Consider the following 72,089-nt stretch of genomic DNA (forward strand, 5'->3'; position numbering starts at 1 on the left):
TCATCCCCCAGGTGTGTGAAACTATTTAATTGGGCACAACTGGGAGTTCAAATGCACTTTCAATTTCATCAATGCTTTGAGCTCAACTGGACGACCTCTCTTCATGACCTGTATGTGTCTGGACTGCTTCCAGGCTGTGGTACATCCAATCACCTATCATTTGAGGAAGGGTCTGACTTACAGAGTTCTGATGTCTGTTGGTGTTTGGGCTATCACAGTAGCCAATGGGACTGCATTGTTACTTGATCCCAGTTTATTCTCCAGTCCCGTCATCATCGTGCCATACATAATATCCATCTTGACCCATCGGGGTCTGTGACGTCCTCATCCTCAGGGCTCTGAAGAGATCTGATCCTGAATGGGGAGACCTCAATCCCCAGAAGGAGGCTTTCCAGATCATTGTTAACAGCCAGGTCATGACTTTCTTTGCTTACATGCCCCAAATGTTAGTCCACTCTTTTTGATGGTTTATAACCATGAATGATCTAGTGTACTTATGCACCGTGGCTTTACCAGTTCTAATCAGTTCTAAGTCAGGGAGTGCAGTCATGCCTATTTTCTACCTGGGTAAACAAGGGAAAGTGGACTGGCTCTTCCTCTGATTTTGCAGACATTATGTGATTGAATCCAAAACCCATGACTCAAGTTCTCACTTGAGTCATGGGTTTTGGATTCAATCCCATAATGTTTGTTTTATTTTGTTAATGTTAATACTTGTTTTTGCCTAGACCCACCTTTCTATATGTTCTCCAAAGAGTCTATAACATTTAAAATTGAACTACAATCTTGAAAAATGGGTTCTTGAAAGGTTCTTTGAGGTGAGCAATGGTTCTACGTAGCATTATTTGTAGTCAAGAAACCCGTTCTTGTAAGAGGTTCTTCGCTAGGCTCTTTGCTGTCTGGATGAAAAGAACCTTCTTCCTATAGGGTTGTGATTTTATTCTAACTCTTTTGTGTTTATGTTTCTGGGTTATTCTATGGCAGTTGGTCTGGAACCATGAATCTAAAATGTCTCCATGTATTTGACTCCGGGCCTCCAGACCCCATCAACATTCTAACACTGAATCACTTTTCTTGGTTGCTTGTCTCACTTTGATAAAGTGTGGATGAGCCTCATTGCTGAATGTAAAGTGTAATCAGACGCATTAAAATGCAATACTAGTACAGTTTTTAGATATAACCCATTATTGGTTCTACCTGGAACCCAGTGTAGCGAGTGCTTCATGAGAGAGTTCTACGTGGCACCAGAAAGGGTTCCCTACAGGAACAAATCAAAGAACCCACTTATGGTTCCTACAGGGATAAATTAAGCATGCAACCTTTTTTTGTGCTATGTAGAACCCTCTTGTGAAGGTAGAACCATTTTTGGAGTACAGTTAATTAAAGTGATTTTGTAGTCATTACTCAAACCGATAGAGTCACTGTCACCCTATGGGGGTCCAGATTTGAGTCGTATCAGAAAAAAAAAGGTCTTTCCCCTACTAAGCCACACCTCCAATATAATGTCCCAGTGTGCCTAGTCTTTGAGTGAGTTGTAGAATAACCACCCATGACTGCACTTGTTAGTGACAGAAACATGCTTGTTGAATTTGTTTCTTTTCAGTCCTGTGGCCTTCACCAAGTGAGTTTCTAAGTGAATTATCATTGTAATTTAACTCTAGACCTAAACTGTTATAGACCTATATCCATCCTGCCCTGCCTCTCTAAAGTCTTCGAAAGCCAAGTTAATAAACAGGTCACTGACCATTTCGAATCCCACCGTACCTTCTCCGCTGTGCAATCCGGTTCCCGAGCTGGTAACGGGTGTACCTCAGCCACGCTCAAGGTCCTAAACAATATCATAACCGCCATCGATAAAAGACAGTACTGTGCAGCTGTCTTCATCAACCTGGCCAAGGCTTTCGACTCTGTCAATCACCATATTCTTATCGGCAGACTCAATAGCCTTGGTTTCTCAAATGACTGCCTCGCCTGGTTCACCAACTACTTCGCAGATAGAGTTCAGTGTGTCAAATCGGAGGGCCTGCTGTCCGGACCTCTGGCAGTCTCTATGGGGGTACCACAGGGTTCAATTTTCGGGCCGACTCTTTTCTCTGTATATATCAATGATGTTGCTCTTGCTGCGGGTGATTCTCTGATCCACCTACACAGATGACACAATTCTGTATACATCTGGCCCTTATTTGGACACTGTGTTAACTATCCTCCAAACGAGCTTCAATGCCATTACAACACTCCTTCCGTGGCCTCCAACTGCTCTTAAACGCTAGTAAAACCAAATGCATGCTTTTCAAGCGTTTGCTGCCCGCACCCGCCGGCCCAACTAGCATCACTACCCTGGACGGTTCTGACCTAGAATATGTGGACAACTACAAATACCTAGGTGTCTGGCTAGACTGTAAACTCCCCTTCCAGACTCATATTAAACATCTCAAATCCAAAATCAAATCTAGAATAGTCTTTCTATTTTGCAACAAAGCCTCCTTCACTTATGCCGCCAAACTTACCCTAGTAAAACTGACTATTCTACCGATCCTCGACTTTGGCGATGTCATCTACAAAATAGCTTCCAATACTCTACTCAGCAAACTGGATGCAGTCTATCACAGTGCCATCTGTTTTGTTACCAAAGCCCCTTATACCACCCACCACTGTAACCTGTATGCTCTAGTTGGCTCGCCCTCGCTACATATTCGTCGCCAGACCCACTGGCTCCAGGTCATCTATAAGTCTATGCTAGGTTAAGCTCCGCCTTATCTCAGCTCACCGGTCACGATAACAACACCCGCCCGTAGCACGCGCTCCAGCAGGTATATCTCACTGGTCATCCCCAAAGCCAACACCTCTTTTGGTCGCCTTTCCTTCCAGTTCTATGCTGCCAGTGACTGGAACAAATTGCATAAATTGCTGAAGCTGGAGATTTATATTTCCCTTGCTAACTTTAAACATCATATCTTAAACATCATATCTGAGCAGCTAAATGATCGCTGCAGCTGTACATAGTCCATCTGTAAATAGCCCACCGAATCTACTACCTCATCCCCATATTGTTTTTATTTACTTTTATGCTCTTTTACACTCCAGTGTCTCTACTTGCACATCATCATCTGCTCATTATCACTCCAGTGGTAATCTGCTAAATTGTAATTACTTCACTACTATGGCCTATTTATTGTCTACCTCCTCACGCCATTTGCACACACTGTATATAGACTTTCTTTTTTCTATTGTGTTATTGACTGTAAGCTTGTTTATTCCATGTGTAACTCTGTGTTATTTGTGTCGCACTGCTTTGCTTTATCTTGGCCAGGTCGCAGTTGTAAATGAGAACTTGTTCTCAACTAGCTTACCTGGTTAAATAAAGGTTAAATAAAAAATAAAAATATATTATGACAATACGTTACATATCTCAAGTCCTTCTTTTGAGGCCTAGCTTTTACCATCCACATCAAGCCTGCACGTAGGGTTGCAAAATGCTGGTAACTTTCCCCAAATTCCAAGATTAAAAAAAATATTTATAAACCACCCAGTTTATAAAAGTCATTATAAACTGGATGGTTCAAGCCCTGAATGCTGATTGGCTGACAGGCGTAGTATATCAGACCGTATACCACGGGTATGACAAAACATTGCTTTTACTACTCTAGTTGAATTTGTTACCAGTTTATAATAGCAATAAGGCACCTCAGGTGTTTTGTGGTATATTGCCAATATACCAACACTAAGGGCTGTATCCAGGCACTCCACATTGCATCATGTGTAAGAACAGCCATTTGCCATGGTATATTGGCCATAAATTGTACCAAAACTCCTCATGCTTTACTGCTTAAATATAACAACTTGTTAGGCTATATTGCAAGTAGCCTTGTGTATAATTGTTTCTCCGAATCCCTCCTTCCCTACTATTTCATAAACAATGTACAGCCAAAATATTAGGCCTAACTGGCAGCAGTAGGCTTCATCAGTGTCAGTGTGCATCTTTCTCTGTTTTCTTCCTATCTGGACTGCACCACTCTGCTGTAGCGGCAGCCACAGCTGGTCTGTCATTTCTCACAGACACAGCACTTGGACAAGCAGAACTTTTAGCAAATAAGTTGGTTAACTTCAGATATTTAGCAGCCACGGTCTCAAGAGACCTTTTTTTGGTCTATAACTTTTTCGGCACCAGCTTTCCGTTTCTGTTCTGACTGAGTGACTGACAGAGAGTCAGTGGATCTCACTTTTATGTGCAAATTTATTGAACATTAAATACGGAATTAGCTCATTTCCTTAAGTATTCACACCCCTGAGTCAATACTTTGTAGAAGGACGTTTGGCAACGATTACAGGCTGTAAGTCTTTCTGGGTAAATCTAAGAACACCTGTGCAACATTTGCCCATTTATTATTTTCAAAATTCTTCAAGCTTTGTCAAATTGTTTGTTGATCGTTGCTAGGCAACCATTTTTAGGACTTGCCATAGATTTTCAAGTAGTTTTAAGTCTAAACTGTAACTCAGACACTCAGGAACATTCAATGTCTTCTTGGTAAGCAACTCCAATGTAGATTTCGCCTTGGGTTTTAGGTTGTCTTGCTAAAGATGAATTCATTGGGGTGGCAGGGTAGCCTAGTGGTTAGAGCATTGGACTAGTAACCGGAAGGTTGCAGGTTTAAATCCCCGACCTGCCAAGGTACAAATCTGTCGTTCTGCCCCTGAACAGGCAGTTAACTCCTAGGCCATCATTGAAAATAAGAATTTGTTCTTAACTGACTTGCCTAGTTAAATAAAGGTTAAAAAATGTCGCTGTGTTTGGTGGAAAGCAGGCTTTCCTCTAGCATTTCTGTTTATTTTCTATCCTGAAAAACTCCCCTGACATAAACGATCACAACGATACCCATAACATGATGCAGCCACCACCGCTTGAAAATATGGAGATTGGTACTCAGTAATGGATTTGCCACAAATGTAACACTTTGTATTCAGGACAAAAAGTGAATTGCTTTGCCAACATTTTGCAGTATTACTTTAGTGCCTTGTTGCAAACAGGAAGCATGTTTTGGAATATGTTTTATTCTGTACAGGCTTCCTTCTTTTCACCCTGTCTTTTATTGGGGTGGGCTGGTTAGGTTAGTATTGTGGAGTAACTAGAATATTGATCCATCCTCAGTTCTATCACAGCCATTAAACTAACTGTTTTAAAGTCACCATTGGCCTCATGGTGAAATCCCTGAGCGGTTTCCTTCCTCTCCGGCAACTGAGTTAGGAAGGACGCCTGTATATTTGTAGTGACTGGATGTATTGATACACCATCCAAAGTGTAATTAATATCTTCACCATGCTCAAAGGGATATTCAATGCCTTCTTTTTCACCCATCTACCAATAGGTGCCCTTCTTTGCGATGCATTGGAAAACCTCCTTGGTATTTGTGGTTGAATCAGTGTTTGAAATTCACTACTTGACTGAGGGACCTTACAGATAATTCTATGTGTGGGGTACAGAGATGAGGAAGTCATTCAAAAATCATGTTGAACACGTATGTGACTTAAGCACATTTTACTCTTGAACTTATTTAGGCTTGGGATAACAAAGGGGTTGAATACTTATTGACTCAAGACATTTCAGCTTTTTTTAAATGAATTTGTAAACATTTCAAAAATCATAATTCCACTTTGGCGTGGGGTATTGTGTGGAAGTCAGTGACAAAAAAAATATTAATTTAATCCATTTTAAATTCAGGCTGTAACACAAAATGTGGAATAAGTCAAGGAGTGTGAATAATTTCTGAAAGCACTATATATATATATATATATATAAAGTCAATATCAACCAGCCCACCCCAATAAAAGATGGTCTGGCAATTCTGTCACTTGCCAGATGCCAAATTTGCCCATGCCGCAATGGATCGCATAGCTGTCCATTTGTGATCAGTTTTAATAGGCACAATCTTGTGTTTACTAAATTTAGTTACAACACCCCTGCGTTCTTTCTCTCACACACATAATTGCAGTGGGCCTACAAAGAAATGTGTCACAACAGTCTATTTTGTTTTGCAAACAGTCATGGAGTTAAATTAAATTAAGCTGCAGTGACTGTTACCCAATTTTAACCTTTGCTTAGGCTACCCATCACATTAGGAATTGTATTTGGTTAGCCTGAAAATGCTTTATTATAAAGGTGATTTTTTTCTTCCAACCCTGCAGTCAGCACCCCCTACTCTAAACATCTTCCCACGGTCATATATGGTAAATATCACCTTCCCACTTGGTTATGAACACAGCATTTCAATCAAGCTGGGGTTGTAATTGTTGGCTGGGAGTCATAGTTATAGGGGAATGTCAGTGAAGAAAAGGACTAGGATAGAGTGTAAGCTAGGTTCAGGACTGATTCTGCTACCATGGCCAGAGTGTTAATCAAGAGATGGAGCAGGAATCCAGGTTTAGGGGTATTTATTACACAGGAATGAACACAGGAAAGAACAGAGGCACATGGGGAGGGTTTGGAACCAAGGTAGAGTTTGGAAAAATGTGACTTACAGCTTAACATATACTGTAACTACAAACTAAGGAGAATGCCAGGACTAAACCTAAAGGGACATTAGTATAGCATGGATATAAAATATACATCAAAAGTTCAGGCAGCATAATATACATGGTTAACTTACATTTCTTCTATAATAAGGCACTTACTTAATCATATTATGCGCAATGGGAGGACGGATGGGGCCACCCTGTGACATCACCATGCAAACTATTCTAGTGTGTAAAGAGGAAACAGAAAGGGGTGAAAAAGGCAGAGGAGAGGTGATTTGGGAATGGAAACAGGTGTTAAGGAAAGGGGTGTAGCCTAGGATAATTGGAGACAATTAGAAGACTGTAGGAGTTGCATGACCCTTCACAACAGTGAATATTTTACAACCTAATGTTAGATGGTTCCTCAGCCTGAAAGTGGCTTACATGCAAGGATAACCTGTATTCCATTTTTCGGTTTTTAAAAGATTATTAAAAAAATTAACATCCACCACAGCTAGTTTTTGCCACAGCTAGCTCACAACCAATGGAAGTGTATAGGGCCCAGTCATCTTCAAGTAACATCAAACGATTTGACCATGTTGTTTTATTAATTGCACTGTTGCCCCATCACTGCTGTTGAGTTTTAGTTAAAGTTGGCTGAAGTTTGTAATGGCATTTTATAAGTAAACAAATGTTGATTACTGTTTCTCCTGACATAAAACAATGTGGAGAAAACAACACACAAAGATGTTGGCAGCAATGTGTGTCCCTGCCAATGCCATTATCTAAAATGATCGTAGTCATCCATCATCTGGCTGTCATTCTGTGATCTCTGTTCTTGCAGGGTGATGTTGCAGATGTAAATGACCAGCTGCAGGTGTGCCCGATAGATTATGTTAGTGTACATGGGGACATTTTTATTTTCTCATCAATTGGACTACTTCCAATCAAATTGTATTTGTCACATGCACCGAATACAACAGGTATTGTAGACCTTACTGTCAAGCCCTTAATTAAGAAAAGTATTTACTAAATAAACTAAAGTAAAAAATAAAAGAGCAACAATAAAATAACAATAACGAGGCTATATACCGGGGGTACCAGTACCGAGTCAATGTGCGATACTGGTACCACACAATCAACATGCAAATCAATGTTTATTTGTCATATGCACAGGACACAGTGTAGTGTAAACAGTGCAATGAAATGCCCCTTTCAGACATTGTGAGAGCTTTAAATAAGATTCAATAGAAAATATTTTAAAAGACACAATTACAACACTGTTGTAGAATGGGCTCCTATGAGATATTAGCTATCTTTCCTCTTCATTTTCTGATGTTGTAGGGTGGTAATTAGCCTAGTTGGGGCTTTAGATAGGCCTGTTTATAGTGACAGGAACAGGTGTCCTTCCTTCCCCTCAGTCTAAAATTAAAATGGCCTGATTTATGTCTGTTTGTGTAGTTAAACTTAGACCTATGTCTTAAATCTTACATATGTCTTGCAACTTTACATAGATCTAAGGTCGGCTACAGTGAGTGACTCACCAAATTTGTATATATTCTACATTATGTTATAGGTTATTTTATGGGTCATGAACAATGCATTGAACTACTTACTGTGTTTTGCATACCGATACTGTAATTTCACCAGTAGAGGTCATAGTACAAGAAAACTGACTAGCCCGCCTGTGCGCGGCTCTTCTAGTATTTACGGTCGTCGCTCCTTTTTGGTAATGTCAACAGCAAGGCAGATACTATAATCAGCAGCCGGGCGAAATGATTTGCCTCAATCCTCTTATTGCACTAAACGTAACTATAGCTTCGTCAGATTCAAGTGAGATGCCATATAGCTAGTCATATTACTCGCCGCGGCAGCTAAAAGTTTAATCTGAATTCTGGTGAGTATTTACTGCTAGATTACTAGCTAACCTATCAGCCTAACGTTAGCATGCTAGCCAACTGGTACACTATGCCTGAATGTACGCTTTGTTGCTAGCTAATGTATTCTGAGCATGGAAATTAAATGTGTTCTGCATATTTTTAGGAAGCTACACAGCACGCTTACTGGGCTTGGCGGTATATCAGTCAGTCGTGTAGTTAGTTAACTATCTAGTTAGCTAATGTCAGTTAACTAAAGTCCTCAGCTGTATCAGCTAACTACTGTAGCCACCGTCATCCCTGCCTGGCCTGCTAAAGACTAGGCTGTTGCCAGAGATGTCACCACCATTCTCTGTGTATTGTGTATTTGATATTAGTTAAAAGCCCACAAGTGATCTGTATTGCGTTCAATGGGTGCAATACTTAAGTGTGGAAATACCATCACATGGGGACAGTTTGTATTGCCAGGGACACTGTACACAGTAGTGATGTGCAGGCAGAGAATAAAAATACATGTTTAGAACTGATCATTGATCACATGGTGCAAGAATTAATGCAATGAATTGATTATTGATTGTTATGATGGACACAGCTTTGTAGAACTAAAACATACACATCATCTGTTCAACGAACTCGAATCGTTTGGGGGTGCTGCTGCTGCATGCGTTCTGTCAAATCGTTCACGATTTAGTCCGGTTGCGGGCACAACTAGACTCGTTTCAAATGTTCCAAGAAATTATCTTATTTCTATGCCTAGCAATCAACAAATGTACCGGTACATTGTTTAAAACACGGTTTTACAAGTCTGTCACAAATAACAGCTCCAATAATCCCCTTATTGTGAACGAGAGAATTGTAGAATCATCACTATTTATACTTTTCCGTTCTTCTGACCCAAATGAACGAACTGAGTCGAAAGATTAGTTATTTTAAATTAAGGAGTCGAAAAAATCTGAGTTAGTAAAAATAATCGTACTTCCTGTCACTAGAACACTGTCCTCTACCAAGTTAGCCGATTAAATTCAACTCCATGATTTATTATGGAGTTGAGCAGTTGGAAATCCCGCTCATGGAGTGTTGATTGAGCCCCATTCAGGCGCTCCAGTCTCTTACCAACTGCTCCGCTAAAAACCTCTAAATGCTCACAACTGTACTAAAACAACAACTACAGGTAGGCCTAAAGGTTTTTAGGCAAAATAACCCAATCAAAACAGAAAGCTCATTGAACATGGGAATATGCCAGGCCTATTGGGCCAAAATCATTTATGCCTGTATTGTATAGATAATAGAACAAAAAATGAACGAAACATTTAAGAGAGAAGTTTTTTTGTTTATAAATACTTTGCTACAATGATGGACTTAGTTATCTACCAACCTCATTCCTGTCTTTTAGCATTTACACGTAGTAAGTGCGCCAAGGCCTTTTGTAGGGGAAGAACTCATTCTGATTGGCTGGGCCTGGCTCCCCAGTGGGTGGGCCTATGCCCACCCATGGCTGAGCCTTTGCCCAGTCATGTGAAATCCATAGATTAGGTCCAAATGAATTAATTTCAATTGACTGATTTCCTTATATGAACTGTAACTCAGCAAAATCTTTGAAATTGTTGCATGTTGCTTTGATTTTTTTGTTCAGCATCGATGGGCTGCTGCATTGTTGGGCTGTCTTTTTATGAAGTTTTTAAAAATGTGTCCTTGTGACACACAGCCCCACCTGAAAGAATGTAATGGATGGTTGCTCTGTTCTATAAACAGAGGCAAGCAGTCTAGTTCAAGTTGCTCTTTACCCTATATGTAACTACTCTCGAATTCCACAATGGAATAATGGAGGGTGTGGCTCTCAAGATTAAGCAACTGTTTCTGTTCCTTTGTCTGTCGTCAATATCAGCTTGGTACACAGTTTCTGTACTTGAGGGATATAGGTAGATAAGTACATAAGTTGAAGTCTGACAATGTGTACTGTAGGCTAGGCCAAGTCCTTTCTTAGGAGCACATATGTTTCAGTGGAAAACTGTTTTTAGTGACCACAATTTAACAACCAGATGGGAGGAGAAGGTGAAGTTTGTCTTGAAGCAGTGGATAGTATGTGCCTCTTTTGTCAGTGATATTGCTGCTACTCACTGTTTATCTTGGGATAGTCACTTTATTACCTCGACTAACCTGTACCCCCACACATTGACTCGGTACCGGTACCCCCTGTATATAGCCTCGTTATTGTTATTTTATTGTGTCCGTTTAACTTTTTATTTAGTAAATATTTTCTTAATTATTTTTTAAACTGTATTGTTGGTTAAGGGCTTGTAAGTAAGCATTTCACCTGTTGTATTCACCGCATGTGACAACATTTGATTTGACTCATGTTGAAGTCTTGCTTGGCTTAATAGGGAACCAACAGTATTTCTGAAATGCTGATTCAGTGGAAATGGTGGATGACTAGTTCTCTATATAATGACACAGTGTTGCAGTGTTTTCTCTTACATAAAAGTACCGGGTACTGACTGCTACAATAGATTTGGGGACTTCCTTTTTTCTTCCTCATCTTTTCACGTGATATTAAATCTGTCATGGGATAAATACATAAGGGCACATGCAAGATTTGGTTCTTGGAGTCGAGGTTAATCTTTTGTTTGTTTTTTACAGTTTTCAGAGTGAACTGGAGATGTCTAGCAGCACCCAGTTGAACATCCGACAGTGGACCACCAAGCATGTAGCCAAGTGGCTGAAGGACGAGGGCTTCTGCCACTATGTGGACCTGCTGTGCAACAAGCACCGTCTGGATGGCATGTCCTTACTCACCCTCAGCGAGTACGACCTACGCTCTCCCCCGCTTGAGCTCAAGGTGCTGGGGGACATCAAGAGGCTGATGGTGTCCCTCCGCAAGCTGCAGAAACAAAACCTGGACATCCTGGAGGAGCTGGGGGTCCCGTTCGACGGACACTCCCCTCAGGGTGGCGGTGGGGACTGGCACTGCAATGGAGACTCCAGTAGAGAGTGTGATAACTCTAACACAGACACTGCACCGGTTGGGGAGCAGTATCTTCAGTATACAAATGGGAAGTACAAGCATGGAGGGAGCAGGAGGCTGGACCCTGAGTACTGGAAGACGGCGCTTAGTGCCATCTATGTTGTGTTCGTTTTTGGATTTACCTCCTTCGTCATGGTGATCGTGCACGAGAGGGTGCCGGACATGCGCACCTACCCACCCTTGCCAGACATTTTCTTAGACAGGTGGGTTGCTGTTCCCCACATCCTAAGTAATGTACATGTAGACCTGCTTGTAACTGTTCAGCAAATACCTCTGTTTCGAATGTCAACATAACTGATGCTGTGGTGATAACATTTTACTAGGAACCAAACTGAACTTACGCTACTTGAATTTTTTGAATTTGAACTCTTGCTTGTTTTTGCAACGGTGTCCAGTGTTTCACTTATACAGGCATAGGGTGCCATTTGGGACACAACCATAGCCTATTCTGAAACTAAATAGCATGCCCTGCCATTAACAGTTTTCTTGACTTCTCCTACTTTGAGTAGATTGCTTGCTTGACCTTTTGTTCATGATGACTTTCATTGCTCTTGACAATTTTAGTAATTTAGCAGACGCTCTTATCCAGAGCAACCGATAGTACTGAGTGCATACATTTTCATACTGGTCCCTCGTAGGAATCGAACCCACAACCCTAGCTTTGCAAGCATCATGCTCAACCAACTGAGCCACACAGGACTTGAATGTCCAGCTTGTTCTAACTGAGAGTGTAGTTGGACTTGCTCATGGTGTGATAATGTTTCAGATTATTGTTGGCAAGATGAGTGGGCTTGTTTTTTGGTAGGTTTCCACACTACATTCCTTCCAGCTATAGCATTTCTTAATATTATTCAGTTCCTTTGGCTTTGATGCCTCATGATTGAGTATTGCTCTGTTCAAGTAGACTGTGATTTTGCTGTGATCTGATAGGAGTGTCAGTGGGCTGGGAATATATGTAGCACACAGGAGGACATTTTTCTCTGTTAAGATCATTTATTTTTTTAATTTTGAGCCAAATGTAAAATATTCTCAGTGCTAGAGGCATCACCACATACCCTGGTTTGATTCCAGGCTGTATCACAACCGGCCGTGATTGGGAGTCCCATAGGGCGGCACACAATTGGCCCAGCGTTGTCCAGGTTAGGGTTTGGCCGGGGTAGGCTGTCATTGTAAATAAGAATGTATTCTTAACTGGCTTGCCTAGTTAATAAAGGTTACATAAAATAAACAATTAAATGAGAAAGCAGCAACTAGGCTAAATGTAGCCCTAGGCTCCCTGCGTTTATCATCTGACTGGCAGGTTGTCATACCTGACATAGAGGCTTATCTTAATGCAATTGAGAGGTGGCTTGCTGTTTGCCTTAACCTCATGCAGGTTTGTCAGGTGTGTTTTTCCAGTTACACTGGATTAGGCTTGCAGTTTGCATCTACTAGGCTGTTTCGTTTTATCCAAAGAAGTCATATTGAATGTTGATAGCATAATATTATTCATCTTATTATTATTATTATTATTATTGGCTATTATTTGTTAATGGTTGTGATACTTCATAAACATTAGCCAATCCTGGGAAAATAATCAAAATGCTCAATGCCAGGCAGCTTGCATTTAAGTAGATTAGCCAATAAACATTTCTTTCTCTTAACAGTGTACCTAGAATACCATGGGCCTTTGCCATGGCAGAGGCATGTGGAGTGATCCTGTGTAATATCTGGCTGCTAGTTCTGCTGCTGCACAAGCACAGGTAGAGTACTGGCTACTGACTGGTCCATAGGAAAATATGTCCGTCACACCTATAGCCTAGACATTATTTAAACTAGTATCTCGAATTTCACCATGAAATGAATAGAATTGTAAAATGTTTAACTCGTCCATGGTTAAGAAAAAATAAGTTTTTACTTCTCCTTAGGGACACCCACCTGTTCCATTTATTTGAACTATTCCAGAGCTAGCACACCACATTAAAATGATCAACTAATTATTATGCCTTTTGACTACTTGAATCAGTGAGTTAGTTCAGGGTTACAACAAAGTTGTGAAACTTGCGGGGGTCCCAGAGGAGAGGTTTGAAAACCACTGGTCTAGTTCATGTGTAACGTCTGCTCTGCTGAAGGTCAGTTCTGCTGCGGCGCCTGTGCAGCCTCATGGGCACAGTGTTCATGCTGCGTTGCATCACCATGTTCGTCACCTCTCTGTCAGTGCCAGGACAGCACCTGCAGTGCTCAGGAAAGGTACTACAGCTCCATGCACATGCGCGCACACACAGACATCAGCATTTCCTCCAGGTTGAGGATGATCTCATAACACACACACCTCAGCATTTCCTCCAGGTTGAGGATGATCTCATCATAACAGACACACGTGTAGCTTTTTATAGATACAATCTGGCCACACTGTACAAACACTATGGGTAGCAATTTTCTTTCTTCTCACGAGAGGGTAAAATCTCAATAGTGACACTTAACTTCTCTTTCCCCGAGATTTATGGTGACATGTGGGCAAAACTGCATCGAGCTCTGGCCATCTGGAGTGGATTTGGAATGTCTCTCACAGGTGTCCACACATGTGGTGACTACATGTTCAGCGGTCACACAGTGGTCATCACCATGCTCAACTTCTTTGTGACAGAATGTAAGTGTTCCATATCATTTTACTGTTACTTTCACTGTCACCTGTTGCAGACAATAATTGTAATTGACTGTAAGTGGGAAGAACTTATGTACATCATGTGTTGTCCCTTTGCTGCCATCATGTGTCCATTAGCTGTAACTGCATGAAGGGCATCAAGACCAGACCATTTATATAGTAATATATGCCAATTTACCTGATGCTTTTGTCCAAAGCGACTTAGTCATGCATGCATACATTTTCCGTATGGGTGACCCCAGTGGGAATCAGATCCACGATCCTGTCGTTGCAAGCACCATGCTCTACCAACTGAGCCACTGACAGATTTTAAACTGTTTTATAGCAGCATGTGTACTAACGAAGACCAGAAGGAGAGCACACATACCACCTATTTTAAAGTCCCTGAATTGGTTGCCTGCTAGTTTTAGAGTTAATTTTAAAATGTTTTAAAACATTTTCAAAGCATTACTTGGCCTTGCACCCGAAATACGTGTATGATATCCTTTTAAGATATGTGTCCAGTCGGTCTGGCCTTTTAGTTGTTCCAAAGTTCAGGCTGCCATTAGCCATTATGGTCCTGGCCTTTAGAACAGCCTACCGGAGGGGAGGGGCCTCAGAAACTGTAACTTTTTTACTTTATAATATTTTTAGCCGTGCTTTTACTTTGTGTGCTTTTAGCCATACTATTTGATCACATTCTATACATCTTATTTATTTCAATTTATTTTAATTCGTTCGTCTCATGTCCACTGTTAATTTATTATTGTTTTACTATTCTTTTGAATTTCTCATTTTAGAAAATGTATTAGGTTTTTAATGTTCTCACCTTTTTTTGTTTTATTTGTTAAGCACTTTGAAATGCATCCTCTGTGAGAAATGTTCTCTATAGGTGCTTCAACACCTGCATTGCTTGCTGTTTGGGGTTTTAGGTTGGGTTTCTGTACAGCACTTTGAGATATCAGCTGATGTATGAAGGGCTATATAAATAAATTTGATTTGATATAAATTAAGTTTGACTGATTTGAAAATCGCATACAGATAATGGGTCTACACTGAGACCAGAATCAATAAAGATGTCATTCAATGCACTCTTGAGGCAATAGGAATCTGGTCCAAAGTAGTGCACTATGTAAGGGAATAGGGTGTCATTTGGGGCACAACCTGAGTTTTAACATGACTGAAATTCAACTTTCTAACTAATCAAGTTGCTGTTTGTATGTGTACATCAACAGACACACCAAGGGGTTGGAACTTCATCCACACCTTATCGTGGGTCCTAAACTTGTTTGGGATCTTCTTTATCCTGGCGGCCCATGAACACTACTCCATCGACGTCTTCATAGCTTTCTACATCACAACCAGGCTTTTCCTGTACTACCACACGCTGGCTAACACCAGGGCCTACCAGCAGAGTCGCAGGGCCCGCATCTGGTTCCCCATGTTCTCCTTCTTCGAATGCAACGTCAACGGCCCTGTGCCCAACGAGTACGGCTGGCCCTTCTCTAAACCCGCCATGATCAGGAGGATGATTGGGTACTAGGTGGTAGAGGACACCCGTCTGCGACGCAGCCAGAAGGACATTGATCTCATCTAATAGACACTACTGGTGACTTTGAGCCCTGTTGTGCTATTTTTGCTACTGCCCTCTGAAAGAAGTTGCTAACTGTGGTTATGTGATATCAACTTTATATTCCAATATCTACAAGAGATTGCTAACTGAGATGGCTTGTGGGATCCTATTGGTGCCATGGTGTGACCGGGTACAGACAGAGATGTGACTCCTCATATTCTGTCCCATGTCAGCCTGTTAAAAAGGGATTAAAGTAAGGCTTGTGTCTAAATTGACAACCTATTCCTCATGTAATCCACTACTTTTGACCAGGGCACATAAGGCTCTGATCAAAAGTGGTGCACTACATAGGGAATAGGGTGCCATTTGGGACTCATACTTTCATCAATTTTCTCTCTTCATTTGAAAAGGGATAAGTTTTTTTATTTTTTATTGTCCCACAACTTTTGCCACAAGATCAATAATCTGGTTACAGATATGTATGTGCTTTAGTCAGTGCCTCTTCTGTTGTTATGGTATACATTCTGTTTATGGCATGACGACAAACTCGACAGAGGAGTTAGTCAATTCCTCTTCTGTTGTTATGGTATACAGTCTGATTATGGCATGACGACAAACTTGACAGAGGAGTTGACTAAAGCACAAACTGATCTGCTACTACCAGGCTACCATTTCAATGCTTAAGGGCTCAGACACACCAATAGGGTTTGCTGGTCGGGAGTAGTTAGCACCTCTGAACATAATTTGCAAACCAAGTGCACACTCATTTTACATGTAGAATTGCTTGAAAAATGTGAATGATCTGCAGACTAACGCTAGATGCACATGTGTTGCAATGTGTGTGAGCCTTAAAAGCTCTTGCAACCTGTTAGATAATGGGGGGAACAGCAAGCTATAGGTTTGGGGAAACATAAAAGCAGAATTCTCAGGCAGCCTATTGTAACCAAACACATTATTTTAAGTCAGTAAAGTTTGTTGAAATCTAAAATTCAACAGCGTTAGTGAAATAGGCTATTGTGTGTTCACTAGATATCCTGAGAAGTTAGGGCACTTTTCATAATATTATTGACATGTTTCTTTCAATGTTTTATCTGGACTCTAGTTCTAATACAAGTATGGACCACCTTAAAGGCAATATCAAAACATCACAGATGATACTGTTGCTGAATTTATGTATAGCAATATCATAGTTCAAGATGTTGTGACTGGTCTTGTTACTTGTTTGCCATTGTTTCTTTAGGTAGTGTGTAAAGCTTCTGCATTCCTTAAGACACTACTGTGGTTTTGACAGTATTACTAGAATGCTGATTGAGTCATTCATGGCTCATTTTGAAATGAACTGTTTTGGTTTCCTTTATAATATTTGTATTGTTCAGTTATTATCCTGCCTTGTCCTAACTAGACCTTACCGTAACCAGGGTCGTTACTTAGGAGATCGCAAAAAGCAGCCAAAACTATGGAATGGAAAATGGTGAACAATTGTTTTAAATACCATTCCATTTGCCAATAGCTTTAGTTGTTATAGTAACATTGTCTGTGTAGGTAATGCATATCTCAAATATTGAATTTTGTTGAGTTTTGTACTAGTTTGTAATTTAGTAATTGACCAAGATTCACGATAAGAATAACATACAAGGATATCTACAAAGTAATTGGAAAAAAATTGTATTTTTACTTCTTCCATAGATCCCTTGGACTTACTTTTGACTGCATCTTATTTATTTCATTTGGTATATGTAAATACCATTTTTTTTAATAGGTATTTGATGTACTAAAAGGTTATTGCAACATGCACTTAAGCAGGAATATGTTTACAGTTGTGCGGAACTATATTTGTTTGAAACACAATGTGCTTTTATGTATAGGATTTATTTCAGAATCACCCTTTCACCCAAATCATTGAAAACAAATGCAAACCATCACAAAGTCCCCCACAGTAACTCAAACCAGGTCTGAAACTTCCATTGATGGTATTGGTTACAACCCACTTAGTACATATTTTTAAAACAATGAAGTATTACTTCCCACTGGGCACAAATGTGAGTTCAACATCTAGTTATGATTTACATTTTATTGTGTCGTCGACTAACATGAAATTATACAATTCCTGAAATTCCTTCACGTTTGATAACATTTTGCAAATCCAATCAGTTTTCCACGGTGATTCAACGTCATCACATTTGAATGTTTTTATTGAAATGGCATAGAAACAATGTTGTATCAATCAGTTTGAGTCCAGTGGGTTTTGTCCTATATCCATCCCATCATGTTTTATTTTGAATTTCAGCTGTGGAATAGTTACTTGTACTACTAGGCCTAGATCGTAACCCGTTACTAGTTGAGTCTTTCCCTTCCCCCCCCACCTTTCTTATAATTCCAACTAGTTCCTAATGCATAAATCTTTTGGTTTGAGTAATGCCAGCTCATGTGCATGCTAGCTAGGTAGCTAGCTGCAAATTCATAGTTTTCTGCTAAGATGTTAGATACATAATTATGAATGATGGCTTTTCTCTCTTGAATTTGTTCTTAGTTGTCACTTTTAACCCCTCTAATAAAATGTTACTAATCCTTATCACCGGTGTGGTTATAGCGGTATGTTACTTATCTTCAAGATACAGTAATTGACTACCAATGTAATGAAAATGTAGCAATAACAGCCAGTGTGGTTGTATTGGGTTAATCAATAATGTCCTGCAAATGACAAGTGTCTTTACCATCATTAAACAGTAGAAATCAAGGGTCTGTCGTCTTGGATGTGATTCTTCAATTGAGATGGGTTTGTGAGTGAGAGTAGGGTGAAATTGCCCCTAGATACTGATCTTGGATCAGTTTCTCATTTCCCCCACTAATGATTAAGGTTAGTATTGGGAAGGGGAAGCTGATCCAAGAACTGTACTTAGTGAAAAGTCACCCCGGGGCCCTCTATGTGTGTGTGCAAGGCAGTAACTCAGTTAGCTACACGATTAGAAGACATGGTGACACATTATCTGCAGGAGATAGTCAGAGTGCAGTGGATTAAAGCGGATTCTGGGAATTTGCTCAGAGCTATTCTGAGCAGTTTACATTTTGGAAATCCCTCCCAGTTGATAGTCACGGTTCCTATTGTGACTGGGGTCCAGAGTCTAAGCATGGATTTAACATACTAACATGACTGAGTTTACATGTCAGGTCTCTGCTAGGAAAAAAGCATGTGTTCATCCTGATCTCATTAGCTTAGTTAATGTCACTTCAGGTCAAGTTATCTTACTTCTCTGACGTTATCTTACTTCTCTGACGGTCAAAGTGCTGATTCAGTGTAACACTGTGCAGTGTTTAGTTAGCTACAACACCTGTTTCTGTTTTGACCACTAGAAGAGTTTTCCAACAACACTCATCGCCCCAACCCTCTGCACACATCAACCACAGTCACTCACGAAGCATCTTACCCATCGTGCCACAAAAGCCGTGGCCCTTGCAGAGCAACTACTTCTAGGTCTCTGAGCGAGTGACGTCACCGACTGAAACACTATTAGCGCGCACCACCGCTAACTAGCTAGCCATTTCACATCGGCCGCACAGTTGTCATTCTCAAAAAAATGTTTAATTTGCGATCTCACATCTACTCTAATTCCTTGCCTTGCAGAATGCTGGTAGTTTAGCTAGATATCTAACGTTAGTTCAGGTTTCTTGAAGTGTTTCTTTTTTATTTCACCATTATTTAACCAGGTAGGCAAGTTGAGAACAAGTTCTCATTTACAATTGCGACCTGGCCAAGATAAAGCAAAGCAGTTCGACACATACAACGACACAGAGTTACACATGGAGTAAAACAAACATACAGTCAATAATACAGTAGAAACAAGTCTATATACGATGTGAGCAAATGAGGTGAGATAAGGGAAGTAAAGGCAAAAAAAAAGGCCATGGTGGCAAAGTAAAGAAGATTTACAGTGGAAGAATGTGTAAAGTAGAAATAAAAATAATGGGGTGCAAAGGAGCTAAATAAATAAAATAAATACAGTAGGGAAAGAGGTAGTCGTTTGGGCTAAATTATAGATGGGCTATGTACAGGTGCAGTAATCTGTGAGCTGTTCTGACAGCTGGTGCTTAAAGCTAGTGAGGAGATAAGTGTTTCCTGTTTCAGAGATTTTTGTAGTTCGTTCCAGTCACTGGCAGCAGAGAACTGGAAGGAGAGGCGGCCAAAGAAATAATTGGTTTTGGGGGTGACCAGAGAGATATACCTGCTGGAGCGCGTGCTACAGGTGGGTGATGCTATGGTGACCAGCGAGCTGAGATAATGGGGGACTTTACCTAGCAGGGTCTTGTAGATGACATGGAGCCAGTGGGTTTGGCGATGAGTACGAAGCGAGGACCAGCCAACGAGAGCGTACAGGTCGCAATGGGGGGTAATATATGGGGCTTTGGTGACAAAACGGATGGCACTGTGATAGACTGCATCCAATTTGTTGAGTAGGGTATTGGAGGCTATTTTGTAAATGACATCGCCGAAGTCGAGGATTGGTAGAATGGTCAGTTTTACAAGTGTATGTTTGGCACCACCGCTAAATAGCTAGCCATTTCACATTCGTTACACTGGCAATGGAAACATGGCTTAAATATATTGTAACGACCCTGGGTTTATAAGCGCGGAAATCGACTCTGCCGTACGACCATGCTTTTGCGGCACAGTCGATAGCGCCTGCTGTTTCATTACAATACGGTTCTGGCGCTACATATTAAGCCAAGCGCCATGGTTGCTATGGTGAGGATAAAGACTGCTTCCAGTTGCCAGATACATTATTCGCGAAGACAATTGCATTAAGTGAATAAATACATTAATTTGCAAGTGTTTTGGTCCTTTATTAACTTAATGCTCAAATATGGACTTAAAAATAATCAAATTAACGCATAACTCAGGTCATCCTACTTTGTTCTAGACAGGCAAAGAAACGAGCAGCTACATTTACAGGGTCCTGAGGGTTGTTTTGTTGTTGCGGTTTCTCCATAAAGATAGTTAGAGGACGCATCATTGTATCTGTCTCATTGTTGCGTCTGTGAGAGTATGAGCAGTGCCACAGAGTTTCTAAATCCAGAGGCGCAACATCGTGAGACTTGCGAAACAGACCAGGCTGGGGTTTGAAAGGTCAATGAGAGAAGTGAGAAATTCTTCCTTCGTTGTTAATTTTCTCGAAATCTAAAGGCAACCTAGATTTGAGCCAATTTCTTAAGTAGTTCAACATGTTATTACTCCAACCTTGTGAAAGTGACAAACTAACACATTTTAATTTAAGTCAAAGACAACTTTATATCGAAAGAGTGCCTTTGATTTGACGGCCTACTTATGTACAGTTCTGCGTCGTTAGACTCGATGCCGTGTTTCTACGTATGAGCTTAGCTAGCCAAGTGTGAGTGGGATTTCTATTGGTGAAGCAGTTTTAGCCTATCTTCATACTGTACTGTCTTTGGCAGTGCCATTGAGCCCATCTCCATTTTGAAGTAGTCCCATTTTCTTCTACTACTTCTGAGTTGGCAAACAAACTGAAAGGGTGCATACTGCCACCTGGAGTGTGTTTGAACAGGTATAAAAGTCAAGGTTGGCGATTTACTGCCACAAGTATAATTCATTGGCTGATCCCTCCTGTTGACATGGAAGTAATTATGTGAACCTTCCATAACCTATATGACGTTCCACCAAGTTGACTACTTCAAAATGGTGAAAGTCCTCAATAGTGCTGCCCATGCTAAAATGGGTTTTTGGGCACTAGAGTCAAAGATGGTGGATGAATTAAGACAGTTCACTCAGGCTGTTTAGCACGGGAAAAAATGGTCAGAACCTGTCTACTTAAGGAGGGGTTGGCTCTCCCAAAGACACCAATATGATAACAGCTGGGTCTGGTCTACTTAGTTCATTGACTTCCATTGAAACAGAAATTGAAGGAGTGGGATGTCTCCCTGCTTCTTCTAGAGACCTCTATCTAGCTCTATGGGTTTCTCCTTCATCGCCCTCCAGCTGGACAGGACTGTATCGCGACGCGGTGTCAGAAACAGCTTGAAAACAAGTCAAACCAACTATCTGCGCCAACGCAAAGCTCCAAGCAACTGAGGTGAATTTATAATATTCCTGCAAAATGTAGCTACAGTAGCTAAGTAGCGTTAGGCCTAAATGTCAGCCTTTTTTTCTAGTTACAGTAGCTAACGTACGGTGTCTTTTTGGGCTAACGTTAGCGAGCTAGCTAAAGAGCCATTAGCTAAAGTCAAGACGGGGACATGGCCAGCCAGGATCCAGCGAAGAGAAACGTGTAGCCAGCTAGCTAAAGTTTGGTCCCTTGTCAAGGATAAAGGCAAGTCATGGTCGTTGACGACATTGTAAATGTGCTTTTTCCCCCCATTTTTTTTCAACATTTTTATCCCTGTCTGTGATGTGATAATTTGTTAGTTAGCTAACGTTAGCTTGACTTTCATTTGAACAAGCCGCCACTGTCAGTCATTGGAATGATCTAGGCAAGACAATGCAGAGGCGTAGGAGTGCTAATGTCGATGTCAAGATGGCTGCTGCTTGCGGATAACCATGTTCTTCAAAGCTTCACCTGTGTAGATATTTTTTTTCACCTTTATTTAACCAGGTAGGCTAGTTGAGAACAAGTTCTCATTTGCAACTGCGACCTGGCCAAGATAAAGCAAAGCAGTTCGACACATACAACAACGCAGAGTTACACATGGAATAAACAAACATACAATCAAAATTACAGTAGATAAATCTATATACAGCATGTGCAAATGAGGTAGGATAAGAGAGGTACTGCAATAAAGGCCATAGTGGCGAAGTAATTTCAATATAGCAATTAAACACTGGAATGGTAGGATGTGCAAGTAGAGATACTGGGGTGCAAAGGAGCAAGATAAAGTTGTAGCTATTGTACAGTATGGGGATGAGGTAGATTGGATGAGCTGCTCTGACAGCTGGTCTTAAAGCTAGTGGGGGAGGTAAGAGTCTCCAGCTTCAGAGATTTTTGCAGTTCGTTCCAGTCATTGGCAGCAGAGAAATGGAAGGAGAGGCGGCCAAACGAGGAATTGGCTTTGGGGGTGACCAGTGAGATATACCTGCTGGAGCGCGTGCTGCTATGGTGACCAGTGAGCTGAGATAAGGCTGGGCTTTACCTAGCAGAGACTTGTAGATGACCTGGAGCCAGTGGGTTTGGCGACGAGTATGAAGCGAGGGCCAGCCAACGAGAGCGTACAGGTCGCAGTGGTGGGTAATATGTGCCTTTGGTGACAAAACGGATGGCACTGTGAAAAACTGCTCCAATTTGTTGAGGAGAGTGTTGGAGGCTATTTTATAGATTACATCGCCGAAGTCGAGGATTGGTAGGATGGGCAGTTTTACGAGGGTGTGTTTGGCTGCATGAGTGAAGGAGGCTTTGTTGTGAAATAGGAAGCCGATTCTAGATTTAATTTTGGATTGAGATGCTTAATGTGAGTCTGGAAGGAGAGTTTACAGTCTAACCAGACACCTAGGTAGTTGTCAAAATATTCTAGGTCAGAGCTGTCCAGAGTGATGATGCTGGACGGGCGGGCAGTGATCAGTTGAAGAGCATGCACTTAGTTTTACTTGCATTTAAGAGCAGTTGGAGGCCACGGAAGGAGAGTTGTATGGCATTGAGCTCGTCTGGAGGTTATTTGGTTGTAGGCCCGGCAATATCCCTTCAATTGTTTGCAAGGTCCAATGCTGAGATGATCATAAATTCCCTATCTAATCATTTACTGGGTGGTGGATTATACTGCCACTAGTCAATCAGTGATGACAAGCAAACTGCAACATGCATGTTGTGGCAATACGATCTTTGTCATATACTTGCTGCAATAGAGCTCGCCAGCTTGTTGTCCTAAAACCCATAAATTAGTTATCTGGTTGGTTCAGCAATCCCTATGGGGAAAGAATAGGGTTTTGGGATAAATGCTGAAATAATGCCTGCTGTTGCCTGGAAACCCAACATTGAATTATATATTGGGCAGAATTTACCTCTACAAGCCAGAATGTTGAATAAAATTACATTTTAATGTACTTTACCGGTTGTCTGTGTATTTTGGTGGTAGGAATGTGAGCCAATATATCCACAGGAAATAGGATTACATCAACTTTTCAAAGCGCTGGTAGTGTGTTCAGATTTCTATTACCTGAAGCATGCACATAACATACAAATACATGCATACTTGCCAAGCTCTTGCATGTGTTTTACATGGTTCTGCACATGCTTCAGGTGATACAAATTATCAAGCACTACCAGCGCTTTGAAAAGTTGATGTAATTATACTTTCCTGTGGATATATCGACCCACATTATTACCCCCAAAAGGACCAACTGCACAGACAACCGGTAAAGTACTTTAAAATATAATTTTATTCAGCATTGTAGTATGTAGAGGTCACGAGAGGAAACTTTCCTGATTCAAACGCTAATTTCTGCCAGACATAGAATTCATTGCAATTCAACGTCAAGGTTTCCAGACTAGGTCTGTACTTTATACAAAAAACCTACAAAAATGGCATTCATTTCCCCATAGGCTTTGTCCAAAGAACCATGGCGGAGTTGGTGCCTACAAAAAGGCGCCATTACTATTTCACTCTATAGGCTACATGCTGAACTCAGTCAGTAGTACTACAATAGCTAGATTTCTCATCTTCCATTTTTCTTGTCACAGGTGTAATGGCAGTGCCTCCATCATATGGTGACCTTGGCAAATCTGCAAAGGACATCTTCAACAAAGGATATGGTAAATGTCTTAACTGGTTGGTTTACCCCTGTAGAAATGACGAGAGTGACAAACATGTATGTAACAGGGACCTCTTGTGACGGCTTGAACATGAAGCATCACTTTGGCCTCTCTTATGCCCTAATAGGCTAGTGGCCGTTCCTTAAAAAGGGCTTTAGTTTTTGACATACCTAACCGAGGTATAACAAAGCATATCTCTAAAGTCTCCCATATATGAAATGGGTGGTTGTGTAAAAAATATTTTACTGCAAAAGTGGTTAAATGTATAGATATTGTGACACCCCCTTAACACAAACAGTGCAGGGGGGATACAAATAGTAAATTATCTGCCCTTTATACAGTACACCTACAAACAGCATTAGGATATGTTAAAGCATTTTGGAAATATAAACCCACAGATGCAATAAGCAGAAATATCAACTATGAATATTTATGATGAAGTAAACTTCGCTTTTCGTAGCTGTTCAATAGAGGACTTTCCAAAGTTGTTCTCATTCAGTGCTGTAAGGTACTGCGTGACAAACATGCATACAGTTACACATGTATTTTTATGTTGTAGTTGTAATCGGCTCTAAGGCAAGAGGGGTCAGACACAATATATACACTGCTCAAAAAAATAAAGGGAACACTTAAACAATACAATGTAACTCCAAGTCAATCACACTTCTGTGAAATCAAACTGTCCACTTAGGAAGCAACACTGATTGACAATAAATTTCACATGCTGTTGTGCAAATGGAATAGACCACAGGTGGAAATTATAGGCAATTAGCAAGACACCCCCAATAAAGGAGTGGTTCTGCAGGTGATAACCACAGACCACTTCTCAGTTCCTATGCTTCCTGGCTGATGTTTTGGTCACTTTTGAATGTTGGCGGTGCTTTCACTCTAGTGGTAGCATGAGACAGAGTCTACAACCCACACAAGTGGCTCAGGTAGTGCAGCTCATCCAGGATGGCACATCAATGCGAGCTGTGGCAAGAAGGTTTGCTGTGTCTGTCAGCGTAGTGTCCAGAGCATGGAGGCGCTACCAGGAGACAGGCCAGTACATCAGAAGACGTGGAGGAGGCCGTAGGAGGGCAACAACCCAGCAGCAGGACCGCTACCTCTGCCTTTGTGCAAGGAGGAGCAGGCGGAGCACTGCCAGAGCCCTGCAAAACGACCTCCAGCAGGCCACAAATGTGCATGTGTCTGCTCAAACGGTCAGAAACAGACTCCATGCGGGTGGTATGAGGGCCCGACGTCCACAGGTGGGGGTTGTGCTTACAGCCCAACACTGTGCAGGACGTTTGGTATTTGCCAGAGAATACCAAGATTGGCAAATTCGCCACTGGCACCCTGTGCTCTTCACAGATGAAAGTAGGTTCACACTGAGCACATGTGACAGACGTGACAGTCTGGAGACGCCGTGGAGAACGTTCTGCTGCCTGCAACATCCTCCAGCATGACCGGTTTGGCGGTGGGTCAGTCATGTTGTGGGGTGGCATTTCTTTGGGGGGGCCGCACAGCCCTCCATGTGCTTGCCATAGGTAGCCTGACTGCCATTAGGTACCGAGATGAGATCCTCAGACCCCTTGTGAGACCATATGCTGGTGCATATGCTAGACCTCATGTGGCTGGAGTGTGTCAGCAGTTCCTGCAAGAGGAAGGCATTGACGCTATGGACTGGCCCGCCCGTTCCTCAGACCTGAATCCAATTGAGCACATCTGGGACATCATGTCTCGCTCCATCCACCAACGCCACGTTGCACCACAGACTGTCCAGGAGTTGGCGGATGCTTTAGTCCAGGTCTGGGAGGAGATCCCTCAGGAGACCATCCGCCACCTCATCAGGAGTATGCCCAGGCGTTGTAGGGAGGTCATACAGGCACGTGGAGGCCACACACACTACTGAGCCACATTTAGACTTGTTTTAAGGACATTACATCAAAGTTGGATCAGCCTGTAGTGTGGTTTTCCACTTTAATTTTGAGTGTGACTCCAAATCCAGACCTCCATGGGTTGATACATTTGATTTCCATTGATAATTTTTGTGTGATTTTGTTGTCAACACATTCAACTGTGTAAAGAAAAAAATGTTTAATACGAATATTTCATTCATTCAGATCTATGTTAGGTATCCAATACACACTCACACTGTCTAGATATAAAACAAAAGGAAGACTCCTAACTATTGGACAAAGTTAATTTCCCACCCTGGATGCAACCAGACATGACAAGCTACAACCATGTTTACAGGTCTGAGTTTCAAAGTTTTGTGGTGTGATGAGCACCACCTCATCCTCAATGTAAAGAAAACAGAGGAGCTGGTGTTTTACCCCAAATCTTGTCTGTGACCACGTGCCTGTGGTTGTCTACAAAGCCAACATAGCACAGGTTAGTTCATACAAGTACCTGGGTGTACACATGGACAATGTGCTGAGCTGGAAGGTTCAAGTAGTGTCTGCTGCAGAGTAAAACAACGCCTCTATTTCCTACAGTGACTCAGGGTTTTTGGAGTTGATCAGAAAAGAATGCTCCTGTTCTACCATGCAGTCATTGAGTATCCTGATATATGGCGTCAGTCTGGTTTGGCAATTTATCAGTCCAACTGAAATCCCACCTGATACAAACTGCCACGAATGTAAAGGGCGTGAGGCAACTTCCTTCCCTGCAGACTATTTCTGAACTGACCGTTACCAGACCAGTGCAGAAAATTATTTCAGATCCCTCCCATGTACTTCACTCTGAGTATCAAGCAGACACAATAGGGTCCCTACATGTAAGCTGAACAGGTATAAGCACTCCCTCATTCCCATGTCCATCAAATACCTAAACGGTAATAGGTAAAATTATGAGCTTGCTTAGTACAATACTGACAGAATAAGGGAATGTGCAAAGTATTATGTACAGTGCCTTGCGAAAGTATTCGGCCCCCTTGAACTTTGCGACCTTTTGCCACATTTCAGGCTTCAAACATAAAGATATAAAACTGTATTTTTTTGTGAAGAATCAACAACAAGTGGGACACAATCATGAAGTGGAACGACATTTATTGGATATTTCAAACTTTTTTAACAAATCAAAAACTGAAAAATTGGGCGTGCAAAATTATTCAGCCCCTTTTACTTTCAGTGCAGCAAATTCTCTCCAGAAGTTCAGTGAGGATCTCTGAATGATCCAATGTTGACCTAAATGACTAATGATGATAAATACAATCCACCTGTGTGTAATCAAGTCTCCGTATAAATGCACCTGCACTGTGATAGTCTCAGATGTCCGTTAAATGCGCAGAGAGCATCATGAAGAACAAGGAACACATCAGGCAGGTCCGAGATACTGTTGTGAAGAAGTTTAAAGCCGGATTTGGATACAAAAAGATTTCCCAAGCTTTAAACATCCCAAGGAGCACTGTGCAAGAGGTAATATTGAAATGGAAGGAGTATCAGACCACTGCAAATCTACCAAGACCTGGCCGTCCCTCTAAACTTTCAGCTCATACAAGGAGAAGACTGATCAGAGATGCAGCCAAGAGGCCCATGATCACTCTGGATGAACTGCAGAGATCTATAGCAAAAGACCTGAGACTGGGACGGAGATTTGTCTTCCAACAAGACAATGATCCAAAACATAATGCAAAATCTACAATGGAATGGTTCAAAAATAAACATATCCAGGTGTTAGAATGGCCAAGTCAAAGTCCAGACCTGAATCCAATCGAGAATCTGGAAAGAACTGAAAACTGCTGTTCACAAATGCTCTCCATCCAACCTCACTGAGCTCGAGCTGTTTTTCAAGGAGGAATGGGAAAAAATTTCAGTCTCTCGATGTGTAAAACTGATAGAGACATACCCCAAGCGACTTACAGCTGTAATTGCAGCAAAAGGTGGCGCTACAAAGTATTAACTTAAGGGGGCTGAATAATTTTGCACGCCCAATTTTTCAATTTTTTTACTTGTTAAAGTTTGAAATATCCAATGAATGTCGTTCCACTTCATGATTGTGTCCCACTTGTTGTTGATTCTTCACAAAAAAATACAGTTTTATATCTTTGTTTGAAGCCTGAAATGTGGCAAAAGGTCAAAGTTCAAGGGGGCCGAATACTTTCGCAAGGCACTGTATGTGGCTATATGAGAAGTGTATGATAAGGGAAATGTGCAATTTATATTGTGTGTAATGTACAGTGTTTATTTTGTATACAGCAGTAATGTGTGTGTCTACTGTCTTAAGACAATTTTCTCCTATCCTAAGTGACTACGGCAGGTGTTCACTACAATGAACCAACAGGAAGTGCATTGAGGATGTTTCCTCTATGACGATTTAGAATTTATCCAAACCAAGTATGTGGCAGAGACTTAAGACAATCACGGATTAAAAAGGGAAAGCCAGCCACGTTGCGGACACCGACAGCTTTCTCCCGGACTAGCTAAACACCTTTGCCCGCTTCGAGGAAAACACTGAGCTACCGACGCAGGGACACCACTGCTCACGAGGACTGTAAGCTCTCGTTCTCCGTGGCCGACGTGAGTAAGATATTTAAGCATGTTAACCCTGAAGACTTTCGGCCTAGATGGCATCCAAAGCCGTGTCCTCCGAGCATGTGCAAACCAGCTGGCTGGAGTGTTTACGGACATATTCAATCTCTCCCTATCCAAGTCTCTCACTTGCTTCAAAAGATGTCTACCAGTGTTCGTGTACCTAAGAAAGTTAACATATCTGAACAGCCGACACCCTTGTCCCGCTACATTTTGAATACCGCCCCAACATATTTATTGATGGCGCAATCAACATGGCACTGCACACTGTCCTAGCCCATATTGACAAGAGGAATATCTATGTCAGAATGCTGTTCATCGACTACAGCTCAGCCTAGTGCCCTCCAAGCTGTTGTGACTTTTGGCTAATTAATATTCTAGATAATTTACTGATTAATTATTCCAGCAGTTAATCAGATTTTTTGATAAATTTATTTATCCTGAGGGGCATCTTCAAGGGTTGGATATTAAGTAAACGTTTATTTGTCATGTGTGCCAAATACAACTGGTGTAAACCTTACAGTGAAAGGCCCTAACCAACAGTGCAATTTTTAAGTAAAAATTAGGTATTAGGTGAACAATAGATAAATAAGGGAAAAAAAAAAAAAACTGTAAAAAGAGTAGCGAGGCTATATATACAGGCACCGGTTGGTCGGGCTAATTGAGGTAGTATGTAAACTCAGCAAAAAAACATCCTCTCACTGTCAACTGCATTTATTTTCAGCAAACTTAACATGTGAAAATAGTTGTATTAACATAAGATTCAACAACTGAGACACAAACTGAACAAGTTCCACAGAAATGGAATAATGTGTCCCTGAACAAAGGGGTGGGGGGTTCAAAAGTAACAATCATTATCTGGTGTGACCACCAGCTGCATTTACTACTGCAGTGCATCTCCTCCTCATAGACTGCACCAGATTTGCCTGTTATTGCTGTGAGATGTTACCCCACTTCCACCAAGGCACCTGCAAGTTCCCGGACATTTCTGGGGGGAATGGCCCTAGCCCTCACCCTCCGATCCAACACGTCCCAGACGTGCTCAGTGGGATTGAGATCCGGGCTTTTTCCTGGTCATGGCAGAACACTGACATTCCTGTCTTGCAGGAAATCACACAGAATGAGCAGTATGGATGGTGTCATTGTCATGCTGGAGGGTCATGTCAGGATGAGCCTGCAGGAAGGGTACCATATGAATTGAGGTGGATGTCTTCCCTGTAATGCACAGTGTTGAGATTGCCTGCAATGACAATAAGCTCAGTTCGATGATGCTGTGACACACCGCCCCAGACCATGACGGACCCTCCCACCTCCAAATCGATCCCGCTCCAGATTACAGGCCTCGGTGTAACGCTCATTCCTTCGAAAATGAACACGAATCCTATCATCACTCCTGGTGAGACAAAACCACGACTCGTCAGTGAAGAGCACTTTTTGCCAATTTTGTGGGTTTGTGCCCATAGGCGGCGTTGTTGCCGATGACGTCTGGTGAAGACCTGCCTTACCACAGGTCTACAAGCCCTCAGTCCAGCCGCTCTCAGCCTATTGCAGACAGTCTGAGCACTGATGGAGGGATTGTGCGTTCCTGGTGGGACTCGGGCAGCTGTTGTTGCCATCCTCTACCTGTCCCGCAGGTGTGATGTTCGGATCCAGGGCAGGTGTTGTTACACGTGGTCTGCCACTGCGAGGACGATCAACTGTCCATCCTGTCTCCCTGTAGCGCTGTCTTAGGTCTCTCACAGTATGGACATTGCAATTTATTATCCTGGTCACATCTGAAGTCCTCATTCCTCCTTGCAGCATGCCTAAGGCATGTTCACACAGATGAGCAGGGACCCTGGGCATCTTTGTTTTTGGTGTTTTTCAGAGTCAGTAGAAAGGCCTCTTTAGTGTCCTAAGTTTTCATAACGGTGACCTTAATTGCCTACCGTTTAAGCTGTTAGTGTCTTAACGACCGTTCCACAGGTGCATGTTCATTAATTGTTTTATTGAACAAGCATGGGAAACAGTGTTTAAACCCTTTACAATGAAGACCTGTGTAATTATTTTACAAATTATCTTTGAAAGGCAGGGTCCTGAAAAAGGACTGAGTTTACATGTAGGTATAGTTTAAGTGACTATGCATATTTGGTAAACAGAGAGTAGCAGCAGTGTAAAGAGGGATTGGGGGGGGGGGGGGGGACACACACAATGCAAATAGTCCGGGTAGCCAATTGATTACCTGTTCAGGAGTCTTATGGCTTGGGGGGTAAAAGCTGTTGAGAAGCCTTGTGGTCCTAGACTTGGCACTCCAGTACTGCTTGCCATGCGGTAGTAGAGGGAACAGTCAATGACTGTGGTGGGTGGGGTCTTTGACAATTTTTAGGGCCTTCCTCTGACACCGCCTGGTGTAGAGGTCCTGGATGGCAGGCAGCTTAGCCCCAGTGATGTACTGGGTGGTACTACCCTCTGTTGTGCCTTGCGGTCTGAGCCCGGGCAGTTGCCGTACCAGGCAGTGATGCAACTAGTGGTGCTCTCGATGGTGCAGCTGTAAGAACCTTTTGAGGATCTGAGTACCCTTGCCAAATCCTTTTAGTTTCCTCAGGGGGAATAGGCTTTGTCGTGCCCTCTTCATGACTGTCTTGGTGTGTTTTGGACCATTCAAGTTTGTTGGTGATGTGGACACTTGCTCAACTACAGCCCCGTCGACGAGAATGGGGGCGTGCTTGGTCCTCCTTTTCCTGTAGTCTACGATCATCTCCTTACAGGCTGACTACACAAAATAAAGTCTCTATATTCAATTATTGCACCCACACTACTCGTGCGCGCCAACGATCGTCTGCGTTGGCAAGGGCTAAAATAGAAGTCCGTTCTATTTGTGATCCTCATTGGTTTATAGAAGCAGGTGCCATCTCCTCATTGGTTAATACCTATGTGGGTGACTGAAAGACAAACAAGGTCAGTGGCGGTAATGCACCTAATTTATGAAAGTTGACAATCGCAATTTAAAGTCCAGAGAAGAAAAGGCCTGGAAGGAGGAGAGATGACTAGAAACGATTCGGTTGACCGTTTTATGTGTGGCTTAATTGTCGGAGTAGAGGACCTTGTGCATTTCGGTTAAAATAACAACTCAATGTTTATATCCCAGGACAAATTAGCTAGCAACAGCAAGCTAGCTAAATTGCCATAAATGTTTAATGCTTTTTGACCTGTCACCAAATGTTATGTAATTGGTTTTAGAGTTTGTTTTGATATTTGAACCTGTGTCATAATCACGTTTGGTGTGAGGGGGCAAAATACATTTTTGCATGATGCCGCACGCGCGCAGCTGGTTTCAGTTCCGTGTTAGCCTTGGTACGTTGAGGGATGGGTTGTTATGCTGGCACCACCCGGCCAGGTCTCAAACCTCCTCCCTATAGGCTGTCTCGTCATTTGTCTATGATCAGGCCTACCACTGTTGTGACGTCTGCAAACTTAATGATGGTGTTGGAGTCATTCCTGGCCACCCAGTCATGGGTGAACAGGGGGAACATGAGGGGACTGATCACGCACCCCTAAGGGGCTCCAGTGTTCAGCGTGGCAGATGTGTTGCTACCTATCCTCACCACCTGGGGACGGCCCGTCGGGAAGTCCATGATCCAGTTGCAGTGGGAGGGGTTTAGTCCCAGGGTCCTTATCTTAGTGATGAGCTTTGAGGGCACTATGGTGTTGAACGTTGAGCTTCTCACGTAGGTGTTCCTTTTGTCCAGGTGGGAAAGGTCAGTATGGAGTGCAATAGAGATTACATTATATGTTTGGGGGGTATGCAAATTGAAGTGGGTTTAGGGTTTCTGGGATAATGGTGTGAGCCATTACCAACCTTTCAAAGCACTTCATGGCAACGGATGTGAGTGCTATGGGTCTGTAGTCATTTAGGCAGGTTGCCTTTGTGTTCTTGGGTACAGGGACTATTGTGGTCTGCTTGAAACATGTTGGTATTAGACTCAATCAGGGACATGTTGAAAATGTCAGTGAAGACGTTGGTCAGCACATGCCCAGAGCATACATCCTGGTAATCCGTCTGGCCCTGCGGCCTTGTGAATGTTGACCTGTTTAAAGGTCTTACTCACATCGGCTGCGGAGATCTTGATCACACAGTCGGCTGGAACAGCTGATGCTCTCATGCATGCGTCAGTGTTGGTTGCCTCGACGCGAGTATGTAAGTGATTTAGCTTGTCTGGTAGGCTCGGCAGCTCACGGCTGTCACTGGGCAGCTCACGGCTGTGCTTCCCCTTGTAGTCTGTAATAGTTTGCAAACCCTGCCACATAAGACGAGCGTCTGAGCCGGTGTAGTACGGTGCAATCTTAGCCCTGTATTGGCGCTTTGCCCGTTTGATGGTTTGTCAGAGGACATAGCAGGATTTTTTTTATAAGCTTCCGGGTTAGAGTCCCGCACCTTGAAAGCGACAGTTCTACCTTTTTGTACGTACAGTCACTGTGGGGACGACGTCCCCGATGCTCTTATTGATAAAGCCAGTTGTGGTGTACTCCTCAATGCAATCGGAAGAATCCTGGAATATATTCCAGTATGTGCTAGCAAAACAGTCCTGTATTTTAGCATCTGCTTCATCTGACCACTTTTTTTATAGACCGAGTCACTGGTGCATCCTGCTTTAATTTTTGCTTGTAAGCAGGAATCCGGAGGATTGAGTTGTGGTCGGATTTACCAAATGGAGGGCGAGGGAGAGCTTTGTACGTGTCTCTGTGTGTGGAGTACAGTTCATCTAGAATTTATTTCCCTCTGGTCGCGCATTTAACATGTTGATAGAAATTATGTTAAACTGATGAGTTTCCCTGCATTAAAGTCCCCAGCCACTAGGAGCGCAGCCTCTGGGTGAGCTGTTTCCTGTTTACTTATTTCCTTATACAGCTGACCGGAGTGTGGTCTTAGTGCCAGTGTCCGATCTGTGGTGGTAAATAAACAGCCACGAGAAGTACAGAAACTCTCTTGGGAAATAGTGTGGTCTACATCTTATCATAAGATACTACACTTCAGGCAAGCAAAATCCAGAGACTTCCTTCGTTTTCGTGCAACAGCTGTTTACAAATATGCACAGACCCCCCCCCCCTCGTCTTACCAGAGTGTGCTGTTCTATCTTGCCAGGGCAGCGTATATCCCGCTAGCTGAATGTCCATGTCATCATTCAGCCACGATTCCGTGATACATAAGATGTACAGTTTGATGTCCCGTTGGTAGGATATTCGTGATTGTGCCTCGTCTAATTTATTGTCCAATGATTGTACGTTGGCGAGTAATACTGACGGTAGCTTTCCCATTTGCCTTCTCCGGATCCTTACGAGGCACCTTGCCCTGTGTCCTCTGCACCTGCGTCTCTTTCTCCTGCCAATAACGGGGATGTCGGCCTTGTCGGGTGTTCGCAGTATATCCTGTGCTACCTGCTTGTTTAACAAAACATATTTGTCTAATCCGAGGTGAGTGATCACTGTTCTGATATCCAGAAGCTCTTTTTTTTTTTTTTTTGCCGTAAGATATGGTGGCAGAAACATTATGTACAAAATAAGTTACAAATAATGCGGGGAAAAAACACATAATAGCAGAATTGGTTAGGCGCCTGTAAAACTGCTGCCATTTGTTCCGGCGCCATTTTACTGCTATAGAGAAACCCTTGAATTAACTCTATTGGTAGTTATCATTAACTGTTAGTGTTAATACAATCAACAATATAATCAGTCAATTTTGCTATATACTCATTCTGGACCGTTGTCAAGCTCTGGAACCTCAATAACCCAACCGCTCACAAATCATATTTTTTTTTTTTTTTTTTACTATATTAACTACCTCACTTTCCAATTTATTTAACATATACAACAATTATTGAGGTGAAAATATTTTGTGACCTGTAGAGCTTATTATAAATTAACTTCCATACTCGGCTCAGGCAAATGCAATAGTTAATTCACAAGACTTTTGAGGATGATGTGGTCTTATTTATTGAAAGAGAAAATGTAACGTTAGGAACACCTGCTTTTTCCATTACCGACTGACCAGGTGAAAGCTGTGATCCCTTATCGATGTCACTTGTTAAGTCCTCTTCAATCAGTGTAGATGAAGTGGAGGAGAAAGGTTAAATAATTATTTTTTTTGAGCCAATTGAGACATGAGCTGTGTTCGAATACCCATACTGACATAATGTATACTACATATTTAATGAGTGTATATACTATTAGTTAATTTTAGTATTCTGTAAACAAACAGTATCCTTTCAGATGAGCTTACTAGCTCTTCGCCGGTCCACCGGATGTTGAATCTGTTGCTATGCAACCTCTTGCTAGCTAGTTAGCATAACAAGTTAGTAGTGATGGGCTGGCTTGTTTGACTCTTTAAAAAAATGTTTTGTATTTTTTTCAAGTCAAACAGTTTGCTATAGTTTATGATTGGTGTAAAGTAAATTATTCAATGAATTCATACTCTACCATAACCGCAATGTATTTAAAAATGCATTGGTTTGTTATGAAAAATAATGCTATTAAACATTTGCATTTAAGTAAAACTTTTTAATGTATATTAACAAAGTGCATATAAATCTAACCATTCAAAACTAATACAATCTGAACAGCATAATAGAATATTGCACCATATCAAAGAAAATGAATAACAATGTAAAAATCTGCAGCATCCTACTTAAATCATTAAACTTTTCTCTCCTTTATTGCCATGTTATAACCAGCTGCACACAGCAATGTTGACCATATTTAGCCTTTTGTGAGAGATTTGCATTCAGAAATGCAAGCTGCCTCACTTTCGAGGGGCTGATGCGGTTTCTTTTCTCAGTAATTATTTGTCCCGTTTTCGAGAAGATCCTCTGAGGGAACGAATGTGGCCACTATGCAGAGTCTCCCTGTCATGACTTTAGTAAGCCGTGGGTAGACTGAGGCCTTGTTCTTCCACCAGCTCCGAGGATCTGCAGATCTTTGAAGGGGCTCCTTCTAATAGGATCGGACCTCCATTATGGCATCTGCTGAGGGATTCCTTCGTGCTGCATCCCCAGTTGCTCTCTCGTCAAACATTATCCAAACAGCAGATGTTTGTGGCACTACTGCTGGTGCTTCTACCCCCATCGCATCCCTCTTCTTCCTGTTGCCCTGGTGCCTGAGCCAGCTGAATGCTGGGGCTGTCCCTCCCTGCTGCTGAGGTGCCTCATCAATCGCTCTGGCATCACTGAAGGATAACTCCTTAAACCTGGAGTCAAGTGCAGCGGTTTCTGATAGCACGTGATTATATTCCATTCTGTGGAACTTTCTGTACATTGCTGAACATGGTGTCCATCAACTCTGTCACGTCCTGTGGTTGCATTTGCTTCTCTCTGGTGGTTGGCTGTGATTCGCTGCAGACCCTTACACAGGAGTATCATTTTTGAGGCTGTCACATAGCTGAAAAGAGAGAACAGTAACTTATTAGTTCATGTTTTGTCTAGTGAAACTACATGCTCATATACATATATAATACTGGATTAAATAATGATGTAGTAATAACTGATTACTGTACCCCTCTCCACTGATCTCCACAGTGACCTGCTCAAAGGGTTCCAGGACTCTGCACACCACCTCCCATTCCTCTTGGGTCAGAGCCTCAACAGGTGCATTGACAATGGCCAGGGTAGAGAGGATGGCATCCTTTGACTCAAGAAACCGCTTCAACATATAAATGTTGAATTCCACCTTGTAGTGCAGTCTTGTTTAGGCCTCAGCTCAGGCATCCCCACCTCAGTTTTTCAGGACCTACTGCGCTCCTGTGAAAGTATTCCACAGCTGCTTTCACTTTGTCCTCAGTGGGCTTCATCACCTTCAGAGCATCTCTTACAATCAGGTTGATTGTGTGGGCAAGACATGGATGATGGTTCCATTTTAACATTTTCATGGCTTTGGTTATGTTAGCTGCATTATGAACACAACAGACCACTTTTCCATCTACTTGCCATTCTCTGGCCACTCAACAGTTCCTCTACCAAGTTCTTTGTGGTGTGTCTGTCGCTGAACTCAAAGCAGTCCAGAAGATTGCTAGACATTGAAAAATCTTCAATGAAGTGACATGTAAGAAGTGGTTACCCTTGATGTTCAGCAGTCCGTGGTAAGGCAAACTGCAGTAGCTTTTTGGACTCTTTCCCGCACTGAAGCCAGTGTGCTCTCATACAGTTGTGGAATAAGTGATTTTTTTTAAAGGGCTTTCCTGCTTGGAATGGTCTACATTGGATTTAGACTATTGCTATGATATCTAAAACCTCTGTCCTCCACGAAAAATGGAAATGGAAATTAAAATGGCTGGAAATCGGTGGCAATCATTTTAGCCAATGCAATATCAATTTGACCCTGTTTTGCTACAGTGGAGATGCTGACTCTATCACTAGTTTCTCGAAGCTCCGCTACAGCTAGCTTTACAGTTGGGTGCACAGTTCGCATATGCCGTGTAGGTTGTGCATCGAAACCGGCTTTGAGATTTTTGATTTGGCAAATTCTACACTGCTCTAACATTGCATGCATTATTAAAATGCATCCAAATGCTACTGTGCTTCCGACTCACTTTCCAGCTGTTTTTCACAGCTGTCCTTCCCCTCTCCCCACGGCTGCTAAGTGTGCGACTGAGTGAGTTGGCTCGGCCTTCCCTCACGCGTCTTTGGTTCATTGGTTGACACTGCTTGTCTGACAGGAACAACAGGTGAGGCTGTTAGTCTGAGCAGACAGTCAGAACAAATGTGTGTGTTGTGCATTTAGGCCTATATTTAATTTCTTTATTTTTTTTTAGTTCTATTCATTTAAATATTTTGATTATTCATATCAATTTTGCATTTTTATAAATCAATTTGGCTCTTCTGATATGCGAGCCGGCTCCCAACGTTCACCTACAAGACCCGGCTCGTTCGCGAACGACCCATCACTAGTCTGTAACCGGTTTATTAGCCGACAGCCGGCGCTAATGGAAAACACTTTCTGAGGGTAGCGTGTGTTTTCCTTTGAGCGGATTACAATAGCCACAAGCTAAAGAAATGTGTTACTGTAGCTGTTTGAATACTCATACTAATGGTACTATTTGTGACGTTAATTTAGTATATAGTAATTTAGGTCATAGTATGGATATAGTTATTATGCCAGAATTTCCCGGATGTCGTACTACTTTCGCCAAAATATGAATTATACAAGCAGTGAACACTATTTCAGTGCTTTTGGGGCCCGTAATGGAATTCTTCAGAAAATTAGCGTGGCTTCACATCGTTTTCAGATTTGAAGAAAGTGGCGGAAAATATGCAGCCGAAGTCCAACAAGAGCAGCAACAAATTAATTGCTTTAACTAATGTTGAGCAATGTAATAAAGTAAGTTACGTTATGTTGGCGGACAATTTGTTGGCTACGCTGTCCTTATGAACCACATAGCATATCATTACAGCAGTAACATTACCACAATGTTAGCTAGCTACCTAACGTTAGTTTGCTAATAATACATCAAACTTGTCAGTATATTAATGATATGCTGTCTAACAATCCAGAGTTTATTGACTTGATTATTCCTGTCATTCTTCGCTTAGCTAAGTGCTATAGTTGAGTTCTCAATGGACATTTGTGTGCTTCCGTAAATTTGCTCTGGCTATCTACTACGATTTCAGAGTACTCTCGCCTGAGTGTACCAGACTCAGAGCGCAGAAAAACTTATTTAATTTATGAACGCTCAACACCCGTTGAATATGGCCGGTGTCAGTAAACGTAGGCAAAAAAACGTAATTAAAGAGGTGCCAGCAGCACAGTTAGTTACCAACGCTCTGTATAACATAAATACAGCCTAACCAGCTCTGCTAGGGTGAGGAAAATGGTCAGTGAGGTTCTCACACTTGTCTGGAAGTAGCTAGCCAACGTTAGCTTGGGCACTTGACTGCCGTTGTAAAGGTCAGAATCAACCCTACTCCTCGACCAGAGCATCCAGTGTGCGCCCCGAGAGCGTAACGCTCTGAATTTACAAACTGACAATCTGGCAACGTTCTGAATTTTAAGAACGCACCCAAAGCCGTAAAATGTCTAGCTAGTAATTTATGCTAACAAGCTAGCAAGAGGTTGCACAGCAACATCATCAACTTCCAGTAGACAGGCGACGCGCTAGTACACTCAACTGAAAGCATACCGGTCGTTTATAGTATACTAAAATAAACACATAGTTGTGTGTGTGTGTGTACTCATTTTAAGTATGTATGGGGCGGCAGGTAGCCTAGTGGTTAGAGCGTGGGGGCAGTAACTGAAAGGTTGCTAGATCGAGACCCCGAGCTGCCAAGCTAAATGTATGTTGTTCTGCCCCTGAACAAGGCAGTTAACCCACTGTTCCTAGGCCGTTATTGTAAATAAGAATTTGTTCTTAACTCACTTGCCTAGATAAAGTTTAAATAATGTTTTTATTTAATGTAGTATGGGTATTCTAACACAACTAGTGTATGTCTTTTTTTGGGGGGGTGCGGGGTCAGGCAGGACCATACAGCACTGAATGCGAGCAAATCTGACTTTGAAAGTTATTTTGAACAGCTACCAAGAAGTGAAGTTAACATTTATTATAAATATTCACAGTTGATATTTCAATACTGGGTTGCATGAGCTTATGTGCCACCCTCTCTTCCCCCTCCAGCAAGGCACTGTTTGAGTTAAGTGGGTGTGTCACAATATCTATCAATTAAACCACTTTTGCAGTAAAGTATTTTTACACAACCGTCCATTTCATATATGGGAGTCCTTTAGAGATGTGGAAAAACATGGTTGTGTTTTGTTACCCCTACAGAAGGTATATCTAAAAAATAATTTGAAGGACTTGTCAGTAGCCTAAAAGGGAATGTTTACATATTTCACACTGACAAGGCATTTCACAGGAAGGAAACATGATGACAACCAGACTTTCAATTTGTTCAAGCCATGTCACAGTTGAACCGTATGGATCAGTATTCTCCATGTAGTGGTCCGTATGTCAAATATTGAAATGCAAAGGAACCTTACCATACAAAGGAACATGTGGTGGTCTGAATGTTATGATTTGTTCTTCATAAGGTTTTGGATTGGTGAAACTTGATGTCAAGACCAAGTCTTCAAGTGGAGTGGTGAGTTTGGCTATTCCATCCTGCCAGGGAATTACTGTGCATTATGCGCTTCTATAACAAAGGATAGGATAGACTACAACTCCTAACTCTGTTGTAATTGTCCTTTAGGAATTCAAAACCTCCGGCTCCTCCAACACTGACACCAGCAAAGTCAACGGGAACTTGGAGACCAAGTACAAATGGGGTGAATACGGCCTGACTTTTACAGAGAAGTGGACCACAGACAATACTCTGGGGACTGAGATCACTGTTGAAGACCAGGTAGAGGAGAAACCAGTCTAACTCAAGTGATTTGTGAGCTTTTTATTTGGTTGTGCTTAGTTTTTTCTTCTTCCATAGATCACCAAAGGACTGAAACTTACATTCGACACCCAATTCTCACCAAATTCTGGGTAAAGTTTGTGCCTTTTTTTTAGTTTCAAGCATAAATTAATGTTTCTCACCAGTCTTTTGAGACCCTGGAATCGATAACATTTATTGTGCATGTTCGGCGCTGCATAATCCACCAGACTTTCTTTATTGAAAATAATCAGGGAAGACTGAACAAGAACAACAGAGATATCAGATGTTTATTAATCCTCTTTTTACCCCCCTCTCTATACTTTTTTTTTTTCTAACAGCAAGAAGAGTGGGAAGGTGAAGACTGCCTATAAGCGTGAATACGTCAACCTGGGTGTGGACGTAGACTTTGACTTTGCCGGCCCGGCCATCCATGGGGCAGCGGTGGCCGGATACGAGGGATGGCTGGCTGGCTATCAGATGACCTTCGACACGGCCAAGTCCAAAATGAACCAGAGCAACTTCGCTGTTGGCTATAAGACGGGAGATTTTCAGCTGCACACCAATGTGTAAGCTTCATATCGATTGTGCTTTGGAGAACTTACTGTATGTCTCGGCACTAAAGTGACAAGGGTGAATTTTTCTACCATGGTTAGAAAGAGGAGTCTCCTTTGTGCTTAAAGTTGAACTGAAATGTTTTAGCAATTGATTTTGATAAATTGTAGGTGGATTTGAGCATTTCAGTTAATCTTTTAATTGAGCTATCAAACAAAAAGAGCAGTTAATCAGACAAGGATAACATAATGTATGTCTGCTTATTTCATATATCCCAGTAATGATGGCACAGAGTTTGGAGGGTCCATCTACCAGAAGGTGAATGACCAGCTGGAGACTGCTGTGAACCTGGCCTGGACAGCAGGCAGCAACAGCACCCGCTTTGGCATCGCTGCCAAGTACCAGCTGGACTCCAGTACCTCCATATCTGTGAGTGCTGCTCTTTTGCTTGTCTTGTTTATACGTTTTGTATGCCAGACTTTACAGCTGTGTTCAATATTCAGAGACTCTGGTTCTGTGAGATTTAGTATTTTGTTAAATGCGAATGGCTATTTTAGGAAGTAACTGGAGTTTCCATTTTTTTTAAAATTTTGTTTTATACCGTGACAATAATTATCAAATAACCCTTTGTATTCCAGTGTTTAAAGGAATTATCCGGTACTTTTGTATAGTTTTTAATCAGTAGTTCTGAAAGTAGCGCTCACAAGCCAAAAGTGGTCCCCTAAAATGGTGTACTACATCACATATGTGCACCACATCATTGCTCTCTCTCTGCTGTGGGTGCTTCTTGCTAGCTGTCACTCATATGGTGAGGGGCTGAAGCTTACTGGTTGAACTAGAATTGCCAGAGCACTGGCCCACAAGGCAAAATGTAAGGAAAACAGACCTGCCAACATGCACGCATTTTGCATACCAACTACGCAATTCTCTGTCCATGTACGAGATCCGAATTAAAGGTATGCAGATGTAACGGATGTGAAACGGCTAGCTTAGTTAGCGGTTCGCGCTAAATAGCGTTTCAATCGGTGACGTCACTTGCTCTGAGACCTTGAAGTAGTAGTTCCCCTTGCTCTGCAAGGGCCGCGGCTTTTGTGGAGCGATGGGTAACGATGCTTCGTGGGTGGCTGTTGTTGATGTGTGCAGAGGGTCCCTGGTTCGTGTCCGGGTATGGGCGAGGGGACGGTCTAAAGTTATACTGTTACACAGAAATGAATAGGGCCTGGTGGGGGAGGGGGGGAAATCGAGCTGCAGCACACAGACATGTACGACATTTGTGTCAACGGACATGGAGACTTAATACATCATTATTCGACGTAGCTACCCCCTGTCTGCCCTCCTTTTTGTTGTGATGCTTAGTTTGCCGACTGTCAGCTGTACGTAAACACATGGACAAATCACTTTTCGACTCCGCGTGTTGTGGAAAAGTAAACACTAATTGTTTCAAGGTAGCGTTAGCGAGCATAAGATGGACATTCAGTGGGCTCTAAAGTGCCAGCAGTTCACTCATATTTGCTAGTGAAAGAAATTAAATGCAAATACGAAAAATAACTGGTCGCATTTGTGCGAGTGTGATATACATTTTAATTCTGCATCCCATTAGTTGTACTTTCCACGTAACATTACGAGGATCACTCAACCTGAGACTGTAATTATGATCCATGTCAAAAAAAAGCATTACAAAAGTATAATAAAAAATCTATATAAACATCTTGGCATTAAATCGAGTCGGGAGTTTAGAAGACTGCGTGATGAATGAATGAGTGCCTTTGCACTAGATTGGAAATTTTATCCATTTCGAAAATCTGAAATGGTGTATGCGCCGCAAAGAAATAGAATAGGCACCTTTATATAGGCTGAAACAGCGGACTCTTCTAGCGAGCAGCGTTCAGATTCTCTTTGCGGTAGCCTACTTAAGCTTCACGTAACCAGTTTGCAGTCTGTGTCGATGCGATCATTTGTTTTTGTTTCGTATGTTTTTAAAATGATTTTGCTTGTGAGCTGGCCTAGTGATTGGCCCTGTTTGAGAGGTGACAAGCGTTCCTCTACTATAGAGACTAAACTTTGTTGAATCTCCTATTTGCTGCGTGCATCTGTTACTCTAAAAAGTTGGACAGGGTTGGCAGGTCTGGGAAAATATCGTAGCACAGGTTCCAGAATTTTCCTTTTGCTTTTAAGCTAGGGATTTCATGGCTAATTGAGGTAAGACAGTAATTCTGCTCATAGATTATGCATGTATGAACTACACATTGACACATCCAGCCCAAAGCGGGAGATAAAAAAAATACATAGTAGTCGCCAAAGTTCCGGAGGATACCTTTAATTGTGTATTTTGTTGCTATATTTTCCAGGCTAAAGTTAACAATGCCAGCTTGGTGGGAGTTGGCTATACCCAGACACTGCGGCCAGGTAAGAACTGGCTCTCACTACTTTACAAAAGCGTTGCCAACCATCTCCAAAGTGGGCTGTTGTAGCCAAGTTGTTATTTATTTTTCTGCAGGTATGAAACTCGTCCTGTCTGCACTGGTTGATGGAAAAAGCATCAACTCCGGTGGCCACAAACTGGGACTGGGACTGGAGCTGGAAGCATAAGTATCTAGCCATCCTGTGTAGTTAAGTTGTTGTATTTAATTTAGGGAATCGCAGAATAATTTGGCCTTATGTATTTCCAGCCCAACCACCATTAAGTGATGTCTCAAAGGGATTCATCTAATCTAAAGCAACAACACGCCCTGCCCAACAGCCCTCAGTACTGTCAGTTAGATGGATCCCCAACCCTATCAGCCACTTATTTCCTTTCATGGTTTGTAGGCTAGTACTACTAGGTCTGCTATTTATCAAGTCATGTGTTTGTTTCTATACTGTGCTGTACCACTAGTGAAATGCATCCTCAAGCGTTTTGCTTAATTGGTTTGGCTCATTGGATTGTACAGTCCGAGGGGGGTTGTATGAAGATGTATGCTTTGATTTAAATATGTATAATAATGTTATTATATCATATGACGATAATCCTGAACTGTTTTACACACAGTCAAATTTATATTATACTTTTTTTTCCCCCAACTATATTTATGTCCCATCTTTCCCTGTTTCAGTTGCACATATTCGGTTAGCAAAGCTTTGCCTGTTGTTGGGACGGCTCCTACTATGCTTATCAATTTCCAGAGACCTTAAACGTTGATCTATTTAGCTAATATTCTTGAGGATTTGTTAACGATGCTTACTTAACGACTCACTCTGCGGTCATTAGCAGACTTGTACTATCTTGATTAACTAACCTGCTTCCTAGTTGAACATGGTAAATTTGCACGACAATGCCAAATGGGATTTGAAAAGTAAAAGCGAAACCATTGAGTGTATCCTCCACCTCCCCTTCCCATAGCTGTGTATAAATGATATGACTGGGACATTGATCAGAAACCAAGTCCACTCGTGTGTCTACCTTTACAATAAAGTCTTTAAACAAGTCAATCCTTTCTTCCTTCATATATCATGGCACCTCTTCATACAGTTGGACAAAATGAAAATATACAAGCCAACAAGTCACTAGTTTTACAATTGAATGTACAGCTCAACCATAATGAACATTTGAAACAAACAAGTATATAGTGAAAGTATGACTCACCTGTGTACAAAATGTATAGAACTGTAAACATTACCTTTGTTACTTTGGTCCTTTCATTTAAACCATTTCATGACAGTTATTCAAGTCAGCATAACACTAATTGAATTAATGACATGATAATGACAATTGAAAAGTCAGTGCTTGTACTAAAAAGATGGCAAGTACCAGCTGATTATCATAACAAAAAGTTCCCTAAAGGCTAGATTCAATCCATAGCGAGGAAGATCTGCGTTATATCCATTGTCTTACATTAGCACGTCACAAAGAAGTGACGCCATCTGACACGAGCCGATGCGTTATAGCGCGATTTGAAATGTGAAGGTTGAGCGCTCATATGCAGCGTTTACCTTGAATGCAGTCTCCTTGAACACAGGAACATTGCCTTTAAATTTCAATCGCCCAATAGCGCGGGTCTTCAGCACTACGGATTGAATCCAAGCCAAGGTACTGCAGTTTATTACAGCATAGGCCAGTGTGTCACACTTTACAGTTTAAGCACCGGTCTCCTACATAGTTACAGTTTGAAGGCCAGTGTTAGCCCATCTGCCACATGGCCTGGGTGTCCACATCAGCTGCAGGGTTCACTACCTTCCACAGAACTAAAGCACTGAGCACTGTAATTATTTTTTTCTTAGTTGCTTACTTAGATTCTTAGTTGTGGTAGTCTTTGACGAACGTTAATTTGGTTCTGAATTACAAAATTGAATAGATACTTTGTTGAATTATGGCCAACATCCTACGTGACTGCTGAGCTATATTGAAATACTCACATTATCAATGGCAAAAATGCCTCCTTTCCTCAATAGCTGGAAGGATTTTTCACAGTAGTGAGGTCATCGGAGGAGGAGAGGGAAATGTGAGTGAATACATTTGTTCATTGTCTTTTCTGTATCCATGCTGATTTAATGGATCTCTGTTATAACTTATTAGTGTACATTGAAATTTCAATGCCTGCTGAATGCATATATCTATTTTATGGTCTACTCTGTAAAAAAAAAAAAATATATATATATATATATATATATATATACATACACACTGCTCAAAAAAAATAAAGGGAACACATCTTAGATCTGAATTAAATATTCTTATTAAATACTTTTTTCTTTACATAGTTGAATGAGCTGACAACAAAATCACACAAATTATCAATGGAAATCAAATTTATCAACCCATGGAGGTCTGGATTTGGAGTCACTCAAAATTAAAGTGGAAAACCACACTACAGGCTGATCCAACGTTGATGTAATGCCCTTAAAACAAGTCAAAATGAGGTTCAGTAGTGTGTGTGGCCTCCACGTGCCTGTATGACCTCCCTACAATGCCTGGGCATGCTCCTGATGAGGTGGCGGAGGGATCTCCTGAGGGATCTCCTCCCAGACCTGGACTAAAGCATCCGCCAACTCCTGGACAGTCTGTGGTGCATGAAGCGAGACATGATGTCCCAGATGTGCTCAATTGGATTCAGGTCTGAGGAACGGGCGGGCCAGTCCATAGCATCAATGCCTTCCTCTTGCAGTAACTGCTGACACTCCAGCCACGTGAGTTCTAGCATTGTCTTGCATTAGGAGGAACCCAGGGCCAACCGCACCAGCATATGGTCTCACAAGGGGTCTGAGGATCTCATCTCGGTACCTAATGGCAGTCAGGCTACCTCTGGCGAGCACATGGAGGGCTGTACGGCCCCCCAAAGAAATGCCACCCCACACCATGACTGACCCACCGCCAAACCGGTCATGCTGGAGGATGTTGCAGGCAGCAGAACGTTCTCCACAGCGTCTCCAGACTCTGTCACGTCTGTCACATGCTCAGTGTGAACTTGCTTTCATCTGTGAAGAGCACAGCGCGCCAGTGGCAAATTTGGCAATCTTGGTGTTCTCTGGTAAATGCCAAACGTCATGCACGGTGTTGAGCTGTAAGCACAACCCCCACCTGTGGACGTCAGGCCCTCATACCACCCTCATTGAGTCTGTTTCTGACCGTTTGAGCAGACGCATGCACATTTGTGGCCTGCTGGAGGTCATTTTGCAGGGCTCTGGCAGTGCTCCTCCTTGCACAAAGGTGGCGGTAGCGGTCCTGCTGCTGAGTTTTTGCCCTCCTACGGCCTCCTCCACGTCTCCTGATGTACTGGCCTGTCTCCTGGTAGCGCCTCCATGCTCTGGACACTACGCTGACAGACACAGCAAACCTTCTTGCCACAGCTCGCATTGATGTGCCATCCTGGATGAGCTGCACTACCTGAGCCACTTGTGTGGGTTGTAAACTCTGTCTCATGCTACCACTAGAGTGAAAGCACCGCCAGCATTCAAAAGTGACCAAAACATCAGCCAGGAAGCATAGGAACTGAGAAGTGGTCTGTGGTCATCACCTGCAGAACCACTCCTTTATTGGGGGTGTCTTGCTAATTGCCTATAATTTCCACCTGTTGTCTATTCCATTTGCACAACAGCATGTTACATTTATTGTCAATCAGTGTTGCTTCCTAAGTGGACAGTTTGATTTCACAGAAGTGTGATTGACTTGGAGTTACATTGTGTTGTTTAAGTGTTCCCTTTATTTTTTTGAGCAGTGTATATATACATAATTAAATAGTACCATTGCTTGGTCAGGGAGTTGTATAATAAAGTCCATGGTTACACATTGCTTTTTCTGATACCAATTCTGTAAACAGCTGACAAGGGTTTTTCTTGAAGGTGTTAAAATATTTTTGGGAAGAACTTATGTTATCAGGGGAGACCGTTGGTAATGGATGCTTTGACAAGGGCTGTGCTTAAGAGCATAAAAACCGTGATGTATCATGGGTAAATTGTGACTGACTGATCTACAAGTAATATTGAGTAGTTGTTCACGATGCAAGGTGATTTGCAGAACAGTCGGTCTCGACTTGTCTTTTTAATGTCTGCTGCAATGTGGAATACGCCCAGGCTCTCTGTGATAGATCAGGTGACTTTTTTACATCACATCATCAATCTATCACACAGCCAGTCTCTCAAAGCTTGTATTGATTTTGAGGGACTTATAAAGTGCAGTACATAGGCAGCGTCTTGTAAATCTAAAGGTTCACAAAATGATAACCAGCTTCTACCCCCAACCCATAAGACTGCTGAACAGTTCATCAAATGGCTACCTGGATCATTTACATTGACCCCCTTTATTATGTATTTATCTATCTTAATGGTTTTGCACTGGCTCTATATACACACACACAGAGAGAGAGTCTTATACAGCTAACCTTGTGGGGGGGGGGGGGGACACAATTCCGTCCCATTCAAAATCCAATTCTAACCTTAATCCTAAACCCCCTAGAAATAGCATTTGCCCTTGAGACTTCTGGTCCCCACAAGAATATTTAAACATGTCCACTACATATGCTCACAAAACACATGCAACATGACGCCACAGACACACTTGGTACTCCTTGTATATAGTAACAATTTCCTTTAGCAAATATTAGTGTTATTGTTATAATTATTTTACTCTGCACTGTTAGGTTTGGGCTCATACGAAAGCATTTCACTGTGAAGTCTACACCTGTTATATTCGGCTGAAGTGACCAATGAAATGTGATTTGAGCTATGTTTTCATTCCATAGATGATGCTGTGTGTTTGGTATCTTTATCAACAATGCTGTACCCATGATAAGACTGCACATTGAATCAAGGTGCAGTCTGATTGTAGCAGTGGTTTGGTGGTTTATTTTTTTTGGGGGGGGGGGGCTGGAGTCTTTTATTATTATTTTTTACATTTAAAATAAAATAAAAATGTAATAATTAAATTTTCAAAGTTTTGCTGACAGATGTAACCTATTGAATATAATTTTAGAATATGCATAACATGCATCCTCCAAATCCTACATCTGCCCACAGGCTGCGTTTGATTATTTTCTTACACTAATTGGTCTCTGATATTTTTGAGCTGATCTGATGGTCAAAACACCGATTTGTAAAAAAAATAAAATAAAATGGTTTGCCTGTGTAAACACAGCCTTAGGCATACCTAATTTCATAATAGGCCATCATCACTGTCAATTGTGAATGATAATTCTTAACATTTTACCAGTGAAACGTCCAAACTGCATCTGCATACCAATAATTTGATCTCAATCAGTTTAATGGGAATATGCATTTGAATGTCCTTGATTTGTGGGCTAAATCATCTACTTTGTATATTGATAATTTACATTTATTCTGCATGTGACAAACTTTGATTTGATCAAAGCCAAAATGTTAATTTCTTATTTTTTTTCCCAGACGAGAAGAGTTGATATGATTATATGTGGGCTATGAGTATGTGTAAATATCTAGTCATACTTGTGAAACATTGTAAATGGTGCCCTCTTGTGGCACTACAACTATATATGACAGCTATGACAGACTGGACAATTTGTAGTGCAGGAATGCAAATCTGAGCAAATGTTTTGAAGACCTCTATAAATCAGGACCTTCTTTGGGGCCGGATGCTTCCTCATTATTTGAGGGCATGCGTCAAAGGCTTCTCATTTTTTGTTACAATGCATAGCAAATGTGTCAAATCAACACTGACCGTGGGTCCTGTGTGTGGAGGTCCACACTTTTCAGTGTTAAATTAACACTGCTTATTGTAAAGCCTTATTTGCATATTTACCAGAGTGCCTTTCAAGTGAATTGTAGAGGTACCACTAATAACTATTTGTTAGAGACATGGTTGTTGCATTCATCCACTCCAGACTGTAATTGGTTAAGAGGCATAGGCCTACTGTATGTGATTGTAATTAAGGTTTGGTCATACTGTTTGGGATTCTTGTGGTCAATTTGCAGTGTACTATTTATAGTTATGTTCTGGGTCCCCTGACAAGCTGTTCAAAATAATAATTGGGGAACCCTGCATTAAATAAGTGGAATGAAGATTTGCAAAAATATATTTGGCACTTACAGCACCAAAGGTCATGCAGAATAGCCTACTTACCGCATAAGATGAATCTGCACAGTGCTGTCTGTGGTGCACTGCATAAAATTATCTCTGAGGACAGGAGGAGGGATAGAGGTCTGTTTTGTGACTAATCAATTTAACACTTGGTTCACCAAATCTAGATAATGGCATTTCCTATCATGTAATTATGATCCATTGTAGTTTTACATGAAGACCTGCAATGCAGAGTGTGGCTTGTGCTCATTCACATCCAATTCCTACACTTGGTTCAATTTTGTGAAATCAGACCATAGTAGTTTCTATCTGCATTTTTTTGTCTCTGAAACTTTGAGTCTATTTATACATTTCCCCCATCCTCTACTATTCTGGTTTATACAGCATACTGTACATGGCCCCCTACACTTACAGAAGCAACACAAATCCTAACGTAACAGAGACGCTGAGAGTCGAGAAGCAGGTGAAACGTTTAAAACAAACATGAAGCGAGACAACATAACAGTAACGTCGACGCATAAACACAGGAACAATACTGACTGAGGAAAGAACCAAAGGGAGTGACCGATATAGGTGAGGTAATCAGGACGGTGATGGAGTCCAGGTGGGTATCATGTTGATATGCAGGTGCGTAATGTTGAATCCCAGGACCGGCTGTTAGTTGTCGAATGCCGGAGGGAAGGAGCAAGAGAAGACGTGACAGTACCACCCCCCCCACCAGAATGTCCACCGGAACCCAACACCGCTCCTCTGGGCCATACACCTCCCAGTCCACCAGATACTGGAGGCGACCCCCACAACGGCAGGAGTCCAGTAGGGATCTGACGGCATAGGCCGGACTCCAGTCAATAATCAATACATGGACGTAACCCGCCATCCTTCTTGGCCATGAAGAACAAACCAGCCGATGCAGGAGAAGTGGACGTGCGGATGAAACCTTGATGGAACGCCTCTTGGATGTAATCCTCCACGGCCTGGGTCTCAGCCACCAACAGAGGGTAGATGCGTCTGTGTGGAACCGGCAAGCAGGTCGATGGCACAGTCCAAAAGGTGATGAGAAGAAAGACCGGTGGTGCAGGTCTTGGAGAATACCTCCCGCAGGTCCTGGTATACTTCCGGGATGTTGGACTGAAGGGCAACCACAGGACTCAACTGACGCGGAACCACAGGGGATGGGGAAGCAGGTCGTCCGGCATTCGGGTGACCAGTCTGATGCTTATTCTCGACCATGAGATGGTGGGGTTATGGCGTTGAGGTCGAGGATGATCTTGTGAACTGGTAATGAAGGGGTTGTTCTCCTGATGAATGGACTCCACTGTGAGGATGGGTGGTGTGTAATGGTTTTAGATCCTAGTGGCCGACTATCAAGGGCTTGAATCGAGAAAAGAGAGCGGGTATGAGATATTGAGAGGCATGGACACAGTACATGAGGGTCAGTCAACTAGTGTGATGGACACCAAAGAGTGATAAAGATGGAATACTCACTCCTGCCCCAGGAGGTGGAAGATCACGTGGTTGTTCATCTACTCTTGTGTATCCCAGATTAGGAAGTGCTGGACACCGCTGGAGCACTCCTTGACCACAATACAGACAGAGACCCAACTGTCTCCATCACTCCACCGTAGGGAGGTTGTGTGACCCCTACCTCCATGGGTTCAGGCTCTAATCGGGTGTTCACTGAGGGAGGGAGAGACGCAATGAGAGTACCTGCACTCCTGAAGTAGGTTATCCAGACAGATGGCCATCGCAATGAGTGTGTCCAAGGAAAGCTTGTCTCGACAGGCCAGTTCCATCTGGACCATTTCGCGCAGACCTAAATAGCGTACGAAGTGCCGGCTAGTTCCATCTGCTGGATGTTGGTACCGTCCGGAAGGTGAGCGCGTACTCGGCAGCCGTCTAGTCCCCCTGCCATAATTGGAGTAGTTGCTCACCCCCCTCTCTGCCCTCCGGGGGAGGATCGAAGACACATTTAAACAGAGCCATGAACCACTCATAAGATTCTAGCTCCTCTCCCAGTTGGCCGTGGCCCATTCCAACACCTCCCAGTCAGCAGAGAAATAACTGTGGCAACCTTGGACCGTGGGAGTTCCCATCTGGTGTGTAAAGTCGAAGGAGCACTGAAGTAGGAAGCCAGGGCATTTAGATGGAGTGCCATCATATTTATCCGGGAGGGACAAACGGGCATCGCTGACCTGAGCAGGTTGTTGAATGGGCTGACTCACTGGGTCAACTGGTTGTAGAGTATCCTCTGCTAGTTGAAGACAACGCCTCCCGGGTGTGTTCGTGACTTTGCACATGGCGAAAAACCTCTTCCATAGCCGTCCCCAGTTGTGCCAGCTGGTCATGGTGTTGACTTAGAAGGTCAACCTTCTGGGAGATATTCTGTTTTCTTGCTAATTCCATTGTTGGAGTCAGTAGTCTGTAACAGAGACTCTGAGTAGAGAAGCAGGTGAAACATTTACTAAAACAAACAACCATGAACCGAGACAACATAACAGTAGTGTCTACACAGGAACAATACTGAGGAAAGAACCAAAGGGAGTGGCAGATATAGGGGAGGTAATCAGGAAGGTGATGGAGTCCAGGTGAGTATCATGTTGACTTACAGGTGTGCGGAAATGATTGATGCCAGGTGTGTGTAATGATGAATCCCAGGACTGGTGGTTAGTTTTCGCACAAGATCCCAGGTGAACAGTTACATAATGTGGATCATTGGTTGTCAGTCATCACACACAGAGGCCAACAGGACAGTCTGTTTGAACAGTGTTATTTTTAACTTAATGTGAAAATTTGTCTGAAAATTGTTTGTGGGAATATTTTACTAGGCCAGATCCAGAACATTAGCCTATAGCATATTTGCAATGATATACCTAAAAATCATGAAATTCTAGATGACTTTTATATTGCCATTTCTGTAAGTAGGCTACAGTGTATTTGATGGAGAAATCATGCTTTGATATTAAGTATGTACCTTGTCAGAAATCATGGACTGATGTTATTTACATTTTTGATGTCCTTTTAGATACTTTGTGATGGTAATGATATAGTACGCTAATCATCCAGTTGATTCTACTGTCATGGATCTGGGCAGTTTGTGAATGTTTGAAATACCTTTTAGGAACATTCAAAATGCGTGTAATATTATCATTCATAGGTGGGGATGACCAACATGTGATGTATACTTTTGTGCAGAGAGGGGCAGTATTGTCATGGCAATGCTCAATATACAGTAATATTGGAGATGGATAGACCTACTATTGGTCCCCAACTTTCACCTCATAATGGTATCTACAATATATTCTTACATGTCGACTGATTTCATTTTATCATATTAAAAAGCAGTATGATTTGCACTAGCCTAAACAATTCAAGCTCTGACAAGAATGTAACTTAGACCAACGCTCTGCCCCATGGCATTTTGACCCTGTTCTATATGTGTTAGTGTCTTGGTCAGAAGGCCCATGGGAGCTGATCTCTGATTTGTAACTAAAGTGAAAAAGCAGTCTTCTCCAAAGGCCTGTTTAGTACCACAACCATGCCGTGTGGTAGCAAGAAGGTGCGGAGATGGGTGGGAATGGGGGCTCCATCACAGTGCTCGGTGCAGGAGCCTAATACTCCAAGACACACACCATTTCTGGGTCCTAAATGACATCCTATTCCCTATTTAATGTACTACTTTTGACCAGAGCCCAAAAGTAGATCAGTATGTAGGGAATAGGGTACTATGTGGGACTCATCCCATATCAGAGGTTAATCCATTCACGAGGGGACGTCTCCCTTTCATCTGCTGCTCTGAGACACATGAGCATAAGGTCAAGAGCAGCTCACGTTATTAGCCGTAATGTCAGAGACAAGTGGTGTAATTGACTTCAAGGGAGAGGGGATGAAAGGATGAGAGAGGGAATAAGAGAGGAAGGAAGAGAGCAGATAGGGAGGTATATAGCCAGCCAGGCAACCAGATGATCATTGTCAAATGTCTTTTCTAAATGAGTAGTATGCCTATCACTCTGAAAAGGTCTAAAACGTCTATGACTATGTCAAATCAAATCAAAGTTTATTAGTCGCGTAAACAGGTTTGCAGATGTTATCACAGGTGCAGTGAAATGCTTATGTTTCTAGCTCCAACAGTGCAGCAATACCTAGCAATACACATAATCCAGAAAAATGCAATAATAAATGACATAGGAGGAGCCATGACTAGCATACGACATATAAAGTTGGTGAAACAGTAAACGTTATTATTCAACGGGTGGGTCTAATCCTGAATGCTGATGTGCTAAAATCGCTTTCCAGCCGGTGTCTATTCCACAAGTTACCACCGGCTAAATCTATGACGTTAAAACGCCTATTTACTCTGTTCCATTTGACTGAGCAATCCACTGTCTCATCAGTCCAGACAGGTAATTTATAAACTTGATCTCCACTATAAAAAGCATCTAGACATTATCTCACATTTCTTTTAGATTAACATTTAGTTTTCAACAGAGGAGATTTGTATTAACATTGCTGTCTGTCTCTCCGACATTTCCAACATTGTTTCAATATTCAAATTCGATCTCCAGCTGTCCCATAGCAATGAACGAGTCGGGAGGAGACAGACAGGCAGCGTTTCTCAGCCAGTCGAAATCATGAATCAGCTGGCATCATTTTTATGGATATATATACAAAGAAATGTCAATTGAAAAAAGGTCAAATGAAACGAAGTGCAGCTACTGTAGTTTGCGGTCTTTCCGGCTTCAGTTTGAAGTGATTGTGTTAGCTGTGTTGTTGGCTAGCTCCTCTGAACAAGTGTCCTGACGATTGAGCACATTTTCATACCGGGTGAAATCATGCCTCATTAATAAGGATGTATCCAAATAAATGTCACTATAAAACAGTTTAAACAAGTGCAGTTACTTTGCTATTATTATGGCTGCACTTTTTGACATGACTGTAAGTTAGCCGTAGATGGCTAGCTAGCAAGCAAGGGTTAAGAACATTGCCAGCCAGTATGTCAAAGGAACATTTAGAACGAACGACTGGGTCGCGTCCATCAGTGGAGGCTTATGAGGGGAGAATGGCTCTGAGATCTCTGCGGTTGCAGACGATACAGCCCGACAGGGTGCTCTCAATGGTACATCTGAAGAAGTTTGAGTGGGTCTCAGGGGCCAAGACAAATTTGTTCAGCCTCCTGAGGTTGAAGAGGTGCTGTTTTGCACCTTCTTCACCACACTGTCTGTGTGAAGAGACCATTTCAGTATATCAGTGATGTGCAATTTTCTTTCTTGCTCAAAACTTGAACCTAGCGACACCTGGTGACTGAACTGTAGTAACAAACTGTGGCTCTCAAACAGTTAGGAATTATTCCTCAACTAGTTCCGCTTTTACACTAACCTTCATAAGATCTTTAAATTGCTTAGGATCCAATTTTATATTTTAGTGCTCACCAATCTGTGGTATCTGTTCTTTAGTGCACTACTCCAGAAGTTCTTCATTCGGGCACTCCAACTTCTCTACATTACTACCCATGATAAACTCAACTAATTTACCAATTTAGACAAACAAAAAACAAATGCTTACACAAATAGTGTTGGTACCTAGTGTACATTGATAATGTGAAGGACAACCTAAACAAAATGGCAACACAGCGGAATTACTACCCCTACACAGTGCTCCAGCCTGACCATGCACAAACAATGGAGTCCAAACCAAAATCCAACCAAACAAATTAGCCAAATGTACAAATAAAACACCATATTACCAAAACAATCCAATTGGATGAGCCCCCACTGTGTTATGACCTGGCTCATAGTTCGTAACAACAAAGGTAGACCACGCATTACTTCAATTTAAAAATAAATAAATGTATTAAACTAAATAATAATAATAAATACAAAAATGTAACATAAGCTGTGGACGTCTGTAGAATCAGTAGTGTATGCAGTGCGTGGCTGAGTGGAGAGGGTGTTGTCTGGTGAAAACAGACCAACAAAACTAAAAGTCGTAGAAGCCAGCCTGCCAGTCAGGGAAGCGAGCAAGTGTTGGCTGATGTGGCCACCCTTTATAGCCTGCAGGCCAAGCCTGCCCAGGTGCGCCACATCAGCTGCCAATTGGCCTCCTGCAACAAGCAGACTACCAAACAGGAGATGTCAGCAGACATAGAGAGTGGGAAAGATGTCACAGCATGCCAAGGAATTTGAAGCTTTTGACACTCTCCACTGCGCCCCATCGATGTGCATGGGGATGTGCTCTCTCTGCTGTCTCCTGTAGTCCACGATCAGCTCCTTCATTTTGTTGGCGTTGAGGGAGAGGTTATTTTCCTGGCACCACTCCGCCAGGACTCTTACCTTCTCCCTGTAGGCTGTCTCATTGTTGTTAATAATCAGGCTTACCACTGTTGTGTTGTCAGAGAACTTGATGATTGAGTTGGAGACACGTGGCCATGCAGTCATAGGTAAACAGGGAGTACAGGAGGAGGCTGAGCACGCACCCCTGTGGGGCCCCAGTGTTGAGAATCAGCGTGGCGGAGGTGTTGTTGCCCATCATCATCACTTGGGGTCAGCCCATCAGGAAGTCAAAGTGTAAAATCATTATTCACTGCTATTGTTGATGATATGTATCTGTTTTAGGGGCTTTAGTTAATGATATGCCTCAGTTTTGACAAGCACAGGTCAGAATAAACTCAGGATAACACAGTGACTAACCAATGTTATTATTTCTCGTCCTCAGGAGAAAGGATAGGGCAAGCAGCCACCAGGTGTTACCACAAAAGGTGGCAAAAGAGCATCAGTTAATTTAGAGAGAGTGTAAATATACTAGAGTATACGATTTTGGGACCTCAGTGGCGTGCATTGTGAATAGCAGGGTATTTTCCCAAAGACCAATATAAAATACAAGTCACACAATGTGAATGTCTGTTGGTTCCATTCTGTTGAGTTGAGCAGTCCCCACAGGCAGAGACTAACCTTGGCCCAAACCTGGTCCATTTTGACCAGGGCCCATATGGTGTTGTAGTGCATTATTAGGGAATAGGGTGCTATTTGGAACACAGAAAGACTCCGAACAGCAGGGAAGGATAGAGAGAGAGTTTCTCCAGGGGGGCAGACAGGGGAGTTCACAGCCAGAGCTAGCCCACTGAGGTGAGGAGGAATCTGAGGGAGTCTGGCATGGGGGAACTCTCTTAAGTGGCTAAAGACAATATCCCACCATAACACAACATCCACAAGGGATGCATTACTCCTTCACATGTCTGGGGACTTTCTGTGATGTGAAGGATATCTTTATGAATGTCATTATATTTCTGTGAGCTCTTAAGCTTCTGCTTGCTGCTGTTATGACTTACTTGACTTGGATTTAGTCATTTCAGCTCCTAGCAGAACAAAGGGCCTCAATGGTGCATCTCCAGCGAACTTACTGTGATATGTTATGACAAGTAAATTCAGGAAGGCCATACTGACTGGCTATTTACTGTAGCTATGTTGTATTCTGCGACATGCCTAAGTCATTACCTGTAGAAAAAGCCAACTTCACCAATGGCTTAATCAGCATTATTCTGCGAGTTGAGGACTTCAACAGGACAAGAATTTGAGCTAATGTGTTAATCTATTTACTCAACAAATTCTGCAAAAAGTGAGCTGAATTTGAACAAGCTTGTTTAGTAAAATTACTAATTCATGTTTGCTCAAAACCACGTTCATCATTATCATATTTCTCAGAATGCTCTACTGCAGGTTGATTTTACGAATTGCTTGTTTTAATACCTGTGTTTTTGCATGTGCATTGACTGGTTGATGAATCTTATGCTACACAAATATAAATAACATACTTTTTTAAAACTATAGCAATCTGTTGGTGAGAGGGTTGTTTCAGTTTAGATGATTTAGGTAGTCTCAATAAACAATCTTCTGTACTCCGGCAATCATTCTCAATGCATGTTGTGGGTGATAAAAATGTATAATTGTTGGATATCCTCACTCTGACTGGATTCCAATAGGAATTACACATCACTTTGCAAGCCAGCGTAATGTGACTTGCAGGCTTCATGTGGCCTGTAAATCAGGAGTTTCCGACGACTGTGTTAGGGTGTAACTAAGCCCTCAAAGAAAGGCCTTATGATGTACAGTGGGGAGAACAAGTATTTGATACACTGATGATTTTGCAGGTTTTCCTACTTATAAAGCATGTAGAGGTCTGTCATTTTTATCATTGGTACACTTCAACTGTGAGAGACGGAATCTAAAACAAAAATCCAGAAAATCACATTGTATGAATTTTAAGTAATTAATTTAAGTATTTGATCACCTACCAACCAGTAAGAATTCCGGCTCTCACAGACCTGTTAGTTTTTCTTTAAGAAGCCCTCCTGTTCTCCACTCATTACCTGTATTAACTACACCTGTTTGAACTCGTTACCTGTATAAAAGACACCTGTCCACCCACTCAATCAAACATACTCCAACCTCTACACAATGGCCAAGACCAGGGAGCTGTGTAAGGACATCAGGGATAAAATTGTAGACCTGCACAAGGCTGGGATCAATAACACACTACGCCGTCATGGATTAAAATCCTGCAGCGCACGCAAGGTCCCCCTGCTCAAGCCAGCGCATGTCCAGGCCCATCTGAAGTTTGCCAATGACCATCTGGATGATCCAGAGGAGGAATGGGAGAAGGTCATGTGGTCTGATGAGACAAAAATAGAGCTTTTTGGTCTAAACTCCACTCGCCGTGTTTGGAGGAAGAAGAAGGATGAGTACAACCCCAAGAACACCATCCCAACAGTGAAGCATGGAGGTGAAAACATCATTCTTTGGGGAAGCTTTTCTGTAAAGGGGACAGGACGACTGCACCGTATTGAGGGGAGGATGGATGGGGCCATGTATCGCAAGATCTTGGCCAACAACCCCCTTCCCTCAGTAAGAGCATTGAAGATGGGTCGTGGCTGGGTCTTCCAGCATGACAACGACCCGAAACACACAGCCAGGGCAACTAAGGAGTGGCTCCATAAGAAGCATCTCAAGGTCCTGGAGTGGCCTAGCCAGTCTCCAGACCTGAACCCAATAGAACATCTTTGGAGGGAGCTGAAAGTCTGTATTGCCCAGCGACAGACCCGAAACCTGAAGGATCTGGAGAAGGTCTGTATGGAGGAGTGAGCCAAAATCCCTGCTGCAGTGTGTGCAAACCTGGTCAAGAACTACGGGAAGTGTATGATCTCTGTAATTGCAAACAGGTTTCTGTACCAAATATTAAGTTCTGCTTTTCTGATGTATCAAATACTTATGTCATGCAATAAAATGCAAATTAATTACTTAAAAATCATACAATGTATTTCTGGATTTTTGTTTTAGATTCCGTCTCTCACATTTGAAGGGTACCTATGATAAAAATGACAGACCTCTACATGCTTTGTAAGTTGGAAAACCTGCAAAATTGGCAGTGTATCAAATACTTGTTCTCCCCACTGTATGTAATGTATAAAGATCCTAATTATAAAGATAACATATTCAATTAGTCACTCACTTGGTGAAGGCTACAGGACTGAAATCCATTGAATACAACAAGCATGTCTGTCGCTAAAAAATACAGTCATAGGTGGTAACTACAATTCACTCGAAAGGCAAGGCACACCGGGAAATATGTAAATCTCAAGTTGAATTGTATGTTCCCTCAACCTAAAATTCAAAGTTGAGTGAACATACAATTCAACTTGAATGTATGTTGGTTCAGCTTTATGCCGAAATGTTGAGCAAACTCACAATCCTATTGCAGCTGGTTGTCTTACAACTGTACGTTGAACATTTATTTTTCCTTTTTTTCCAGTGGCAAATCAAGTGTTATTTGTTGAAATTCTCTGCATCTATGTGTGTGGTGTGATAATACTCCTAATTCATACCAGAGAGGCTATACCCTATCATCTGCTACCTGAACATCCTGGATGTGTCCCAAATGGCACCCTGTTCCCTACATAGTGGGACCTGGTAAAAAGCATTGCAATGGAATAGGGTGCTATTTGAGATGCAGTTCTGTTCCTGAGGGCCCATTAAGAAAATAACAATACCCTTCAAATACCTCTCTATCACCTGGCCCTGACTGTGAAATGTTAGCTTGTCAGACAACTCTGTTTCTCTCAACTCTTGAATTTGACTTTGGAAGCACTTTCTCCTTGATTGACAGATGAACGAGTGATAAGGCTTCATCAAAATGTGCAGTCTGACAGTTCGATTTGACAGCCCTCTTGAAACTAAATATAGTCCTTGTTCTAGGCAATGCATCATCTTGACAAGAGAGTGAAGTGAGAGAGAAAAAAAACCTTGTGTTGAGGAGGTTGATAGTATATCACTCTAACTGGTCCATTCTTTCTACAGGGGCAAATCCATACATATTATCTATTCTACAAAATAATGTGTAAATGTAATAGTACTGTTTAACCGGGTTGAAGACCAGATAAATATGAAGTAAATCCAGCCCTTTAAAAGCCATTCAAGCCTTATTTGTCAATTATTCATCTGTAATCTGAAATGTGTTTTGCCATTAGCAACGCGCCCTGTGTGCAGTTTTGATCGGTCGCTAAGTATTCTCTTACTTCTGCTGTCTACACTTGGAGAGTGTTCATTTAAATCATTGTGATACGCCTACATCCCCATTCCCCCATTTAGCAAATAAAATCCATAAATGATGCATGGCATACCATTTACATAATTCATAATTAAATCACAACTCGATGGGGTGGAATTGATTAATTCTGAAAATGCATGTGCCGCCATCATAATACACAAATGAATATCTTTGGTTTTCATTGGCACATGGTTTTCATGGGCTGTAGTTGGAGCTGTTCCATGAGTAGGAGAAATGCTATAATGATCTGTGCATTTTGGTGGGAGGTGGGGCAGAGAAGCTTGCATCACAGTGATGGCCGCAATTTGCATTTGCCTTAAGAACTTAATTGTGAATTGAACTTGTCACATGCTAGGGGTCATCAGCTTGAACACTGTATAAGATTAGGGCTAATGCATTTCCATTCTCTGGCTAGGCTACAGCGCAGAGCTAGAGCCAGAGGGCTGCTCTGATGATGGGGACGAAGACCTTTCCCATAGTCCACTGAACACATGAGGAATCTACTTCCTGTACGAAACATGTATGGTCTTTGATTAACAAGGATACACAGTGGCAGCAAAAAATGGTTTCTATAATGTAATTTTCAGAGTAATTCACAACATTAGATCTTATGATTATTCAGAATTTTGCATTGGCTTGGATTTCTGAAACTGCTCGACTTCTAATGTAGAAATGTCATTGCCCAAAGGTTTATACCTTTGTACCCTATTCCCTTTATAGTGCACATTTCTAGCCAAAAGTAGTGTACTATACAGGAAATAGGGTGCATCTTTAGGAAAACAGGAATTACTGCTTTAACAATCTCAATCACCTTTATTTGTCTTTGCTCATTTTATCCCTCTCTGGTTCCTATTTCATATATAGTGTATACTACTTTTGACCAAAGTCCTGGTCAAAAGTAGTGCACTATATAGGGAATAGGGAGCCATTTGGGATGCAGACCCAAGCCTTTCACCATTAGACAAACAAAGGAGTCCTCTCCACTAATGGCCCCTCAGGGTTCATGAGAAAGCTGTGACTATCTATTGATCCGGTGTCACCCAATTTCTCTGTGAATTACACCTCCCCTAATTCCCATTACATTGTGGTCTCATCAGTGGGAACAATAAGCCTTGTGTCACTGAGGGTGAAAATATGAGGAGGGAGAAGACGGTGTGCGAGGAGAGTCTAGTGGAGGGTTGGTGGGGAGGATGTGGTTCCCCCTGCCTAGTCCTCCTGGTGACCTCTAGGCTCGTGTGTGTGTGTGTGTGTGTGTGTGTGTGTGTGTGTGTGTGTGTGTGTGTGTGTGTGTGTGTGTGTGTGTGTGTGTGTGTGTGTGTGTGTGTGTCTAGCAAAGAAATGCTAAAACTCAATCTGGACAGTTTGCAGATTAATCAAAAAATTCGATTTTTATAAATAGGGTCAGTTCCAAAAATAGAGGGCTAGCTCCGTATGCCCATAAACCTGTCACTGAGATATGCCTTTCGCAATGATTATACTTAATCCCCCTCTCCCCCTCCAGCCCCCACTAGCTCCCTGAGCCGCCAGCTAGCCACTATCTCTTCCTTTCAATTATATGTTTCTCTGCTCTTTTAGACAAAGAGTAATAAAGCTATAAATCGTATATCCTGCTGCAGATATAGACTTTTTGTCTCTGAGCTGCTGTTGAAACTGCCATAAACCACCCACAAAGTCAAAGATACGGATTTACAGTTATTTAACATCCCCCTTGTCCCCTAAATCACAGCGATAAGAGAATTAAGTGATGACTATAGGTTCTTTGTCCTCTGGCTATTGATTTTTCTAACAGAGGCCCACAGGCAGCAATGTTTTTATTGAGCACCCCATTTGCTTTCAGTTTACCTGAAGTTAAATTGGTACACTGCTTGCTCTTTGATTCAGAGTAGACACAAAAATGGGATGTGCACAAATACGCAGTGCCTTAAACAAATAAACCCAATAAAAAAATGTTTGCTAAAACATTCTGAATATGCACATTTCAAGTCAAGGCGTTAGTATCAGCTATTGTTTCCAAGTCACCACTCATCATTACCACAAATGCTGGATGCTAATAACATTACAGTAGGCTTACTTTAGATAGCTGGATAGTACAGCGCATTCAGAAAGTATTCAGACCCCTCAACTTTTTCCACATTTTGTTACGTTACAGACTTATTCTAAAATGGATTTAAAAAAAGTATAATTTCTCAAGTCTAAAAACCTGTTTTCGCTTTGTCCTTATGGGGTATTGTGTGTAGCTTGATGAGTAAAACAATATATTTTATCCATTTTAAAATGAGGCTGTAACGTAACAAAATGTGGAAAAAGACAAGGGGTCTGCTTGAAGATCAGTGTGGGTGTGTGTGCTTGCGCATGTGTATGTGTATGTGTATGTGTATGTGTGTGCGCATGCGTATGTGTATGTATGACACAGTGGCATTTTGCTTGAAGATCACGACCCCGCAGCTATATGATAAATGTCAACCACAACATTGTCCTGTTAATAAGACATGCCACTGCCAACCTACCCGTCGTCTCGTTGCTGACTGACAAAGCATATGGCCCCCCAAAGTAATAACTCATATTGATTGAAATATTGCTGCCTGGAAGACGTTAATTTTGTCCCTTTTGAGAAGAAAATACTATAGTCAGTATATACTAGCTAGATTGTTGTGATGACAGCTCTTGTAAATTTGATGCTGTGTACAAAAATATACATCCAGGAACTTCTGTCAGAAACCATATCAACTCATCATTAATACTCACATGATTACAATGAGTAAACTAGCGACACAGATCACGTTGACAACGGGCGCTAAGAAAAATGTGTGTGGTCGGTGCACTGACTGCACACTACTTTGAAAAATGGCTTTGATAAAGGTGTGAATTTAAATTATTATTATCAAATGCCGTTTATGAAATACCAGTCTATGGTAAAAAATAATTATGCGTAGCCTACTACTGTATCGACATGGTCCTCCTTCATAGCACAACACTGCATCTCTTATGAGAAGAGGTTAATGGCGGGCCGGGCTGGTAGTTTAGGGGATTTTCCAGTTTAGGAGCTTAACTGGTGCCCCCTCTCCTGTCACACAACAACCAAACAGGAAGAGGCCGCATACCACTCACTTCTTGCTCTATGTTTAACTCTGATGGGCTATGTCCCAAATGGCACCCTATTCCCTATATAGTACTGCAATATATAGGCAATAGAGTTCCATTTGGGACCTATACTTGGGATTTATTTTGGGTATCCATCTTGCAGACAGATATGGTATAATGTACCTAGAGTGGCTTAAGCAGGTGGTATGTTGTTGTTATTAATACCTATCACTGTATAGGGGAAAGTGGGGTAAATTGCGATTTTTTTTAACATTCAGCATCACTTCGTCAAGGGAAATATAGTATCCTTTCTAACAAAGATATCTACATATATTTCAGGATGTGGTGTATCCCTGGACATAATCACAATTAATGTAAACAACAGTTTTGAAAACATATGTTGTCCAAAAACAAGTGGTCTCTTGACACCATTTATCGTCTACGAATGTCGGTACTGAAATATATATTACCAATAACATTTTTAAACCACGTCTATCATTATTTCCCAAACACAATTCAACATAATCATAATCACTTTTTGTATTTTTATCATTTTAAGCATAGTTTAACACGGCCTTAACACCTAACAAACACTTTGTACTTTTTAAAACACATTTAACGTAGGCCAGCCCTGTTGTTACCTCATATCCAAGCGATAATGGCTTGCATTATGCCTGGGAAGAAAACACTTAAATTTGCTCAACTTGCCATTGGCTCAACTTATCCCAAGGCAAACCTTTTGACTATATTAGCCCACAAGGATGTACTTTAATACTAGGTTTAGGACCTCATATGGAAGCTTATAGAGACCCCAACTGATGTATAGAACAATCGTAAAATGATCTACTTTATTTTAAATACAAGCATTACGAAACCTCTAACCCAATACATTCATTTTAATTTACCCCACTCTCCCCTACAACTCTCCTTGCTCTTACTTTATCTCCTGAATGACTCTGTTACTCTATTTTACAAATGTGGACAGTGTGCATACTTCATTCCATGTAGTTATTAGCTTCTTCATCTCAAGTGGTGGTAGCAATGTGAATTTCATAGTGATCCTGGCTAGATTACAGTGTATCGTTAGGTCAGCTCTCTGAACCAGCTCTTATCAATGTGTGGTCTCAACAGAAGAACCCAATGTCCAGGTTCAAATAGAGACAGGAAAGAAGAGATTCTTTTCAGATATAGAATAACAAAGCAGATTATATTATTGCGAAATTCTCAGGAGCGTCTTTTCAAAGCTTTGCATTTGCCATTAATCAACAATTGTGCCGTGGTGTTGCATGCAGGATGTGGGTAAACAGTTTCTTTAATAATTTCTCTGGGATATATTAAAGTGTATTTATGACCATTGTGGATACGTATAAAAGAGGACTGGCAGACATGAAAATCAAGGCCTCTCAAGGGTGTCATCTATCTCATGGTTCCCTATGCTAAATCACAGATGAAAATAACAATACTCAAGATTGAATGAGATGGTAAAACAATGCCTAAGCCATGGCCTAAGCATTGCATGAGGCATGAGTTGCACAACATGCTAAAAACAAGTTATTGTGGGCCATATTTTATCTGTGTACAGTGTTTTTGCTTCCAGAATGAAATCCATCAGACTTTGTTCTGTACATCAATGAAAAATAGCAGGTTTTAATGTAACTGCATGTGGCAATGTGTCTTTCCTAATGCTTGGATTTAAAGGCCTACAAAAGATGCCTTCTCCCCTGTTAGCTTATGTGAAGTCGATTTCCATTACTAATATATAAATCACAAGAGAAGTCATTACTAAGCTGGACTATTTCATTATGAATCACAGTAGAAGTCATTACTAAGCTGGACTCTTTCATTAAAATGAGCTGTATCTTCTGCCTCTGGGAGCCGTATAGGAAGAATATACATCCTACAGAGAGAAACACATTAAAGGCAGCAATGCACCCGGGTGAAGTATTACTTCATTTATCCCACTAATGTATAACATTTATAACTCTGTGGTGAAAATAGGGGACAACACATTCTCAGAGTCTACATCATTAAGCTTTTAATAATTTAAATCTAGTTGGTGTGATAATAAATATACTGATGAAAGTTAAGTGGGCGTAGTAGCTGTTAAATGCGATTGGAAAACCTTGCACTTATCTAAAAGAGTAACACGAACAGTGCTGGAAATTCATTAATACAAATGTAATGGTTATACCCTACTGTACTTTTACATAGAAGCAAAAATACCTTTTCATTATGTGTTCGGCAGGGGCACTTTAAAAAAACACTTTTAATTGGATGGTAGATAACGGATTACTGCTTTACTCCAGATTGCTCGAGCTTAGAATACATTTCTCTCACACACCAACTCAGACACAGTATTGACTTTCCAAATGAAAAGACATTAATGTAGATAATGGCCATTTTGAATTCTCATTAGTCATTGGGTTTCATTGGCAATCTGGAGGCATGGGCGATATATTAACAGTGGTGTTCATGGCTAGTCATTAAAGGAGAAATAAAAGTTAAAATAAATCCAATCCTGAAGCAGGAATGCCTGCTATTAATCTTGTTGGGCGACCATTGGGTTGCCTGCTTAACGGTTTTATTTAGTCATTTGTGTCCACTCCCTGATAATGCATTTATTCTGAATAATGCCCTGCTGCCAAAAGTCCAAGAGATAATACAGTCAACACTGCAAATGGTAAGTTCTACACAACATCTCAGTTGCCTCTCCTACTGTGGATCACATCCAACCATGCATTAAATATATATAAGAACAACTTTGTAGGACAATTAATTGTGTACATTTTGAACTGTATATTGTATTATTATTATTTAAATCAATGTGCATTGGTACAGTTTATATTGTATTAAAACAGTAGTTTCCTACAAGAATTTGTGGTTAATTTGACACCACAACCTCTACACGTGACGTCATCGCCCTAAAATAGCCAAGATTCTGTGGTAGTGGTGCATAAGATCATGAGCATGTGGGACATGAAACGATAAGTGGTGACTATGTTTTCCATTGTAATACACACAGTTGACATCACAAATCATATGCAGAGGCTGTAGAGCCTCAGCCCTCTATCCTACTATCTGCTTTGTCTGCGTCCTAGTCCCAAATGGCACCCTATTCCCTGTATAGTGCACTACTTTTGACCAGAGTGGGGTTTTGGGGCCTATGGGGCGCTGATCAAAAGTAGTGCACTAAATAGGGACAAGGGTGCCCTGGGACATATGCCTTCTCTCCAGTCCTCCTAAAGTGGCTCTGATAGCCGAGCATCTGCACCTCTGGGATGTTGACAAGGGTCCTGAGAACCAGGAAGGAATGTCAGAGCGGCAGGGCCTTGTGGATTAGCTTCCCCTGTCTAGTCAATCTGAAAGGGCTCCCGACTGAGTCCTGAGCTCACTGATAGTGATAGGGAAGGTCAAAATGTATTTATTTGCAGCCATGAAAGTTCTGGCAGGTTTTTAAGGCAGTTCTGTCAGCAGCATCCTTGCACTCCTGACTTATAGCTGCAATATGTAACGTTTTGGACGACCAGACCAAATTCACATAGAAATGTGTGTTATAGATCTGCCATTCTCATTGAAAGCAAGTCTAAGAAGCACTAGATTTGTTCTATGTGCACTATTTCTATGCTTCCCGTTCTTAAGTTTTGTTTTTGCATCTTTTACTTTGGGTTTTGTACACCAGCTTCAAACAGCTGAAAATACATTTTTTTTGTTTATGGAAAATATATTTCAGAGCGGTTTAGATGGTACAATGATTTGCTTATTTTGTCATATCTACTGAAATTAGGAGATCTACCAGAAAATGGCGGGATCTTAAGCAAAGCAAATTTGTTACATATTGTACAAATTGGATTCGTAACATATCATATGAACAAGTTTCTTTTATTTTTATACAGGCTGAAATTATACTAATGTTCCCAAGCATCACTTTAAGAGTGACTGCTGAGACTCTTTGATGACAAATGATGTTGACACTCAGAGCTCAGCTCACTGATTAAGTATGTGATACTGGAGGACTTGAACTGAAGCCAAAACATACAGAGAGGAATATCCCTGTTTGACACAGTACTCTACTAGAAAACACACAAAGGAATAGGGATATCCCCATTCGAATTGACACATAAAGTCTTTACTGACACAGTACTCTACTAGAAAACACACAAAGGAATAGGGATATCCCCATTCGAATTGACACATAAAGTCTTTACTGACACAGTACTCTACTAGAAAACACACAAAGGAATAGGGATATCCCCATTCGAATTGACACATAAAGTCTTTACTGACATAGTACTCTACTAGAAAACACACAAAGGAATAGGGATATCCCCATTCGAATTGACACATAAAGTCTTTACTGACATCAGACTGTGTTGTTTATCTTCCAGTTTTCTGAAAAAATACTAACAACTGTGTTATAATACACAAAACATAACACATAAGATTAGTAGCTATTACAATAAGCTTGTTACTAGCCAGGCTTCCCGCTTTAGATTAGTATATATTACAATAGCCTCGTTGCTAACCAGGAAGTTCCATGGCAGAAATCAGTTAGAGGGGTCGGTACCGGTTGTAAATCAGTGATGACTCGCAACACGTCAAACCAATCAAATGCTTAGGCAGAGCACCAAAGATGCTCAAAAGATTAGTGCCATAGGAGCAACCAACAAGCACTGTTCAAGTTCAAGTTTTGTAAGTCGTATGTATGGGATACGTATTGTATACACCGTCCAACGAAATGCTTACTTGCAGGTTCCTTCTCGATAATGCAACAGCAAAAATAAATAATACAAGATAAGAATACGAACACAAAGTAAATGGCTCAGTAGAATCAAATAAACATTTTAGCATAAATATAATACAGGAAGGCACAATTTATAGTCCAATATTTACACTTGTTTTGAGAAGGGGGGATTGATGGGCAAGTGTTTAAATTATGCAGTGTTTAGCGATCATAATGAGAGTCTGGTTGCAGCAGTTGTGATGTGTGTGTTTAGAACATTAGCAGCATGCTGGTTTTCATTGCAATTCTCTGTTATGTCGTCTCCTTATTTCAAATAAATCCGATCAGATTTTTATTTGTAACATGCGCCCAATACAACAGGCAGTGAAATGCTTACTTACAAGCCCTTAACCAACAATGCAGTTTTAAGAAAATACCACAAAAAAAGTAAGAGATAAGAATAACAAATGATTGAAGAAAAGCAGTAAATATCAATAGCGGGGCTATATACAGGGGGTACCTGTGTTGAGGTAATTGAGGTAATATGTACATGTAGGTAGAGTTATTAAAGTGACCATGCATAGATAATAAAGGAGAGTAGCAGCAGTGTTCCGGGAGGGGGGTAACCATTTGATTAGCTGTTCAGGTGTCTTATGGCTTGGGAGTAGAAGCTATTTAGGAGCCTCTTGGACCTAGACTTGGTGCTCCGGTACTGCTTGTCGTGCGGTAGCAGAAAGAACAGTCTATGACTAGGGTGGCTGGAGTCTCTGACAATTTTTAGGAAACTTCCTCTGACACCGCCTGGTATAGAGGTCCTGGATGGCAGGAAGCTTGGCCCCGGGCCGAACTTACTACCCTCTGTAGTGCCTTGCGGTCAGAGGCCGAGCAGTTACATTTTAGTCCTTTAGCAGACACTCTTATCCAGAGTGACTTACAGTTAGTGCATTCATCTTAAGATAGCTAGATGGGACAACCACATATCACAGGCATAGTAAGTACATTTTTCCTCAATAAAGTAGCTATCAGCAAAGTCAGTGCTAGTATAACGGAGCCGAGTGACTTGGTGTATAGAGAGAAGAGGAGAGGGCCTAAAACTGAGCCCTGGGGGACACCAGTAGTGAGAGTTCGTGGTGCAGACACAGATCCTCTCCACATCACCTGGTAGGAGCAGCCTACCAGGTAGGATGCAATTCAGGAATGTACAGAGGCTGAGACACCCAGCCCTGAGAGGGTGGAGAGGATTATCTGATGTGTCACGGTGTCAAAGGCAGTGGATAGATCTAGGAGGATGAGAACAGAGGAGAGCGAGTCAGCTTTGGCAGTGCGGAGAGCTTCTGTGACACAGAGAAGAGCAGTCTCGGTTGAGTGACCTGTCTTGAAACCTGACTGGTTAGGGCACGAAGATTGTTCTGAGGGAGATAACGAGAGAGTTGATCAGTGTTTTCGAAAGTAAAGAAAGAAGGGATACTGGTCTATAGTTTTTGATGTCAGGTGATGGTTTCTTGAGGAGGAGAGCAACTCAGGCCATTTTGAAGTCAGAGGGGATTCAGCCAGTGGTCAGGGATGAGTTAATGAGAGAAGTGAGGAATGGGAGAAGGTCTACAGAGATGGTCTAGAGAAGGGAGGAGGGGATGGGGTCGAGCTGGCAGGTTGTCAGGTGGACAGACCTTATGTAATGCCATCATACTAAGGCCTCAAATCAAATTTTATTGGTCACATACACATGGCTAGCAAATGATAATGTGAGTGTTGTGAAATGCTTGTTCCGACAGTGCAGTAATATCTAACAAGTAATCTAACAATTCCACAACAACTACCTAATACAGACAAATATAAAGGGATGGACTAAGAATATGTACATATAAATATATGGATGAGCGATGGCCGAGCGGCATAGGCAAGATGCAGTAGATGGTATAAGATACAGTATATACATTTAAAGTGACTAGTGATCCATTAATTAAAGTGGCCAATGATTTGAGTCTGTATGTAGGCAGCAGCCTCTCTCAGTTAGTGATTGCTATTTAACAGTCTGATGGCCTTGAGATAGAAGCTGTTTTTTCAGCCTCTCGATCCCAGCTTTGATGCACCTGTACTGACCTCACCTTCTGGATGGTAGTGGGGTGAACAGGCAGTGGCTCGGGTGGTTGTTGTCCTTGATGATCTTTTTGGCCTTCCTGTGACATCGGGTGCTGTAGGTGTCCTGGAGGGCAGATCATTTTCTCCTCGTGATCCATTATGCAGACCTCACCACCCTCTGGAGAGCCTTGCGGTTGAGGGCGGTGCAGTTGCCATACCAGGTGGTGATACCAGGTGATGCTCTCAATTGTGCATCTGTAAAATTTGTTAGGGTTTTAGATGACAAGCCAAATTTCTTCAGCCTCCTGAGGTCGAAGAGGCTCTGTTGCGCCTTCTTCACCACGCTGTCTGTGTGGGTGGACCATTTCAGTTTATCTGTGATCTGTACGCTGAGGAACTTAAAACTTTCCCCCTTCTCCACTACTGTCCCGTCGATGTGGATAGGGGGGTGTTCCCTCTGCTGTTCCCAGAAGTTCACTATCATCTCCTTTATTTTGTTGACATTGAGTGAGAGGTTGTTTTCCTGACACCTCACTTCCTCCATGTAGGCTGTCTTGTTATTGTTTGTAATCAAGCCCACTACTGTTGTGTTGTCTGCAAACTTGATGATTGAGTCGGAGGCGTGCATGGCCACGCAGTCATGGGTGAGCAGGGAGTACAGGAGGGGGCTGAGCACGCACCCTTGTGGGGCAGCAAAGTGGAGATGTTGTTTCCTACCTTCACCACCTGGGGCCGGCCCGTCAGAAATTCCAGGACCAAATTGCACGGTGCGGGGTTGAGACCCAGGACCTCAAGCTTAATGATGAGCTTGGAGGGTACTGTGGTGTTTAATGCTGAGCTGTTGTTAATGAACAGCATTCTTACATAGGTATTCCTCTTGTCCAGATGGGATAGGCTATGTGCAGTGTGATGACGATTGCGTCATCTGTGGACCTGTTGTACGGTACGGACGGTATGTAAACTGAAGTGGGTCTAGGGTGGCAGGTAAGGTGGAGGTGATATGATCCTTGTCTAGTCTCTCAAAGCACTTAATGATGACAGAAGTGAGTGTTACGGGGTGATAGTCATTTAGTTCAGTTATCTTTACCTTATTGGGTACAGGAACAATGGTGGCCATATTGAAGCATGTGGGCACAGCAGACTGGTATAGGGAGCGATTGAATATATCCGTAAACACACTGGTCTGCGTATGCTCTGAGGATATGGCTAGGGATGCTGTCTGGGCCAACAGCCTTGCGAGAGTTAACACGTTTAAATGTCGTATTCACGTCCGCCACGGACAAGGATAGGGAGGGCCCGCAGTCTTGGTAGCGGGCCACGTCGGTGGCACTGTATTATCCTCAAGCGGGCAAAGTTTGTCTGGAAGCAAGACGTCGCTGTCTGTGACGTGGCTGGTTTTCTTTTTGTAGTCCGTAATTGCCTGTAGACCCTGCCACATACTGTACGTCTCGTGTCTGAGCCTTTGAATTGCGACTCCACTTTGTCCCTATCCTGACATTTCGCTTGTTGGATTGCCTTGTGGAGAGAATAACTACACTGTTTATATTCGGCCATATTCCCAGTTATCTTTCCATGGTTAAATGCGGTGGATCGCACTTTCATTTTAGAGTGAATGCCTCCATCTATCCACGGTTTCTGGTTAGGATAGGTTTTAATAGTCACAGTGGGTACAACATCTCCAATGCACTTCCTTATAAACTCACTCACCGAGTCACTGTATAAATCCATATTATTCCCTGAGGCTGCCCGGAACATTTCCCAGTCCACGTAATCAAAACAATCTTGAAGCGTGGATTCTGATTGGTCAGACCAGTGTCAAATGGTTCTAATCACGGCTACATCCTGTTTGAGTTTCTGCCTATAGGACGGTAGGAGCAAAATGGAGTCGACGTCGGATTTCCCGACGGGGGGGTGGGGGAGGGCCTTGTATGCATCGCGGAAGTTAGAGTAGCAGTGGTCCAGTGTATTGCCCGCGTGAGTGCTGCAATCAATACGCTGATAGAATTTAGGTAGCCTTGTTCTCAAATTTGCCTTATTAAAATCCCCAGCTACAATAAATGCAGCCTCAGGACATATGGTTTCCTATTTACATAGAGTCCAGGGAAGTTCCTTGAGGGCCATCGTGGTATCTGCTTGAGTGGGGATATACACAGCTGTGACAATAACTGTCGAGAATTCCCTTGGGAGATGCATGCTATATGATAAGCTGCAAAATATACTGAGAGAGAGTGACAATCAAATAAAACAGATTGGGGATATTACAACTACTGTACACAAAAATGAAATGTTAATTTGAGAATACAACACAGTA

General features: G+C 41.9%; 2 protein-coding genes across 7 annotated transcripts; both read left to right on the plus strand.

Moving 5' to 3' along the window:
• The first annotated feature begins 8,195 nt into the window (after nt 1–8,195).
• LOC110502814 (sphingomyelin synthase-related protein 1) lies at nt 8,196–18,321 on the plus strand. The gene is made up of 6 exons (XM_021581115.2): nt 8,196–8,386; nt 11,004–11,591; nt 13,035–13,130; nt 13,500–13,617; nt 13,867–14,017; nt 15,247–18,321. The coding sequence occupies exons 2-6, from the start codon at nt 11,023–11,025 to the stop codon at nt 15,552–15,554; spliced, it is 1,242 nt and encodes a 413-aa protein (XP_021436790.1). The 5' UTR covers nt 8,196–8,386; nt 11,004–11,022; the 3' UTR covers nt 15,555–18,321.
• Nucleotides 18,322–19,772: 1,451 nt separating this feature from the next.
• LOC110502815 (voltage-dependent anion-selective channel protein 2) lies at nt 19,773–44,249 on the plus strand. 6 transcript variants are annotated; one of them, XM_036960521.1, is made up of 10 exons: nt 19,780–19,825; nt 21,529–21,667; nt 24,263–24,334; nt 39,898–39,947; nt 40,056–40,208; nt 40,287–40,339; nt 40,568–40,795; nt 41,060–41,210; nt 43,130–43,187; nt 43,279–44,249. In XM_036960521.1, the coding sequence occupies exons 3-10, from the start codon at nt 24,268–24,270 to the stop codon at nt 43,368–43,370; spliced, it is 852 nt and encodes a 283-aa protein (XP_036816416.1). In that variant the 5' UTR covers nt 19,780–19,825; nt 21,529–21,667; nt 24,263–24,267; the 3' UTR covers nt 43,371–44,249. The 6 variants fall into 6 exon arrangements, with proteins under 6 accessions (XP_036816418.1, XP_036816416.1, XP_036816417.1 ...); XM_036960522.1 differs by lacking the exon at nt 19,780–19,825 and adding an exon at nt 20,704–20,719; XM_021581119.2 differs by lacking the exon at nt 19,780–19,825 and adding an exon at nt 21,789–21,904 and having other exon boundaries at nt 21,433–21,667.
• The last annotated feature ends 27,840 nt before the right edge of the window (nt 44,250–72,089 follow it).

The sequence above is a fragment of the Oncorhynchus mykiss genome, chromosome 23, assembly GCF_013265735.2.
Source record: "Oncorhynchus mykiss isolate Arlee chromosome 23, USDA_OmykA_1.1, whole genome shotgun sequence".
NCBI classification, from domain to species: Eukaryota; Metazoa; Chordata; class Actinopteri; order Salmoniformes; family Salmonidae; genus Oncorhynchus; species Oncorhynchus mykiss.

What these genes read in the sequence shown, in the direction of transcription:
- LOC110502815 (XM_036960523.1), top strand. Translation starts at nt 24,268, where the DNA reads ATGGCAGTGCCTCCATCATATGGTGACCTTGGCAAATCTGCAAAGGAC. An exon ending in CATCTTCAACAAAGGATATG is followed by an intron (nt 24,335 to 39,897) that starts GTAAATGTCTTA and finishes GTTCTTCATAAG; the next exon opens with GTTTTGGATTGGTGAAACTT. An exon ending in CCAAGTCTTCAAGTGGAGTG is followed by an intron (nt 39,948 to 40,055) that starts GTGAGTTTGGCT and finishes ATTGTCCTTTAG; the next exon opens with GAATTCAAAACCTCCGGCTC.
- LOC110502814 (XM_021581115.2), top strand. Translation starts at nt 11,023, where the DNA reads ATGTCTAGCAGCACCCAGTTGAACATCCGACAGTGGACCACCAAGCAT. An exon ending in ACCTGCAGTGCTCAGGAAAG is followed by an intron (nt 13,618 to 13,866) that starts GTACTACAGCTC and finishes TCTTTCCCCGAG; the next exon opens with ATTTATGGTGACATGTGGGC. An exon ending in CAACTTCTTTGTGACAGAAT is followed by an intron (nt 14,018 to 15,246) that starts GTAAGTGTTCCA and finishes GTACATCAACAG; the next exon opens with ACACACCAAGGGGTTGGAAC.